The sequence below is a fragment of the Musa acuminata genome, chromosome BXJ2-10 (assembly GCF_036884655.1).
Source record: "Musa acuminata AAA Group cultivar baxijiao chromosome BXJ2-10, Cavendish_Baxijiao_AAA, whole genome shotgun sequence".
In the NCBI taxonomy this organism is placed as follows: Eukaryota; Viridiplantae; Streptophyta; class Magnoliopsida; order Zingiberales; family Musaceae; genus Musa; species Musa acuminata.
In genome coordinates, this window is record NC_088347.1 from 35,799,037 (window position 1) to 35,854,563 (window position 55,527).

General features: G+C 39.2%; 6 protein-coding genes, 1 non-coding gene and 1 pseudogene across 19 annotated transcripts; 3 read left to right on the forward strand and 5 right to left on the reverse strand.

The window, feature by feature from the left end:
• Positions 1-3,615: 3,615 nt before the first annotated feature.
• On the reverse strand, positions 3,616-11,282 carry LOC103969462 (uncharacterized). Of its 13 annotated transcripts, none has more exons than XM_065130273.1 (6): positions 11,124-11,282; positions 10,031-10,449; positions 5,652-9,778; positions 4,301-4,347; positions 4,177-4,210; positions 3,616-4,063 (listed from the first exon to the last, which is right to left on the reverse strand). In XM_065130273.1, the coding sequence occupies exons 2-3, from the start codon at positions 10,427-10,429 to the stop codon at positions 8,972-8,974; spliced, it is 1,206 nt and encodes a 401-aa protein (XP_064986345.1). In that variant the 5' UTR covers positions 10,430-10,449; positions 11,124-11,282; the 3' UTR covers positions 3,616-4,063; positions 4,177-4,210; positions 4,301-4,347; positions 5,652-8,971. The 13 variants fall into 13 exon arrangements, with proteins under 13 accessions (XP_064986345.1, XP_064986348.1, XP_064986347.1 ...); XM_065130278.1 differs by lacking the exons at positions 3,616-4,063; positions 4,177-4,210; positions 4,301-4,347 and adding an exon at positions 4,427-5,085 and having other exon boundaries at positions 5,652-5,769; positions 8,353-8,463; positions 9,473-9,778; XM_065130276.1 differs by lacking the exons at positions 4,177-4,210; positions 4,301-4,347 and having other exon boundaries at positions 3,616-3,714; positions 4,005-4,063.
• A 742-nt stretch (positions 11,283-12,024) lies between these two features.
• Positions 12,025-16,484, reverse strand: LOC108951537 (monothiol glutaredoxin-S4, mitochondrial-like; annotated as a pseudogene).
• A 2,315-nt stretch (positions 16,485-18,799) lies between these two features.
• On the forward strand, positions 18,800-19,971 carry LOC103969972 (uncharacterized). Its single transcript, XM_009383604.3, has 4 exons — positions 18,800-18,921; positions 19,121-19,481; positions 19,661-19,731; positions 19,819-19,971. Exons 2-4 carry the CDS (start codon positions 19,132-19,134, stop codon positions 19,824-19,826), a joined length of 429 nt encoding a protein of 142 aa, XP_009381879.3. The 5' UTR covers positions 18,800-18,921; positions 19,121-19,131; the 3' UTR covers positions 19,827-19,971.
• Positions 19,972-21,185: 1,214 nt separating this feature from the next.
• LOC103969464 (uncharacterized protein At1g15400) lies at positions 21,186-21,539 on the forward strand. Its single transcript, XM_009382994.3, has one exon. It carries the CDS (start codon positions 21,186-21,188, stop codon positions 21,537-21,539), a length of 354 nt encoding a protein of 117 aa, XP_009381269.2.
• Positions 21,540-23,069: 1,530 nt separating this feature from the next.
• LOC103969465 (ABC transporter C family member 3) lies at positions 23,070-31,000 on the reverse strand. The gene is made up of 10 exons (XM_009382995.3): positions 28,275-31,000; positions 27,968-28,054; positions 27,212-27,862; positions 26,948-27,112; positions 25,640-25,934; positions 25,286-25,500; positions 24,539-24,844; positions 24,389-24,452; positions 23,765-24,004; positions 23,070-23,686 (listed from the first exon to the last, which is right to left on the reverse strand). Exons 1-10 carry the CDS (start codon positions 30,630-30,632, stop codon positions 23,580-23,582), a joined length of 4,488 nt encoding a protein of 1,495 aa, XP_009381270.2. The 5' UTR covers positions 30,633-31,000; the 3' UTR covers positions 23,070-23,579.
• A 6,330-nt stretch (positions 31,001-37,330) lies between these two features.
• LOC135625814 (probable polygalacturonase At3g15720) lies at positions 37,331-39,500 on the reverse strand. Its single transcript, XM_065130901.1, has 8 exons — positions 39,474-39,500; positions 39,298-39,414; positions 38,769-38,900; positions 38,535-38,684; positions 38,127-38,334; positions 37,954-38,035; positions 37,652-37,874; positions 37,331-37,564 (listed from the first exon to the last, which is right to left on the reverse strand). The coding sequence occupies exons 1-8, from the start codon at positions 39,498-39,500 to the stop codon at positions 37,331-37,333; spliced, it is 1,173 nt and encodes a 390-aa protein (XP_064986973.1).
• Positions 39,501-46,496: 6,996 nt separating this feature from the next.
• On the forward strand, positions 46,497-46,577 carry TRNAL-AAG (transfer RNA leucine (anticodon AAG)). Its single transcript has one exon. It is a non-coding gene; the product is annotated as a tRNA-Leu (tRNA).
• A 925-nt stretch (positions 46,578-47,502) lies between these two features.
• LOC135625815 (polygalacturonase-like) lies at positions 47,503-49,106 on the reverse strand. The gene is made up of 6 exons (XM_065130902.1): positions 49,080-49,106; positions 48,904-49,020; positions 48,373-48,504; positions 48,139-48,288; positions 47,731-47,938; positions 47,503-47,639 (listed from the first exon to the last, which is right to left on the reverse strand). The coding sequence occupies exons 1-6, from the start codon at positions 49,104-49,106 to the stop codon at positions 47,503-47,505; spliced, it is 771 nt and encodes a 256-aa protein (XP_064986974.1).
• Between the last annotated feature and the right edge of the window lie 6,421 nt (positions 49,107-55,527).

A 55,527-nucleotide genomic window follows, 5' to 3' on the forward strand; every position in this document is an offset into this window, starting at 1 on the left:
ATTACTTAGTCGATATAATGTGTTCATAACGGATGGTCATAATACTCGATGTTTTTAGCGACTCCTTCTTGCTCAACGTGTCTCTTGTGATGTCCTAACAATTGCTAGTGGCTCTTGTAATAATGTCATATCACCATCAGTTCAACACCCAAATCGGATGCTTATTCAACATAATATGTTGATAACATTGAATCTAATGGGCTCCTCTACACATCCTACGACCAAAAGCAACGTTTAACACACACCTTTCTACTGTCTTCTCCTGTTGACTCGACTTGTGCCAGCGTTTGCTTGCACATGAACGATGATTCTCTCTCTCTCTCTCTCTCTCTCTCTCTCTCTCTCTCCAGAGAAAGAGAGCATCTCCAGCGGAAGCCACCCTCGGTCTCTCGATTCACAGATTAAAAACACGTATCCACAACATGGCGGACGAAGGTGAGGGTCGTCGGGCGTGCCCCCACGTCCGACAGCCGTCCGACCGAAGCTTGCAACAGCTGTGACCGAGTCGTCCTCTCTCCACCTAAAAATGCGTCCCAAGCCACCACAGACTTCCCTCGTCTCGCACTCTGCCTTACGACACATGGCGTCTAGCTTGACATGGCTCGGACTCCGCGCTCCCACGCTCTCCAGCTCATGTCATCTCATCGATCGCAGCTCACAGAGAGAGAGGCTAATATTTTAGTACCACGTTCTCTTCCCTAGCAAAATTCCTCTAGATCCACGGTTTCTGCTAAAACCTCAATGCCAGCATCCCTCCTCCTTGATTTGTGCCAATCTGTCGGTCCATAGTGGACACAAGGAGCATGAAGCATCTCCTTCTCCATCATTGGCTACTAGCATACTTCGCCACGGGAAACCCTACATTAATGGCACAGCACTGCACTGCGCTACGTTGCCTTCCTTAACTCACTCTCTCTCTCTCTCTACCTCCCCTCGTCTTCTCTCCAACGAAGGTTGGGTGGGTTACAGCTGCATTTGAGCTAATTGATGCAGCTTAAACACCCCTTAGCTGGAACCGGTGCTTCCTATGCAATCCACTCCATTATTTTACCTCCACACTTGCAGTCATCTCTTGGAATCCTACATAATATAATACCGTACTTGTTCATACCAGTAGGTTCTGAATGTTCCATACCTTTTATATAAACCATCAAAAGGAAAATATTTGATTTATGGATGCATGCAAGCATGATCACCGTCGATATAGCTGCTCTGGAAGCCAAGCTCATTGCTTATGCAATGGTAAGAGTGATGGATGCATGGGGAGGTCACATCCCCAACTTCCAAGCTGGAAACAAACAGAGAAAGGGGAAGCGAGAAGGTCGGTGGAGTTGGGGGACGAGTCTCCATCAAGCTTTACTCGGACCAGTCTTCGACTTTTAAGTAACCGTTGACTCTCGGTTCATTGCCATTGGTAGATGGGAGGAGAATGCCAAAGTAGGGTGCCATTTTCCCAAATAATCTATTATAAAATTCAAGGCAATAGACACGTTATTTGGTAGATCCGATATTTAACTTAAATCTAACAAAGATTTTTATCCATAGGTGCAAGTCATTGTTGCATTTTGATCGATAATTTCCTCATAGTTGAATTATGATCGATAATTTCATATAATTATGTCATAAATTAATTTATCATTTTGATTCAACGATTACCTCATGTGTATAATTAAATCTATCTATAAACACTCTATGTTTTTACTTTTAAATCTTTCGAATTTTTTTTACCTCAAGTATCAAAACGAATCTTTATTGGATATACCCCAAATATAGTTTAGTATGATTTACCTATCGAATCCCTCATTTTCCTAATATCGAACTTGCTATAAGCTTAGACATCATATCTAGATTAACTTATCAGAAAATCAAAATCCAAAATAACAAAAAGAAAAGAAGAAGATGAAGCGTTGCTAAAAGTTGCATCTAATATAAATTAAAATATTACCATGTGAGTTCTAACGATGAATAAAGATCCATAAATAGTTTATGCGGATGTCACCACGACTTCAAATTTTGTGATCCATCTTTATATGTCCAATCATATCAATCAATCAATCACTTTCATCGTCGCAACGCCAACATTTCCCATCCTTGTAAATGTCAACCAGGTTCTACATTCTCGTTGTTATCATAAACCATGAATAGTCAGTCTACCATATTAAATCACTTTCCATTAGCCGACACCAACCAGTCTCCATCCAATGTTCTCAATCCACCAGGCAAGCTCAGTTCTCCATCGTCATTGTTCTTCTGACACTCATACGACTTCAAGTGATCATAGCGTCTTGGACTTGAACCTTAATATAGCATTTGACTTCTCAATATTTACACAAACCTCAAGGAGAGCTGTGAACTGTTTTCATCTTGCAGAACTTTCAAAACCTCAACTAAAGAACCTTGCATCCTCATAAAGTCAACCATCTTTCCTTTCGTCAACTCCTGCCAACCACAAGGAAGAAAAATGAAAAAAAAAAAAAAAAATCATATCGATACATCAGTACTAACAGATATGTGTCGGTTTGATACGATAAATCTTGATTGAAATACACATCAACATTAACTAGCAACTCTAATAAACTCCATGATCAATAATTGTGATGTTAAAAATAATAATGAAGTCTTACATAGTTTATACATGTATTTTTTAATTTCAAACCATCAGAAATCATCACTAGTAATGGTTAATCTGAATTAAGATGGACAAAAGGATATACGTAGAGAATCTTAAAATCATATGTTATACTAAAACAAACTGTTCCGAGTGCAGATGTCCAGAACACCCCCTTCGGTCGAGCCACGGCTGTCATCTACTTCACAACGTTATTTGCGATTACATAATAATGGCAACCGTACTCAGTCCTCCCTGCCTCCCAAAAAAACAATGTTGCCAAGTATAAACAACTTAATATGGGAGTCAACTTTTAGGCTCTCCTCCGAAACCAACATAAAGAGACAACCCAACATATGCATACAGAGATATCAAAGTCACAAGCACTGCAATTGTCGGGTATTCGGAGCATAATCGAGTATATAAAACGATGGGGACTTACCGGCTCGAAGCAGCTGCGGACATATCACCGAGGACGGCAGCCTCTGTGTACCCATGTATCCACCAACCACATGCCCCTCACACGACTATGCTCCGCCCGTCACATGCGCCATATCCCACCCAGCAAAGCGACGACGCAGCAGATTCGGAGGGCCTCGTCACCTGCACAGCCGAAGGGAGGTACAGCTCAGCCCCTTCTTTTATCCAACCATGAACAGTGTTGCATGTCTTACCTTGGAATCTTGATGCAAATGCTGTTGGTAGCTTTCAGTGACTACAGATGCCTTTGCCTTTTTCTCTGACAGGAGAGTGATAATAAATGAGCCACACAGTTGAGGTCGATCTGCATGGAATAAATGAACACAGGACTCATGTGAGGCCCCCCTTTACGACCAACACCGCCTGCAACAATAACTTCGGGCCGGCCAACAGCAGGGCACAGCAACAGGCCACAGTAAGATGAAGAGATGGCACTTGGAACCCACGTTTGGGTCCACCATTTTAGGCAACATAATAGCTCTCAATTGAAGGACTGGTGGTAGTCCAAATCATCGTAGGGTTATTACCTGTCGCAGTACTAGCGTTGACCACAATGAAGCCAATCTCCAAGGATAATATCATCGCCATCGATCAGCATCCAAACACTAAAAGCTGCCTTCGGTAACCTGGAAATAATACAAAAAATTAACACCACATAGATTTTGACTTAAACCTCAACGTGGAAGCATAGAACACCAACTGATTCAAGCCAACCACAAGCTTCAAGTCGGCCTGAAAGAGAGGAAACTGTGCACATTTCCCTGGGATACATGTACCTCTCTACAGGTCATCAGTAATATCTTTTTCTCACTTGGATGCTCGACAACCAGATCGACTCAACTTGATCGAAAACTCCATAATTTAACATTATCAAGCAGAAGAGGGCATCAACTGCTACTAGCTCAAGCCAACTTACTCAAGCAATCAGCATATCCAAAATATTCTCGATCTCCATATCACAACTTTCCCAATGATCTGCAACAGCAACCAATCAAACCCAAGGTCAGTGCAACTTGCTAACAGCAATGATTTTATGGTCATGCAAAATGTCAACCCAAAAAGAAAAATAAAGGAAAAGAGAAATTCACCTTCAGATAACATGCCAAAAACTGAACCAGATCCCTACAAGATTCACTCATTAGAAAACAGGTGTTCCAGGTTCTTACATGTTATTATATGTTAACAGGAAAACCATGTCCACATGATTTGTACCATGTTCTGAAACAATGGAAATGGCTATACCAGCATTCCGCAAGAACCTGCAGTTGATCTTAACTCTTTAAAGCTTAGTAAAGGTTACAGGACAACATATCTAGTTCCCAATCAAAACAACAGAAGTAAGCATGGGAAACGTTTATATCAGGATCTGATACATTAGAACCAATTACACCACTCAAGTTCTATAGCAAAACATCTTCTCGGATACAGATCAGACACCCGCATCTTGGTATACATCCTATGATATACATGACATTTTTAAAAACTAATTTCTAATCTACATGTTTACAGCTCATATTTCCCATAATTGATCAACCCAGCAGCAAATGTACAATTGATGAAGTGCCTGCATGTCCTGCACAATTGCTGGCCATTTGCATATGCATTGGAATGTCATGACTCCAACAGTAACATCACGCAGCTTCGTGGCTAACCTGTTTTATGGCACTTTGCCTAACTGAAGCAACAAAGCTTGTGGTACCTAGTCAACAAAGAGACCTTAAAGAAAAGCATTCATAGAAATATGCAAGCAATTTTTCCTAGAATTAACCAATCAATAGAGTGTTTTTTAGGCAAACTGACTGCTGAAAACAATACCTGTTGAATTTCCCTATATGTTAACTAATGCAAGAATGCAGAGGTGGTAGGACTTGAGTTTAGTTTAGAAAAATGATCATTTCTAAGAGTACATCCATTGCAATATCATGCCTGCATCCTCAGCAGCATACTTGCACCACCTATCCATTCATGGTACTCTTCAACCATACAAAAGCAATTGCCTATCAAGTTAAGAAATGGATAATATTCACATGAGAAAGACAACAAGGTTCACTCATTTTGTATCGTCAAGATAAAGCAGATGCATACATGATTAAATGACTGACTTGATAATGAGTTTTGATGATTGCCAAGGTAGTTAACACTATGACCCATTTATTTCTGCATATAGTACATATTTATTATATACAAAATCCAATTTTTCCAATCACACATTAGATAACCAGTCACCAAAAATATTTTGAATTTGAAATCTCATGCTATATATCACCCAATCGAAGGAGTTCCCTGAAAATGCCGTCTGCAAAATGCCACCCAAATTGCATAGCATCAAACTAAGTCAAATTATATAGAGCGGTCCCCAAATATGCAGATGAATACCAGCGAACCTTCAATATATTTTAATTAAGAAGAATGCCTATTTATCTGTCTCCAATTATAGCAATAGACAAGATCACCAAAGACAACAACACATGCAGTTCAAGCAGAATCTGGAAAAGCTCATGCATTTCCAATATAGAGTTGAACTATGAAACTACCTAAAGAGGAGTTGGTAAAAAGAACTAACCAAATAATCAGAGGAAATGGCACATCCTCCTCCATTTTGTGTAGGCATCCTCCAATTCCCATCTTTTGGAGTGAACAATGCTGAAACGGCACATGAGCTCATCTACTAGCCTCCTTTACTTCAGGTACTCATCGGGATTCATCCGATAGTATGGCAAAATTAGTAATGGAACGAGTTGAGATACACGTCATTCATAAGTGGAAGATCATCAAATAACTTTATAGATATAAGATCCTGAACTCAGTATGAACCTAACTTTAAAAGACAATTTAGGTTCTACGGTGGGTTGGCTTTTGACTTGGTTGCTAAGGCATAAACAAGAGTGTGTTCCATATTTCCTTATTCATACTGCTTCAAAATGAGGACACATAAAGGATGCATGGTTTCAACCAGGTGCATAGAATTCATTGGATGCCTTCACTCTAGGCTTACTAGGATTATACACCATTTTCTTTCCATCATGTTTGAAAACATAGGTGGTATGCCTACCACTGCGAGTCACAGAGATCTTTAGTCATGGCCTCCCAAGTAAGATCTGCCCTGCTTCTGCAGGAGTATATTTCATAAACATTGGCAAACTAAATTTGGAGCAAGCGATGTATTGGCTAACAAACATAGTGGAGTCCACCTAAACAACCTTAGATGAATAAAATCTAGGAAACTAAGACTTCAATTTTTATCCTCTAAAAAGCACTTTTAAACACCACATCAGGTATTACCTCCATTAGTGATAACTAATAAAATTGCAGCTTCTATCATCACCTCTGCTGCAGGTATGCAAAACAAAGATTCATTTAAATTATCCTCTTTTAGTGTGGTAAAGCAAACACACCTCATGATCTAAAGTTGGGTTTCATCCTCAAACTCATGTAGGTCCTCATTGTTGTCCAATTCATCATAGATGTGGGACACTCTCTCCATAGTTCCATCTTCATAATTTCTTCAGGATGAATAGCCAAGTTATTCTTAGGGCATTCATAGGCATAGTAGCTTTAGCTTATAGTAGTGGTAGTCAATGAACCATATTTGTCCCTTGCTTGGAGGACAGACTGAGTGTAAACAGACATCCTTTCAAGTTCAAAGATTGACGTACTGAGGCGGTCTCCTAATCTAGGGTGACCTGAGATAGCTATTATCTTCTAAGGCTAACTAAAGCTCCAAGGAATCAAAAACATGTGACAGCATTCCATTGGATTTCAGCCCCAAGCCCAGTGTCACGATATCTAGATTTCACCGATAGTCTGATCTGATACCATAGTGGAAGATATTTCTCTTTCAACTTCTCTTTCATCATATCAGAGTCCTCAGTAAATGTATGACCTGACCTCTAGATTTGTCTTTTAGCACTACTTTGTGGCTTGCCCCATCAATATTATCTTAGCACCTGAAGACTACTATAAAATAATGAATCTCTTTAAAATCTTTAATGATTGTGTCCTTGTATATACAACTTTTCAATTGAAATTATCCCACTTTGAGACATATTTTAGAACTTCGAAAATGACAACAGCAATGGACCATCTTTAGATTTCTGGGATGCCCCATTACTAAATACGAATAACTCTCCAAAAATAAGTTTCCCATATGTTATTCCTTCAATATGATTCCTTTTACACGGTGACAACAGAAGCACATATCTCGAAAGCTTAGCTACTTACATTAGCCAATATTTTTGCAGCTTACTTTCCTGAAGAAGTCTTACTGTGTCCCACCCAATTATGGCTATAAAGCACTTAAAATTAAGGTTTTCACTTGAGATTATGCTTTTAGCTAAATCAAAGAATAATAAAGCTTTTATCTCACTTGGGACTATCCAGCATGATTTTTCATGACTCACAGACATGCGTAGGAGTTGTACCTGTGCTGCAAACCAGTCTGACGTCCAACACCACTGGACCAGTACTTCTTCTCCTTCCCCTCCTCTTTTCTTCCTCCTTCCATCATTCTTCTTCTCCTTTGTTCCTTCTGGCTTCTTCTTTTTCCTTCTTTTTCTTCCCCATAAATAGTATTACAGTACATGCTGACATACCATATTTTGATAAGCTTGACATGGACCTGACCTGTATCGGTCATGTACCAATACGGGTCTGTTACCTGAAATTACATTTCTTGGCATGGAAGACCCTTATATTTGAGTATGCAACACAGGCAGATCTTGTAGTTTTGAAACTATAATAAAATAACTAAAATAAAACCAAGCTTCATTCAGATATACTATGAAACACAACTAAAATGATTCATCAACATTGTACCAACATAAATATTATGTCATTCCCAATTTTATAGTTCTAAAATTTCCATGTATATTACGTTCAGCAGGAAGTGCCATGTGTTAATGTTCATAGCTTAATACATCCAGCATGTCGCCAGCAGCAAGAGATATTTCCAACAAGCTAAAATTGCTTGTAAAGCAGATTAAATATCTCTTGTTGCAAGCAGCAAGAGATATTTCAAATAGCCTACAGTTATAAACACATGTTATGGTGCATAACTATGCATCCTAATAACAAGCGTTCTGCATCCACCTCAGAGATCAAATATTAAATAGTAAAAAAAAAAGAGTTTCAACTAAACACTGAAAACTTAGTTAAAATATTTTTCATAAACTTCTATCATGGATGTATTACAGGCAGAAATAAAGTAAGCCTGAAATAGAAGGAGTTAACAGAATTAGAAGTATCAAATAATCAGATATACTGACATAAGAATAAGATGGAAGTGTTGCCACACTGTTCGCAGTGTAAAAGACATGACAACTCCACCATCATCACAGACCTATGGAATCAAAGTTTGGGAGCCTCCAATTTTGGCCCTGGAAGAGGCATAGTAAGTGTCAATTATATCCACAATATGGAACACTTAATTGGAGTTAAACAAGTGGATCTGCAGCATAAAGATGGATAAACCTCATGACAGTAAATTCACATCTGTGGTGCAAAACAGATTTCTACTAGGACATAGATTCAAATTAACAATGAAATCTCATGATCAGATCATGTTGATATATATATTCCAACATGCATACACAGAGAACTATGGTTTAATAAAGTTGCTACAAAATGAGATCACAAGAAATTTGAAAAAGTAATAACCAAGTTCAGAGTAAAAAAGAGCTTCATTAAGAAGATGCTTCATAGTTCATAGACATAAATGTTTGTAATACAAAAAGATGCCACAGAAAGTGACTTTAGGAAATCAATATGAATATTTAATATGCAGCTACATTTCTGATTCCTCCATCTTACAAATTGAACAAAATATTGAAACAATCCTCGGGTTAATTGGTAACTTCGCAGATACTAAGCATTTCTTCTAGTCAACTATGAGTTTCTGGTGGCCATTTCAAAATGTATCAAGTTCCTTAGCTCCACTAAGTGTTCGTCATTTGATATATTTAACATTAGACGTAGGTTTGTCATCAATGCTTCCTGTTCCCAACTTATAGGGCCAGAAGCATATAAAGCTATCAAGGTGGACCGGTATGCATTCAACTCTAGTTCATGAATTTCTGCTTGCAACTCATCCTTCCAAGAAATAGATGGTTCTCTATCCAAATCACAAGAAGTTTCAGCATGATCATATTGGCTATACAATTCTTGGGAAGGATAGGTTATATGATGCTGCAGTGACCTACATGGACTGCTGCTTGGACTACAACTACCAACAGAGGATGAAGTGCTTTCAGCATCACTAGGTTCACAATTATGTTTATCTGAACTTGGTAGTCCGCTTCCTCTATAGGAACCAATTGTTCTGTTGTTTGAGTAAGAATGAATGTATTTTTCACCCAGCAGTCTTCCTGTGGAAGCAACAGCATCTACCTTTTCGAAACACTGTATTGGACGCTTGGTAATCATTCTGTGACACTTCCCATCTTTCTCGACTGCCCTTGTCTTTCTTCTACCATCATTGCACATCTCTGAAGGAATAGATAAATCCAATGGCCTTTTCTTCATGCCTCTTGGGAGAACCCATCTTGTATTCTCAGGAAAATCATGACTTCCAATAGGAAAACGGCTCTTTCCAGAAGAATTAACCATCTCTACACATGACTGAGGCTTACGGTAACCCAACTTCTCTCCTCTTGATGAACTGTTTAGAATTCCACCATGTTGTTTTCCAGAATCCTAATAGCAACAAAAGGAAACTTCAAGTATCATCAACATGAAAAAGAAGCAAATATAAATACACAAAAAACATTGGGTATCGAAAATCACAAAATAAGATTGGTAAAATATTAAAGTGACTAAAGATAGATCACATAAATGCTCAACTACACCGGACGTTAAAGTAAACTACATAAATGGATACTAAGAATACAATCACCATGGTAATGGATCCAGAACAACTTAATTTGGAAAAGAATTGCATAATGTTACCTTATGAATCGCCACCCACTGCTCGTCCTGCCAAGAAAGATGTCTCCTTATGTGAGAATTATGGGTTCTGAACTCCCTAGAGGATCCAATGAGCCTCACAGAACAGTATTTCTTATCGACAACCATCAAAACTTCACCAAGCTTCCATGAATTATTGTCAAACACCTCGACAACATCTCCAGACTTCACATCCTTCAGGCCTTCCACAGGTGGAGGGCAGGGTCTGATGGCCTTTCTTGGCACTCTATCCACTGCCACACTGCTGTCTGTTGGATACCCATCATATCTCACAGAATAGTTATGCCCATTACCCGAGATGATCTCGGCACTCCACCATGAGCCTGATGCAAGCTCCCTCCTGCTCCAAACCTCCACCTTATTCCCCTTCTTGAATCTCATGGTAATCCTTCTTTCAAGCCCTAACAAAGAAGAGATGAAAAAATAAGAAGAATAATCATCAGTACGAAGAAAAAAAGAAACCAGATGGCTCCTAAAAAGAAGAATTATTTTTTTCTTCTTAACGATCAAAGCATCAAAAATATCGGCCATGCGAAACCCGAAGAACCGAACATATTCCAACATAAAATATTCCAAATAAAACAGGAAAAAAAACCTAACAGTAACCATTGATCTTCTGATAAAATGCTTAAAATCCACGAAATGGGCTAAAATCCTAACAAGAACAAAAAGAAAAAAACGTGGGCATCAGTTTTCAATGATGTAAAGTTTGGCTCTTCTACAAGTTAAGCATCATGAAAAAGATCATCCGCTTCCACAAATATTTACCTCAACTTCCTGTTACACTAAAAAGCTATGACGAACTCGAGCCACATCGACGAGTTCCGGCCAGAACATTTCTCGGAATGATGACCGAAACCTCGATCAAGTCCAAGCTTCCAAGAAATCACTCGATAGAAAAATAAGAACAAAAAACAAAATTCCAAACTACGCGAATAAACCGATGATCAAGGAAAACGATCAGGGTCCGAGATCCCCCAACGCTTGCAAAAAGAGATATCGAGAACGCGAATCGACGAATCGTAGATGATCACAAGGAAACCATCAATCTAGCTATCAATGAAAGACCAACAACCTTATGATAGAAACAACGAGGGCGATCGATTAATTGAAACCGACTGCTCTTGGAATTCCTTTCTTGTTTCTTTCGTTCTCCTCCCCCCTCCTCTTCTTCGCTGGCTTCTCCGTCTTCCACAAAACGAAGTAGAAAACACATGGAATTTGTGCGGGGAAATATAAAATGGAACCGAGAAGTATCTCAAATCCGGTTTATTGCGTGGCTCTTAAGTCCGGCCGTTGCGAATAGGTATCCGCGAATCACAGCCGTTCAGATTGGAGAAGTATTCGCCGATCTGCGACTCGGATCAGGAGAAGGAAAGATGCGATGGACGGCGTGTGATGGCTCCAATCGCGAATATTAAAGGAGGGTTTCGTTCCTTTGATTAGCTTTGGGAGCACGTTTGGTTCATCCTGGAACGAACGAAGGTCAAGGAATGTTGGCTTGTGTGAGAAGCTCGCACAGACTTGCGAGGCAAGGAAGGTGATCGAATTGCCAATGGAGTGTGCGTTTAGCCATCAAGTCTCACCTAACCAGGACATAATTTAGGGCTTGTGAATTGTCGTCTCATTTAGGATCAAGAAAGAACAAAGAATATTAACAGAAATCAAGCAGATATTGTCGTTTAACATTACAGGGTCTTTTTTTCGTTGAAGAGTTGCCATAGGACGAAAAGGACAACAAAGAACTTAATCCTCAGAAGAATGAACGGATGCAATGGACCAATCAAATTTTGGAGAAAGAGCATTCAGATAGGCAACAAAATCTGCATTTGAATCACTACCACCCATACTGCACATGACGACGAGAACTTTGTGATGCTGCTCGAGCTTGAAGAAGAGGAACAAGAGATGGAATTGTAGTACGAACAAATAAGACAGCATGCCAAAACATACACAAGAAAAGAGTACCCACCTGATTGACTACCATCATTTTACTGAGAATTTATCATGTAGAATGTTCGGAGAGAATAATATGTTGCCCGAACAGCTCTGAGCCATATGTAACATCAAATAAGTTTTCAGACATTTCTCTCGACTGCAAATAGTGGACTTGAATGGACGACTGTCACTCCCTGCCTTGGCGACCATCACCGGTGATGTCTGCCAGCAAATATCATGTAGAATGTTAGGAGAGAATAATATGTTGCCCGAACAGCTCTGAGCCATATGTAACATCAAATAAGATCCACTAGTTCGAAAAAAAACACCAATACGTAGGGATGCCAAAAAACTAGGAAGTTTTCAGACATTTCTCTCAACTGCAAATAGTGGACTTGAATGGACGACGTCACTCCCTGCCTTGGCGATCATCACCGGTGATGTCTGCCAGCAAATCCTTGACTTCACCCTTCTGAGGACAATAGAGCCAGAATGTAACAACAGACAAGCAATCACAAGCAGCTTGGGGTTAGTCTCAGTAGAACATAACTATTCACCTGATGCATGCTAAGAATTATGTCAGATCCTCCTAGGAATTCTCCTTTGATAAATATTTGGGGAAATGTTGGCCAATCGCTGCAACCAATCAGACCAAAGTAATTACATATCTCTAATTTTCTATGGAAAATAGAATATCAAATTAGTTATCATGGACCACTATCAAGTTATAATATATTGCCAGCTGTAGAGGTATATAAATATCAGGAATACAAACGCACATGTTACGGAGTGCAAGTCTACCAACACATATCAGTACTACTCCTGCCTGCTTTGTGTCTTAGAGCAACACAAGGAAAAGAGCAGTCATTAACAGGGACAAGAAAGAAAGTAGTAGCACTGTATGGAATTATGTCATGCAAGTCATAATGGCATCACAAGAGGAGGTTGCACCAGCATGCAGAACATCTTTTTAGTTGCTGAAAGATACATATATCTTCTTAGATGCTCTAAGATAAATATATATATTATTGAAGCTTTTTAATGTAGAGAGTGCCACTAGATAATTTTTACATGCTGACTGGGTATTTGTGCCAACATTTTTCTTCTCATGATATGCCCAAAACAATCAGATAGTCCAAAAGATATGGATGCCTAACTTGATCCATGGTTATTCTTCTATTTAACTGTTAGATATAGTGGTTCTAGCTTATGCCAATATGAGTTTTGTAAAAGTTACTGGTGTTCCATTTGATTTACATTTGTTAGGTATGGCAGCCAGACAGACCATTCTAAATTTCTTGAAGGATTATATGGTTCAAAGACAGAAGAAAGCACTTTAAAGACCTTTTATGAAGCTGTCCTTTTTCAGAAAGTACATTTCACATAGATCTCATATTAACGTTTAGTGTTGGAGCAGAACAATTTCGTGATAAAAGGAACATTGGAGAAATGTTTACAACTTTGCTATCCAAAAAACACCTTAGTTGCAGAGACAACTTCTAAAACTAAAAACTGTCCACTGAAGAGAATAAATATCTGATTTCCAATTTTGCAAGTGGCTTAACATGTTCTATGATATTCTGTAGAAATGGTTGCAATGATTCCTTATTCTAAATTTTTTAACACTAGCATTAGTTCCAACATCATCCTTATGATCTTGTGCAAAATTTCACATTGTCAAGTTCGCCTTTGCCAAGATTTAGAATAAGAATTTGGAACTATATACGAAAAAAATTATATTTCATCAAACATATTCTACATTTTTGTTTATGCCACTAGAAGAACAACTCAGATTCACCAAAAACCATGAAAAGCACCTCAGGAAAGATTGTTTTATACCATACAATTTGAAATCATGGGAAGAAATGAAATGCAAAACATAAAAAATCATCATGCATATATCATCTAGTAACAAAATATAGGGTGACAACTTACGTATGAGCTTTTACATTTTCTTTAAGCTTCAGATCTCCCAAAATATCTCTTGCCCTGATAGGGACATCTGCAATATGCATTTAAAAGATACAAAACACAACCCTAAAAGAGTTAGAAAACTAAATTACTGTTATAAATCAGTGCTCAATTGCATTAAAAAATTATTTGAATCCCTATGTGTATAATAAATCAAGATAAGTACCTTACAATATTGCCATAGGACCTTGACAGCTAATGCACTGAATCCACATTGAGGAGCATCTGGCAGACCCTTCATATAAATCATGACTGGATTTTTCTGCACATCCTGCAATATAATATTTGACCAAGAAATCAATGAGGAAAAATCTAACACTTGGAAATAATATATTAGTACATGAAGAATCAAACTGAAGTCGATATTAACAGAGACCATACATTGAACTGCTAGTAAAAAGTACCTGCTGCACAATATCCAGTACAGAGATGCCAGTACTTTTGTTTGTCAACTGAAAGTCTATGTATAAGGATCACTGGTTATCCTTGTCGGGTGTGTGCCAGAAGAAGCAAAACCATTCGTGGGAAGGTCTTCATTTACAACAGAATCATCAGTTCCCTTGGTTAAGAACTTCATCTGTTTCAGAAAAGATGGACCAAATGCAACCTGCTCTAGAATATTATAAAACTGCAAATCAGATGTCTTGCATAGCATAAAAACATTGTGATTAAGAACTGCATAGCTGAACTAGCTCAAACATTAAAAGTTAAGTTTAAAGAAAAAGATACATGTATAATTAAATTTCAACAAACTGATAATGGAATTTCTCGCCGTTGACTGCCATAGCTAGATGGTCACTTCTCCAAGAGTGTCACAAACAAAAAATATAGAAGATTCAAAAACAATTAATTGTGACAAGATAACTATAAGCTTTCCTGAAGTATATTAATTAATTATTAACCCTTTCCCACAACATGAAGAACTAAAGTTCTTGAATTCTGGTGATATTACTGCAGTAGACACAGGTGACGGATGAGCAGAAAGAGACATAAGAATTAACAAACAAGATCACATGTGACTCTTCAAGATCAAATAAAAATCCAAGAATGTCAGGAAACATAAGTACACCAAAGTTCAAAATGATCAGCAATGTGTATATATACAGAACATATGAAGTGGCATCTCACTATCCACTAGTTGCAAATGGGTCAAGCTATTCAGAAGCAACTCGGTGTTCAGCTCGTTAAAAGCTCGCTCGATTCATTGGCCTAGTTAATGAACCAAGCTTGACACTAATTTTAAAGCTGGGTTGTCGAATAGGCCAACCTTGAACATGACAAATTTGGCTTGTTTACACTCACCACCTTACTAGTTGATAAGCTCATGGACAAGCTTGTTTCTAGATTCTTGAAGAAACTCATTTATGCACTAGAACCTTTTAGGATCATTCAGCGTCTTAATTCCAATCACTGTGAATGAGCTGTAAGAATTGTTCGTTTTGGGTGACAAGGATTGCTCTTTCGAAAATAAGACCCAAAAATGTTCCCCATTATGTTCTGAATCCAAACCCTAAACCAATGCTTTATCCATTGGGCCATGGAATTCTTCTTAAAATAATTTGTAGAGCCAATCAAAGGTAATATTGGGTCCACGTCACACTTTGCAAAAAAGGTAATATTTTGGAAGAATAGTTTTAAGCACCAGAGAAAGGAAGAAAACTGCGAACAAACTTAACAGCAGTTAGTAGAAAGGGGATTCCGGTACTGTTCAATATATTTTTATCATTATCTTGGAGGTCACATTTTAAGAACAAAATACAGCTTTCTTTGATATGCATTCTAACAATGTAATTAGAAAATATAACACTAGAAAAATTTGCTATGCTATTGCAATAACAAAATGGTCATGACATTCTTTGAATTTTACACCCTACCAGAGGACCAGTAAGCTTTCCACTTTCATGAACACAAAACAACATACTGATAAACATTTAACAATGCCAACTTGAGATTTGCAGACTGAGTCAATACGCGTCTTTAACTCATTTGATAGTAAGCAAATTCGGGAAATGGTCTCCTTCAGAAGTGGAGAAGCAATTGGACTTACCCTTGTGTTGTTAGAGGAACTGGCGATGCCTCTTAGTACCATGTTTGACAGTAACCTTGCCATTTGCCTTAAGAAAGATTATCCACAACCCTCACAACAACAGTGCTGACAATCCAGACAGCCTGAGCTGCAAAACAACAATCAGTGGGGTACCAATATATAGAGCAGATATTGTTAGATACTGTATATTTGCTATCAAATATCCTTACAGCTAAGGTTATCGTAGATAGTCTCTTAAGCTGATCGAATGAGCGATATAGAAGCCATAACCCGATCAAGATATAACAAACAAAAGTGCCATCCCAACATCAATAGCGAGATCGAAGAAGAGGAGGAGGAAGAAGTACTTTGCCCTTGCCCATTAACACAAGCGACTGAAACCTAATTCCCTCCCAGATCCCAACAACGAGAAGACTAAACATGAACAGAAGACAAAATCCTATAGAATCAAAGAGGGAAACAAAAGGGAAGAACAAGATTCCTTACCTGCTGCTGAAGATTTCTCCTTACACCACGCGCTCGTCTTCTCTCTGGCGATCGCGGGCGCCGAGAAGGGTAGCCGTCGGACTTAGTTTCGCCCGGCAGGCCACACGCAGACGACCCACATGACCCAAACACAAAAGGCTCCCTTCTTCTCCAGCCCGTGAGCCCATCTAATTAATACATCGAAGCCCATTTAGAGACTAATTACACATTACCCTTTTAATTAATTATATTAGGATCTTTATAATTAAAGTAAAATATTAAATTCTCTATATAGAATTAAAAATATAATTTTATATGATTAAAAATAAAGAAAATATAAGGATCTCAATGTAACTTTTGAAAGTATAAGGATCGTACTTTTATGGGATATGAGATAAGTCAAATCTAAATATTCGGATAGTGAAACGATTCAAACTAAATAGATCATAGTAGATCGCAAGTACATTGATCAACTTTACTAAGTTGTAATATCCTAAAGTCTGAGAAAGAACTAAAATTTGCGATGTATTTTCTAGAGAAAAATGGATTAGATAACATTATGCCTTCATTGATCAGTATTGGTTGGATGCAATTTGCCATGTAAGTTTGGGTTCAGCAGAATAAAACCTAGATTCTGCATGCTCGGATATGTTGGCCCTCTTGTTCTCTTAGTGATGTTATGCTATCTTTGGATACATATATTATAAGCCAAGTATGAAGGTCAAAAGATAGACAGCTACAGCTTGTTGGTGAGACATTCCTAGTCATCTGTGGTACTACCACTTGGATTACATGGTTGATCGGGGGGAGGTGAAGGGTGCAAAGAGTGGAGAATGTACACTGTTCTTATTGTCTTCATGTTTGAGCATTTCTCTGGGAGAATCTACTGCTCTGCAAGCTTTAGTTTCTCTGCTTAATTTGCATGGCTCTTCTGTTTAGTGTGACTTCAAAGCTAAACCCCCTTGGAATGTCCATACAAGAGGGCCTATACTTTGCCCTTCTTCAGGGATTCATACTTTTTGATGGAGCCAATGGTTGAGCTGCATCCACTTCTGTACGAATACCTGGATCGATGATTACGTGATCGATAAAAGCTCAAATGGTGACCCCTCCAATTGATGGATACACCAAGTGTACATCATCAGGAAGAAAAGAACTGACTGATACGGAAGAACTCCTACCAAATCATTTCAAACAGTACTGAGGCTTGAGAATATTCATCAGAGAGAAGAAATAATGAGAAAGCAAAGGCCAGTATTTTTCCTCAGCTACTTGGAAAGAGAGGCGACTCCTGTGCATGATGGGGGGAATAAGAGGCGTGTCGTTCCTTGCACAGTACAGTTCTCATCAGTGAGCGGAATATTCACGTTGTCTGCTGATTTCATGCATGCGTGCGTTCCTTCTTATCCTCTCCAAGGTCAACATGGAGGAGGCACCAAGTTCATGTCCACTAAACGTGACCTGGAGCTGGTGAATCCATGTTCTACTGTTCCATCTTTTTATCGGATCAAGATGGAGCCATGAGCATGTTCTTCTACCTCAGCATTTTCTTCTAGGGTTACTGACCGAGTGCTGCAGTAGAAGAGATGAGAAGGCATAAAACGTAGAATCCATTCATCGCATGATCTTCTAGCCAGGCGGCGAACCTACGCAGACAAGGTTAGTGAAGCAAAGCTTGAATTATTGTTAAAGGGGGTAGGAATAAGAGATTGAAGATGGAGTGAGTGGGTGTTCCCCATATGGGAATCGATTCTTGGGGAGGAGTGGAGGCTGATATATATGCACCATAAAGCTAAGTCATACTGTAATGACTGCAGTGCACATTCACCTGTTTAGATTGCAAAATAGGCTGACTGGAATCCCAAGTTCTCCAAATAAAGCATCCGCTTTTGGTGTTCAGGAGATGTTCATGTTTCCAGAACGAACTGTATGTGTAGTTAGGCCGGGAATAATCTTTGCGTTATCTCTTGTTCTCTACTCGACAACACTTGCTTGGATGATTTGACTAACGTCTCATGTTGTCATCACACTAGCAAATGAGGAAGGGCCACAAGGTATATCAATCACCTCTTAAAGTATAAAGAAAGCATTATTTATGGTTCATAATTGAGATTTCAGGTCCTTTTACAAAGATTTGCAGGGTGAGAATCATGTAAAGTTGAGAGAGAGTCTCAGATGTCCCTCCCTCCAATCATATTATACCTTCACAGTCTCTCTCTCTCTCTCTCTCTCTCTCTCTCTCTCTCTGTTTATGTGAGTGTAGATGTTGTCACAGGGATCTATATCTTCTTCTTCCTTCTGTACACCGAGTACATGAAGCGAAAGGAACTGGATACCCAACCTCGATCCTTAATTATTGAGGCCCATGCAAGTATAAAAGCCACCCCTACCCACGCAACCAACAACACAGCCTCCCATCAACTCATTCTCTTCATCGGTCTCAACTAATCAGGTAACCATAGCCGGCACCACACTCTCCATCCTCCTCTGTTCCCTGCTTTAGCCTACACACTCAGCTGCTGCTACGTACAAAGAGCTCATTGTCTGATATAGTTCATTGGCATCATTCAGATATTGTTTGCTCGGATCTTTTAGCTCGTAATGTGCGTTCCTTCATGCACAAATCATAAGTAACTCATTCAATGCTATAGGACTTGAGAAGATGAGCAGGTGGCCGGGAGACTGGAACTGCAGGTCATGCCAACACTTCAATTTCAGCCGGCGCAGCTCGTGCCAGAATTGCGGTGAGTTGAGGTCGAGCAGTGACTTCCCTGACCATGGCAGCTTCGGCGGTGGCCGTGGGGAGTCCCTTAATGGCCTCAGTGGCTCGAACATCCGACCTGGGGACTGGCGCTGCGCCTGCGGCGGCCACAACTTCGCCAGCCGCTCCATTTGCCACTCGTGCGGCGCCTTCAAGGAGGACTCCGCCGTCGGCTGCTTCGACGGCGACGACGTGTCCAACTCCAAAGGCGGGCGTGCCGAGTGGAAGTCCGGGGATTGGCTGTGCACCAGGTGATCACCTGCACGTCCCTTCTGCACTGGTGGTGGTGATACAGACTAAGAAGAGAAAAAGCTTTCTGCTTTAGCTTGTAGTTGTTTGTCATTCAGATGCATTACATATACAAGTTCTGCATCAAGACGAACTATCCAAAGCATTACTCTCCATTAATTCTGCGTCAATGTCTCGGCAGGTCGGGATGCAATCAGCACAACTTCGCAAGCAGGAGGGAATGTTTCCGGTGCAAGGCGCCAAGGGGATGCGGTAAACGACACTTCGTATCAACCAACATTGATCTGATATTATCGACTGGTGAACAGGGACTTATGTGTTACAACAATCTGTGACTAGGTTCGTAGGATAAAGAAGAAGAACAGAGGAGGCAGAGGAGATGGCCGAATGAGAAGGATGCAGCGGTCATCTCAAGTTTACTACCAGTTCTACTTTCAACCCAGCCAATTGGTTGATGCCAAGTCATGGCTGAATAAAAGCTTTTGTTTTCTTTTGGTGTCCTCCACCCTTCTCCTGTTTTTATCAGCTTAACCATGTCAGAGTTGTCTTGCTTCACCTCTGGATGGATACATATATAGTCTCCAAGCACGCCTTGAAAAGGTGATGGATGGAAGATAAACTATGTTCTGGCAAATCTCCTGATGGAGATTATTCTCAAAGATAGTATGGTTATGTGTATCGATGACAGGAAATTGGTGCATTGGGCTGCACATCAACATCTGATAACAAAATATGATCTTTGACTATGCCTGTACTCGAAACTTCACGTCCTTCTTCCTCCTTATAAGCATCGTATCTCAATCTACCGAATGCAGTTTGCTAAGCAACACAACATCAAATGTAGCTCGTTTGAAAGCTTTCACAGCTCAAATAAATGCACTTCGGAGATACGGGAGCCAACCCACATGCACCTTTTAATCCCTGTTACTGATGATTCCTTAGCCTTCCGGGCCTTCTCATAGATTCTTAACGAGCGCAGTTCCATTCGGTTCAACCTTTTATATCAAGAAGGTAATCTTCTACCTCGTTGGCTAGATTTTGTGGTCTGTATCCATTGCAGAGTCCACAATCAAAGAACACACTTTTATCAGTTCTCTATTAAGAAGAAGAAGAAGGCCACGAATGGGGTAAGGCCGGGCTGCTTGGCCCAACTATTCTATCGTGATAAGCATGAAGAGCATTTAGTTCGCCTTTGGAATCGGATGGGTTGCTGATGGAAGTTGATATTGACAGCCACATTCTTCTTCATGGCCTTTCGGAAAGTCAACGCACTTCATTAATGCAACACGTCAGAAGCAGCACACAGCTGGGACAGCCATGTCGACGGAACACCATCTGTCCATGGACACCGAACACATCTGAATCAGTATTGTCTGATGACACCCTTGCAGATAGGGCAGATGATGCAGTAGTTCGGCAAGTGGATTTTTTGTTGTGGCTGCTCAATACGAAGGCCAGAAATGACCAAGGAAAAGTCGAGGTTGCAGCTCAAAAGGAGGTCAAACGAAGGAGTTCCACAAAGACACGTCGACCGCCACAGGAATACTATACGTAAATCCACCACGTCAACGTCACATGAGACCGGTCTTTTGGATCGCTTCTTCCGCTCCATTATTTGCTGGTTTCTCTCTACAGCCTTCTATAATATATCGGCACAAGGTTGTAGAACAAACCTACCTCAGCTGAGAACAGTCTGAAGAGGGAGGATGGCGGAGCTGCAACGATCTGTAACGACGTTCAGGAGGTCAGGGTCATCAGGGCTGGTGTGGGATGAGAGGCTGTTCTCCGGGGACCTGACTCAGATAAAGAAGAAGGAGAAGGAGGAGGGGGAGGAAGAGGAGGGAGGAGCCGCAGAGTTCAGGGAGCTAAGGCACTCGAAGAGCGTGGCATCGATCGGAATGCTGGGACGCAGCCACAGCACCGGCAGCGGCAGGGGCTTCCGCGCAGGTGCCGTCTTGCCGGCCGTCGACCCGCCGTCTCCTGAGGTCCCTCGTTGCGTCTGCTGTGGGTTCCTCGGCAAGCACGGGTCGGCAAAGCCATCGAAGCCGAGAAGGCGGTGAGCCTGACGGCCGCATGACCGCTCTTCTTGCTTCTCTCTCTCTCTCTCTCTCTCTATCTATCTATCTATCTATCTATCTATATCTCTACCTCGGCGTATGATTGTTGGAATTTTGAGGGCAATGAATCCAGTGTAGATGCCAACAGTTGCAGTTTGTGTCATCCAAGTATTGACAGTGATGGAGTTGAGAAAATTGGATTCAGACTGTTCTTCCATTCAGTTGTTGCAGCACTGTCAAGCCACAGGAAGCACTCTCAATCTCTCTCTCTCTCTCTCTCTCACTTTGTTCTATGCATGATTAGCTGCACATGCTGTCTGCTTGGATCGAAGCTCTTCAGTCATCTAATCAAACGAGTAAAAACATGTTCACTATGCTCTTTCTGACATCTGCACGTGATGTCTGATCAGTGTCTTCAGAACAAATCCAAAGGATACAAAACCAAGAACAATCTCTTTCTTCTATTGCTGCAACCGCAGAAGCTCGTATGAAGTTACACCAAACAGCCTTGTCTCGTCTGCTCGCACCCCCGCAAAAGATGAGGAAAAAGTAATGCATCAGTCAATATTCTTGCAACAAGCAATGAATTCAATAGATGGCAGTAATAGAGTGAGCTGAAGAAAGTCGATGCAAGTCCCACTTGGCTTCTATGTGCCACATGCGGTGGTCATCCACTTCATGTTACTATTATTATAGACCACCTTAGAAAATTCAAAGATGCTGTCACAATGCTGGGCTGCCCACCACAGACTCTGTCTCCATCTTAATTGGTACCATTATCGACTTTAACATTGACTAGAATAGTGATGCATGCAACTATTAGAATAGCAAGTATTATATATATATGTATGTATATATAGTGGGCAAAAGGATCTTAATTATTGATTTCCATGGCTATTCGAACCATGGTGATATGACCATATTAGGATGTGTTCTTGCATTTTTAGAATCGATTATACTAATAACGGTAGCAATGTTTCATCATTTTGGATAATGTATGCTTCTAGTTTTCATAAATGATCAAAAGAACTGAATTTTTTTTTGTGTGTGTGCATAGTACTCTTTTTTTAAATTTTCATATCTAACCTTATTTTATTGATTTTTGAAATTATGGATCAACGATGAGATGAAAAAGTCAGATTAGTACTCAAGAAATAAATTCTAAGATCAAACCTAAAAGAAAATCTATGAACTTTTCATAGACGATCCACGCGAAGGAGTTTCTACGAACTCCCGATATTATAGTTATCCGCAAAAGGTGAGGATGCTCTATTGTTACAAGGAACATGAAAACTTTCTCTTCGATCTAAAATAATATTTACAAATCGATGTTAACCCGAACCGAAAGACACCAAAGTGTGTTGTTAGATGTCTTATAGGGTGGTGTCATCATCAACTTAAACACAACAAACTGCATCAATGACAAAGGCTAATACCTCACAGAGCCTTTTGCCATCACTAATTTGTAGGTTTTTCAGCAGAGTTTCTAAGAATAGGATGCTCAAGTTTACCACAAAGGTGAGTACAAGAATATGTAATCACACAAGTGCAGAATCTAAATTGATGAAGACAAACACCTCATTACAATAAAATCATAGTGGCAGAATAGATTGACTCATAGATTGGTGCAGCAAAATTTAGTTGAAGCTGGACATCATCCACCAAATAGATTCTGCATCCTCGGCCAACGGAAACAACGACAAAATGCATTTATTGTACCATGATATCATAAAAAAAATTAAAATAAATTTCAAATTTAGCTAGAAAATCAGTCTACTTGAAGCATGTCGGTTGTCGACACTGAGATACTATAAATACCGAGGAGTACAAAGAAGCAGAGCAGTAAGCCTCTGGTATCAGCCTTCATTGAAAATTTGGTGTTGTGTTGACCATATGGATCGAAGAAAAGGAATATCACATCTATACTTAACAGTTATTAACCAGGCTTCTCACACACAAAGCTTCCTATAAATATTCGGCATCATCAGAAGTATGCTATCTCCGTGGACCAAGATGGATATCAAATATTAGTTATTTGGTTTATCAAAAACTTGAACTAGATCTCGAAGTATACTCTGCAACGAGTTTTGCAAATAATGATGACTTATTTTCTAACAATCTTGCTGGCGTGTCATGTTCCACAATTACTCCTGGTCAACAAAAGAAATCATGTCAGACATGAAGTAATCTCATGGTAAAGGGTAAAGAAAGAAACTCACTTTACTAACCATTATCAAGAAGCAAAACCATATCACTGTCGAGAACTGAAGTTATCCTATGCGCAATTGTGATCACGGTGGACTCCGAAAACTGCTTCCTCAGGGTCTTCTGAATCAGATTGTCTGTAGCAGTATCCACTGAAGCTGTTGCTTCATCAAGAACCAAAACCTTGCTTTTTTTCAGAATCACCCTACCCAAACAGACAAGCTGACGTTGACCCATGCTCCAGTTCTCCCCATTCTCAGTCACTGAAATCCACAAATATATACATAGCTAAAGTCCTAACAATCAGTCAAATGCAAAACAGATGTTTTATGCTAGTTACAAATATTTTCAATCCCAAACATCACAAGTTATTCCAGAGCGTAAGCTTTCTTATGCAAAATGCTTGCCACATGTCAACTCAAATCAAAACAAGTCACTTTTAGTATAAAAGCAACTCCGAAAACATACATCTGGAAAATGTTGTTATATTCAAAACAGGAGTGATTATGCTTTAGCTCAGCTACCAAGTACCAAATTGAATGTGTTTTATTAATGATCAAAGGGAAAAATAACTTTTTACCAAACAAACCAATCGTGCAAGTAAGATGTAGATGTCATCACAAAGGAAGCTGAGAAAGATACTTAACCTCCAGAGTCGAGTTTTAATTCTTTCTTCCTCACTTCCTCTCCAAGCTGACAGGATTCCAAGGCCTAAAACATGAGTATCACATTAAGGCAATCGGTATCCAGAATTAAATCAAAAAATGGGAGAAAATGATGAGGTAAAGATAAATCACCTCCCATATCGCTTCATCCTTGTACTCTTCAAGTGGGTCCAGATTGCTACGAACAGTTCCCTCAAACATTGTTGCGTCTTGTGGAATTATGCTTAGTCTTGACCTTAAGTCATGAAGTCCTACTGTTGAAATGTCAACACCATCAATAAGTATCTGGCCAACAGTAGGATCTATTATACGGAAGAGTGCTTGTATCAGGGTAGACTTTCCACTGCCTGTTCTTCCAACAATACCAGTCTTCATTCCTCCAGAGAAAGTGCAAGTCAGACCCCTCAACACAAAAGGCATGTGTGGTCCATAACGAACCTGTATCAACACTAAATCATCACTTGGAAATTTTTTCAAACGATTAGGAACTAATTGGATCTAGCAATAGCTAAGAAAGAAGGATCTTTTATCAATATAAATGTGCTTGAGAAGCTCATTTTAACATGTTTAGAGAAGAATTATGAAACCAACACTGGTGATCACATCTTTGTAGTATGTATCTCTTTGTAGAATCAATTTATGGCTAGGACAAAACCAAACCACTAATAAAGTTAAAACACATTGAAAAAATTGGCATTCTACCACCAGAACAGATAATGTGACAAACTGTTTTACTCCTAAAGTGATCATAACTATCTATGACGCAAGCCATAGACAAGAAAGACTAAACTAGAATCACAGAAGAGGAAAGTGGCAACTAAACAACATTCGATTTTCCCAAGACTCTTTTACAATTTGAAAAATAATGCATGTGGTCACCTGTAGGTTACGAAGTTCTATTTCTCCCTTTGATGGCCAACTGGAGTCTAGCTTGTTTGTTTCTACAGAGAGAGGAGGTTCGCTAGCAATGCTAGTATACTGCAGTATTCTCTCCACAGATATTATCTTGTTTTCAAGTTGGCAGACGTTCCATATTACCCAAGTTAGAAGCATATTGAGATTAAGTCCGTATGTCACCGCAAGACCAGCAATACCTGAAAAGAAGAGGATGCAAAAATGGTAGAAATTAGCACCCCACACTCCTCACATAACTTGATGCAAAATGGTAGTGAATAGCACTACATCCTTCACAACTCAGAAAAGATAGATCCTACATATTTTCATGGCAATTACCAGGATCAATCACTCCTTTTGGCACAGAGATCAAGAACACTAAAGAGAAGGCAAAAGTAAGAGTTGACAACATGTCCAAACGAAAGCAAAGCCATTCCATTGCACCGGCAGTGTGAAACTTGGGACGAGAGTAATCATCCGATAGATGAAAATTAGTGCCTACAAATCTTGCCTCATGACCAAAGCTTCTAATTATCATCGATCCCGACATTGATTCAGAGAAGTGTTGTATGATTGGAGCTTTGCACACACCAACCAACCTTGATAATTCTCGTGATGTACCTATGTAATAATTCTAAAGAGCAGAAGAACAATAAGATGAATGAGAGCATTTAGGATAAACAAGATAATAAATTAGCAAATTAATTGGAATACCATTATGCAATCCCAAAATAGACATAAAGGAAGAAGTAAATTCAATTCTACGAACTTTTGTCCAACACACGAAGATAAATTTCTTTTGATTAATCCATCTAACATTTTGAAGAGGAAAGCTTGTCCAAATAATTCCCACATTTAAGAATGGCATTTAAGTAAAAGGTTGCCTTTCGGTATAGAAAACAAAAATGAGCAACTAATTTTCAACATTACTAATCTAGGCTACTTGGATAGGTGAATTCTCTGACAGCTCCAATGTGGCACTGTGGCCACATTCCTGATCAGACGAATAGAAGTATTAGATATTCATAAGTGAAGAAAAAATATACTTGAACAACTGGTCTCTAGGTACTGATAATCATGATATAACCAAGGACTACTAAGCTGAAATAAAATATTTTGTTGCACGGTGTAATGAGAACCTAATCTTGAGTCTTGACAACTAAAATTCAAGTACTATCAACTAGGGAATGCCAAAAATAACCTACTGGGAGCCAAAAGTTTCATCTGTTTCTTGTTTCTATTCATGACAAGTATCTTTTTTTTCACTTTCAATGTATCCTCTCTTTTAGGCAAAAATGCCATTGTTTCTGTAGCAGTTAAGTTTAAGGGCATTTGACCATTAGCCTATTAGATTCTTTAAGTCTAGTTGCATTCTTCTAAGATAAAGCAACTAGGTTCTAGAAGAATGATAAATGAAAAGGAAAAGAAAAATCTTGTGAGGAATAGGTTTAACGGAAATGTGATACTTGATTCATGCAAGTCCACTTAACTTCAGATATAACAATCAGATTTACTAGTTGCCTGCAGTCATATTTAGAAGTCAAATTCTAAAAGCATTGCAGTTAAATACTCCAAGAGGAATATAAAATACATACGACTTGAATGAACAATGTTAACAGGAAAAAAAAGCAAGACAGAAAGTATTACCTGATACCAAATGCAGGCTGCAATCACAGGAATAAAGACAATGAATACTTGCCAAGCAACCTGTGACATGACTGCAATGATCCCGAGGAGTTGTATAGTTGTAAATGCAACAGAACCAATTTGGGAAGGAATATTGATATCTACTTCACTCTGATCTGTTGAGGCCTGGATAAATAATGCTACTATTATTGAGTGTCAACTCAAATGGCAAAACATATTTTCAGTACATTGCTAAAGATCAAAAGATGACTGAAGATCACATACTCTGTTGAGGATACGGCCACTGGGGGTGGAATCAAAAAATGACATCGGAGCACGGAAAATGCAGGTATGCAACTTGTTAAATAGCAGTGTCGCTGTCTTGTATCCAGCCGTTACAAGCAGGACGGCTCTTATAAGGATACAGAAGGAGCTCGCAAGTGCCAGTGCAACATAAACGTAGATTAGCATTGATCCACTGACAGGAGGTTCAACATCCTTGGAGACAGGAGCTGCCCATGCCATCCAGTAGTTGCTACCGATCTGAAGGATTTGAAAAAGGATTTGAGCCAATAACATTAGTGGCACAAGAGCTCCTTTATATGCCATCGTAATGTATGACCAGTAGACCCAAAACCCAACTTTGCCCTTTTCCCTCTCTTCTTCTTGAACAAGTTGCCCCTTCTGGGTGTTTACTTCATCTGCTTTACCATTTTGTGCATCTGTGTCGTTTGCTTGGGTAGAAGTTCGTGCACTACTTTTTGTGCCACTGGTACCAACTTCTGCATTGTTATCTGAAGTACCAGTACCAAGATCAACTGAGGCAAGTGCTGCCAAAGCATCCTTATGTGCACCAACCAATTCCATGAACTCTGTTCCTGAATTTAGGATCTCAGCATACTTTCCTGCTTGTGCAATCCTTCCATCTCTCATACACTAAAAAAGGAAGCATCAATCTTTTGTTATGCATCCTAAGCAGCCCGTGGGCTATTAACTGAACAATCAAGAAGAATAGATAAAAAGAAGAAAAGCATCACTCACCAGGACAAGATCAGCTGAAGGTAAGAACTCCACTTGGTGGGTGACATATATCACTGTTTTTGAAGCTAGATGGCCGAGCAAACATTCCTGCAATGAAAACGGTAATCAAACTATAAAAGTGACTGCACATAAAATGATGTGAAATTAGACGGTATTCTATCAGGAGGTCGAATATGTTAAAAAGTAACTCCTTAAAGAGACTTGACTTCAGAAGTATAATGTTTGATTCCAACATAAAACCATATGAGTGAAGCATTTATATTTTTCACCAGATTTGTAGCAATTGTAATTACGACAAACTGAGTACCTTGAAAAGATGAGACCCTGTGTGGGCATCGACAGCACTGAATGGATCATCAAGCAGGAAAATATCAGCATCATGATACAAAGCACGGGCAATCTGAATCCTTTGTTTTTGTCCTCCACTCAAGTTGATGCCTCTCTCCCCTATAACTGTCTGGTCTCCGAATGGCAGGATCTCCAAGTCCTTCTTCAAAGAGCATGCTTCAAGAACCTTGTCATACTTCTCATGGTCCATTTCCTTACCGAACAAAATGTTGTCTTGAATCTTGCCACTCTGTATCCATGGTGACTGTGGAACATAAGCAGTAGTCCCACACAGGCCAACAGTTCCTGATATTTTTGGCACTTCACCTAGCAAGCAAGATAACAAGCTAGATTTACCAGAACCAACAATTCCACACACAGCCACTTTCATGCCTTGCAGAACTTGGAAATTTAAATCCTTCAAGGTTGGGACTTCAGAAGACGGATCCCATGAGAAGCTTCCATTGATCACTTCAACTGCAACTTCAGAACTTCTTCTTGGAAGCCTCTGCACAGCATTAGATTGCAGTTCCTCGAGGCAGAGGAATGACGAAATTCTATCAAGAGAAACTTTAGTCTGAATAACCATGGAGATTGTGTCAGGGAGGTTGTAGATGGGCTCCTGCAACACTCTAAAAGTCGCAAGCGCAGAGAGGACCTTCCCAGATTCCAGTGGTATCCCCAGAAGCATGCAGGCCCCAAAGGTGACCACTGCCACGAAAGTAGGTGCACCCCAGAAGACAAAGGTCGTCATGGCCGATGTATAGACATACTTTCTCAACCAGTTGGTCTCATTTTCCCGAAGCTTGATTATTTTGGACAAGAACTTCATCTCCCAGCCTTGAAGCTTGAGAATTCTCATGTTCCTCAATATCTCTGAAGTTGCTTTCATCCTTGTGTCTTTACACTCCATGATCTTCTCCTGGTACTTCTCCTGCATCTTCCCCAGGGGAACATTGGCCAACATAACAATGAAAGTGGCAGCAAATGCAGCAAGGGAAGCAATGCCCAGATTGGCATACAAGATCAGCAATGCCAAGGCCACTTGCACAGGTACCATCCAAAGGTCATGCATGTACCAGCTAAAGAGCCCAACCCTGTCCGCATCCACACTCATCAGGTTGATGACTTCACCGCTTGTACGACTCTGCTTTGAGCAGCTGGACAGAGTCAGGCCCTTCTGGTAGATCATTGCCACAAGGGAAGCCCTGACTCTGATCCCGACCTGCTGTAATCTGAAGAACCAGTGCCTCTGAGAGAGGCACTCCAGAATCTTGGCGATGACGAATGCCATGACCAACATATAGCCTTCATTAGCGAACTTGCGGTTCCCATTCAGGTATTGAACAAAGTAATCGATGAGGTAGGGGCCGACGTAGGTGGCGACGGTGTACACGAGACAGTACAAGGCCGTCAACAAGATCTGCTTCCAGGCAGACAGAATTAATGCTCTCGCCAGCTTGAGTGTGGTGATTGCACCATCAGAGGCAGAGCTACTGCTGCCTGAGCAAGATTCAAGCTTGCTCTTGAAGATGGGAAAGACGCCAATAACGCTGTCGCGCTCGTCCAACTGCGGCACGTCCTTGAGGTCCAAGGTCTTTCTATGGCCGGCGGCAAGCAAGGGGCCCATCCAATAGAAGGTGAGTGTGCTGAGAAAACCGGCATTCCGGAAAAGAGAAGCACCGCCGGTATTAGTATCATGGCATGACTCATGGGAACCACCATTCAACAGCGGCTCCCGCGCATCAGAGCTCGGTTGCTCCTCCCAGCTGTTCCACAAGAAGCCGGCACAACAGAGGACCAGAGCACATGGAAAGGACCCAATGTCCAATACCCAAGCGCGGGTTGGGAGAGCAGCGCGCTGTCTGAGGCAGAAGAAGTCTATAGCAAGGAAAGAAGAGGACATGAGAAAAGAAAGCCCCCACCAAATCCTGAGAAGGGCCGGGAATCTCTTCGCGGACCGGAATCCCAAAACGAGATAAGCAGATGTGGCGAGCCACGCGGCCGCTCGGAGGGCCAAATCCAACCGACCGGCCACCCGGTCGCGCGGCCACCTCCACCCATCTCTGTACCAGAAGAAATCGAGCAAGCACAAGGAAAGATTGAACAGGCCCAAAACCAAGCAGGTGAAGAGCGCCAACCGATGGCGCAGAGGACTGCGGCTCTCTGCCCCATGTTTGGAACTCTCCAGCTTGTGCCTCGTGCGCTTGCAGAGCCAGAACAAGGCGAGCGAAAGCAGGAATATGAGATGGCACGAGGCGGAGAAGCCATGGAGGAAAACGGGTTGCAATAGGGACTCTACGTCGATACGCATTCCAAGGAACGGAGGGGTCGGCATGTTTGCTCCCTCGTCTTCCACCAAGGAAGGAAGGGAGCGAGCGGGGCAGGCTTGATTTAAAGGGGAAGAGGGGACGGGAAGGTCAAAGGCGGCTCCTTGCGGTGCAAGGTTGCTATGGGCCTCCTTGCTTCCCTGTAGACCACACGGGCCCCGCGCACGGGACAACTGCGGCAGATAGGGACGCGGAGGAAGAGCACAAAAGGCAATGGAGAGTCCAGTGAAGGAGGGGCGAGATGGAGGAACGGAGCGAGAAACAGAGGACCGCGGCGATTTCTTGACGACGGTGACGTAAGGAAGAACGAAAGGGTTGGGGTGCGTGAGGAGGGCAGACGGGTTCCGTTCCACACGCACAGCACACCGTGTGACAACGTAAACCAACCGGCGATCAGACGCACCCGTAAGCTTGATTGCTTATTTGGGAACGTCCCACTTTTTGGATTTTTTGAGGTGGATGTAAATATACCCAAATTCGCCTTAAAAGGCTCCTAAAATCATCTAAAGATAGAAATTAAATGATTATTTATATATTTTTTTTATTTATTATTTTAAATAAATAAATTTGGTGCTGCAATCATAAATGATTCATCTGATGCTACTTAAGTTTGCAGAATTAGCATGAAGTGGTGTTAAATCTGACTTAAAATCATCTAAAAGTAGGAGTACATTATCTTTGTCTCCTAAAGATCGACATAGTTGTACAAAATTTTATTATGATACACGACTATATTATATTTTATTCAAAAATTATGTTAGTGATGTTCAAGAAGCTTTCAGAAGAGATTAAGGTGGTTTCAAATACTTGACCGAAAATTGAGATCATATGAGGTTTTCGATATAATTCATCTGATGCAACGAAACAAAGTGAAAGTTATGAGTAAACAATGATTGATTTTGATTAATATAGTTCTACGAGCATTTTATGATTGATCCAATTGAAAGAAATATTTCGTAGCATGGATAGAATATTCTAGAGATATTTTATATTGGGTTGATATTCATGCGACTCAATTATTGATTGAGGTCATAACTTCCCCATGTTGATTAGATTATCGTGTGTTGAGGCTCCATTAAGGTACATATTTTCACTATCATTTGTTCCCTCTGAAGATGAAGGGTCCTCTACGAGGGATTCAAAAGTGTGGTCATATGTTAGCTTGACATGTTAGTCACTATAATATCAAACGACCACTAATGCTTAGCTCGAGGAAGACACATCAGGCAAACTCTGATGCTTAGTCAAAGAATGACACATTGGATCTATCTATGATATTTAGCCCAAGAACAGTGCATCGAGTAGGTCTTAAATGCTTAAATCAAAGAGGACGCATTGGGCAGATGTTTGATGCTTAACCCAAGAAGAATGAAGGATGTATCGAGCACATCTTTAATACTTAGCCTAGAAAGATACAACAGGGAATTTCAAATCCCCAACCCCGACCTTATTGGAGACTTTACTGATATGTAATAGGTTGACATTATAGTTTGAAGTATGTTTAACAACGATTGATCGATGATGGTGTTGTATGTCAAGAGTATGTCAAACACTATAAACTTTGTTAGCATCAACTTTGAGTAAGGCTTCAATTTGAATGTTACATATAAGTTGACAGTGCCAAGGGGGGAGATAGAGTCGCCAATAAACCCCATCATAGAAGAATAACCTCAGAATAAGACCATTAGTAATTAGCCTCAACTTCTAAATATCATCATAATCCGGTATATATGTTAGTAGAGTTACTTGCATCAATGATGACTCTTTTGACTAGAGCATTGATCATCTTGATGGAGATGATGAGGGTGTCATAGGTGCTCTGCCTCCTCTTTCTTGAATGTTATTTTAGAATATTCTTCTAGCTTTCGTCGTTTCTTGACAATGGCTTAGGTATAAGTCTTGCAGGCTAATGAGCTATCTCATCTGGAGGTCAATCTATCGATGATGATATCAATCTATCTCTCCATTAGTCTCTCGAGTCATGGAGTTGACTCTTGGCATCCGTGCATGAAATATTCAGATGCTCCCAATAGATAAATTTATCCATTTGCTCATTTAGGTCGACGCAATCCTTAGTATTTTGGTTATAGTCCCAATGAAACATGTAGTACTTTATATTATTATACCTTCTCGATAGAGATCTCATAGAGCAAGGATCCAACAATAGCCCCTTATCCATAATTTGGAGAAAAATCTCAATTTATGACATGTTGAGGTGGATCAAGTTCATGCACGGTTAAGATGACCCCGCTTAATCGATTCCTATTTGTTGAGGTGACCTTGGGGTCAAAGACTGGTTACTTCTGCTTTATATGTTTGGCAATTCCTTATGCTTTCTCGAGACCAAGACTTTAATTGTAATGTATTAATTAGTACTTTAAAGCATCTTAGGAATAATGATCGACTATCTCTCGATCAAAGATCATAAGAGTCGAGAGGGCATCAACTTTTACATAAATACTTATGTGAGGATCTATCGAAGGATGCATTCAATGATTCCTTGAGAGGGGCCAAATAGCTGCCCCTTCCTCCGTGGTAACTTGGGATTTCTCTATCAAAATAAATGGATCTTTTACTTCTTGGATTATTTTAATGATTTTAAAGTCCAATTTGACAGTCTATGAACCGATTCGATATATCAAAAGTAATAGATTATTCAAAGTTCAACGTAAGGACGCCAACCGGGATTACATAGAACATTGTCTCATGTCTCACAACCTGCGACTACAATGCTGAGATTGAATTCCACGCAGGCAAATCAAAGCGATGTAGAATCTCCCCCCCTGGTTTGACCAGTCACTTTGTTAATAGATTCCAATGGCACGTTTTGTCAGCTGTTCAACGATGGAAGCGACAGTGAAGTCCACAGAGAAAAAGTCTACATGCGTGCGTAGACTTGGGATACTTGGAAGTGCTGCTTCCTTGCTCCACAAGAAAAGAAGACGAACCCAACCATTGTCGACGATCTGCTTCACTGGGAAGAACGAAACCGATGGTCGACTGAGGAACCAATGATCCATGTCAGCGAATATGACAGAGGAAGCACAGTGGAAGGTCTCATTGCCATTAGCTTCTTGTTTCCATTATATGTAAGCAGAGCAATCAAAAGATAGCTTTCTTTTGTTTTGCTCATGAGATGAACTGGGGGTTCCGTTCTACCTTTGTTTTGCCTTAGAGACGGTGCTCGATGGCGACATAAAGACGTTTAAGCTCACAGAGCCGGAACATCCGTTGGTGCTTGTGGAAGTGGTGCACCCAATCATGCATGTTTGATGGAAAGCGAGCAGTGGTTTCGGAGAAAGAACGGGTGGTGGTGGTGGTGGTGGTGGTGTGGAGGGCAAGAAGACTTTTGATTGGAGCAAAAGGCACAGCGAAAGCTGCTGCCTGGCAAGCATTTCGCTTCATGATTTGACGTTTCATGATAGACGAAAAAAAGAAAATGAGAGATCGAAGGAAGAACAAAGAATTAAAAGAATTAACGATATATATTGGGTTTGACTCTCAATAAAATTTGTCTTAAAGACTATCAGCCCTTTTTTATTTTTTTAACCAAATATAACTTTGCTGCTTAATGACTCACAATATATGTACAAATCTTGGATCTGCACCACTCAAAAATTTAAATAATAATCTCGTTTATAGCTGTACGATGAGCTGACTGATTATAAGATCCATCTAGTGTTTAAAAGATTTAAAAAAATAAAGATATCATACATTATGGATATCATAGATTAAGAAGTAATTGATATTTTTTAGATAACATTATAAATATTTTGTGTATCTTCAACCTTCCTAAGATATTTGCTGGGCATGGAACTTCGACATAGTTATCTCGCACGATTGTCGTATAATTAAATATTTAAATTTGATATAATTTTTTTTTTATTTTTTTACTTATTAATAAATCTTAAGAAATAAATATTTAATATTCCAAATAGTTTGATATCATTTTTGTTAGTAAATTAAATAAAAAATAAAAATATTAAATAAATATAAAAGTAAAAAAAATATTATATAGAGGGCTCACCTTCCTACTTAAGTAGAGGGATTCATCTCTTTCATTTCTCACCAAACCAAGTCTAATAGTGAAGGAACAAAGAATTATATCTTATTGAGGAGCGATAAGTTTCTTTGTCTTTCTTGAAATATATTTGTTTATTTCTTTAAATGTTTAAAATTTTATTTTTGGATTAAATTATATTATATATAGTTTTAAAATATTTTTTATTCCTTTAAATATATATATATATTATTAAATTAAAACATGTTATGTAAAGTTTCTAAGATCTTCATTTATCACTCACTTTTAAAGTTTATAATTTTATTTTTGGATTATAACGTATTGAAATTATTTATATCATATAAATTTCTAAAATTTTACCTTGAATGCAAGATATTTGATTTTTATTTGATTTGAAATACTATTTCCTCCTTATGTCATTTACCTTTTTAATCTGTTATTACTTATTATATTTTAATGACTTATTATTAATAAATATATGCTTGATTATAATATCACAATTTGAAATTAATGAAATTGGTTAGATTTGGGTTGAAATCAATCCACAAGCTAGGTCTAATTAATAAGCCAGGCCCAACCTATAGGTTAGGTCACAACCCATAAGCTAGGCCTTAGCTCGTAAGCTAGCTTAGCCCAGCCCAACATGGACAGTCATGTGCAACAGACATAATAAGTCCATGGGCTATAGGCTAGCCTAGCTTAATATGGTGTATCCATAGTCATGTGCAGTGCACATAACTAGTACATAAGTTAGCCTAACCTAATCTAATATATTTCAGTATAGTCTATTGCCTTTATTTTGTTAGATTTGGGATCGAACATTGATTAAATCAAACTAGATTTAATTAATTGAGATCGATTTAGGGTGATTTTGAATTGATTTAACTTATTCAAGTTTTATTAACCTAAATTAAATCCAATTTATGGTGATTCCAGATAAGTTAAATAAGGATTATAGATCGATTCAGCTAGTTTCTCGTTAAATAGAGTTTAATTATATCGATTGAACTAGGATTCAAAGTCAATTGATGGTTAATTGATATTATTTGATATTAATGATATTTGAAAGAAATATTTTAGTATATTATTTCATCATGATATAGACATGACCAATATGAGATGATATTATTTTTCTGCTAAGGTTAGGTAGGGTGATTCTCTTCGGGGATTAGCGGGTCGTCAAGCATGACGGTTGGACAATTCCTCTATCTGCTATTGGGAGGAATATGTTTTCACTTTAACAAGTGAGAGACACCACTCTATTCGTTGTTAGTAGTGCGATATAGGTTTGTCTCCGTCCGTGGTTGGGAGAACACAAACTCATGTTGTAGGATAAAGCTTCTATTTGTTGTTAGGAGAGTGTTCCTTTGGGTATTTGATATAGGCCAATGAGATGATTGACTTTTGATTATGTATTTATTTTACACTTGACTTATAAAAGTTCCTACTTAGCATTGTTGAAATTTCTTTATTTTTTATTTTCAGAACAATCTCCCAATAATAAATCAGATTTAAGTGGAGAGCATATCATTATACTAGTTATATTTATCTATGAGTTAATATCATTATATTTCTCAATAAAAACCAAGACTATTTTTGACATAGTGATTTGATGAATAAGTGAATCATAATAGTGATACAATGAATAAGTGAATCATAATAAATATTTATAAGTTATACATATTAATAAAATAATATTTATTTATTTGACTCCAGAAAATGTTATGATCACGTAAAATAAACACTCGATGCTCCTCAAACCCGTCCCCGTGCATATAATAGTCATTCGTATGGGACCAAACCTTATGCAATATCGAGTTCATTTTCACCTGACATTTGCTATACTTTGGACCTCGTTGCAGCTCGCCCAAAGTAACAATCTCACCTGACAACACCCACTCTCTACCTATTTCGACGAAGGTGCTGACCCTCGATAAGCAAGTCACCAGTCAACCAAGAATCCGTATGATAGAAAGATAAAAGAGTTATTGTTCAACCAAGAACCCATATAATAGACAGATAAAGATAAAGCTAGTCACCACTCAACCAAGAACCCACGTCCCATACGTAGAATAATCTTCAATCTCGGGATGCTCCTCCGAAAACCTAATCGAGCCTTCCGCATTAGACACCTATCCAGCATCACTCTTACTACGTACATACTACTTCTAGTCCTAGACAAAGTAACCTGATCAACCTTCAAAGGTTTCCCTACCTTGGAAGGTAGCGTACATAAGATACCTGCGATTAGGAGTTGTATAGGTAAGCCTGGAAATTGAATCCAGACTGAGTAGGCTTCCATCTTCTCTTTGAAGGGTTGGAAGACAATTTCTGAGACTGATATCTATCGCTTCCATCACGAGAGCTCGGAGCCATCCCACTTGTTTATAGGTTATAGAAAAGATGCTCGTAGAGATTGCTCGAAATAATATAAAACAGTTTGTCATCTACAGTACATACAGAGCAGAAAATAAGAGAGGAGACGACGGAGATAAAAGATATTTCCCCCACGCAATCGTACAACATCAACCCCTCATCTGTTCATAGGGATTGGAAGATAATTCGAAAGCATTAAGGTGTATAACATATTCCAAAACAACAAGTAATTGGAACTTTCGATCGACAGTATGAAAGTTCCAATTACTTGTTGTTTTGGAATATGAAAGTCCATTTGTCGAGCGTCGTCTATCCAGCAACACATTGGACGTCTGGGTCGACTCGAATGAATTGGCAGTCGTTGGCATTGATGCAAACAGATTTCACTGGAGTTGTCCCTCCAACCATGGAGAGCTTCACATTCTCCAGGTGGATGCCTTTACATGGAACGCTCTTGCTGCAGAGTATTTTGATGGGGTTCTCCTTGATGGTCGTCCCAGAAATATTCACAAACTGCACGTCGCTTATTGCCACCGCGGAGGTCTATTTTCCAGCGTTTTTCCCCAAGTCAAATGATCACTAATATGAGCTGATATAGTAAGATGGATAGCATTCATGTCAAATACTTACTTGGTTTTGGCAAATGTTACCATTACAGTAGAATTGGTCGATCTTAATTGGCGTCTTAACCGAGTAGATCCTCATATTCTCAAACACGATGCCTCTGACATATCCAGATCCTCCCTGCCATGTCTTGATTCTTGCGCCTGTGAGAGCATCCATTACACTGCAATTGGATACACGAATGTTCTCAACTGATTGTTCCGCACCATCCCTTCCCAGACTTCCAATGCTGTGAAGAAACATCATGAGAAATCTAGCTAGCAGAATAGTAGAGGCTCTTCTTCTTGATGAGCATAGCAATGAAGTACCTGAAGCCATGGCCAGGGCCGCAATGGACGCAGTTGATGTTGATCTTTGAGCAGTTGGGGCCGATAGCTACGCAATCATCTCCTGCACTCATGGCAATTCAAGAATGCATCAGGACGATCGAGGAGTAGCATGCAGCAGCACTAATCGACCTCAGAGAACAGCCGATACTGACCTGTTCCGATAATTGAGCCGGAGACGTCGACGTTCTGGCACCCGGAGAAGTACAACCCGTCTGTGTTGGGGCTGTCGCCCGGCGCTGTTATCTTGACCCAGCTAATCTTCACGCCGACGCATTTGAAGAAGGTCATATGCTTATCGGGGCCGTTCTTTATCGTTATTCCTTTCACATAAAGATCGTTGCAGTGATGGAAGGCTAAGGTCTGACCAAACACAATAACACGAGATCAGAATGGCTTCGTTCTAAGATCAACAGTGTTACGTAGGTCTCATCAGTGAGGTTGACACTTACGAAAGGCCGAACCGAAACTTGCTGTGGTTGACAGAGACAATAAAACAAACAGTCAGTAGGTCAGACAAGATGCGACGAAGGTGACAATAGAGTTTGGATCAACGTGTCCACCTTTTTGTCGAAGAGGTCCCACCAGAGTTGGCCTCTGCCATCGATCTGCCCGTAGCCGTGCACGATCAGACGGTTCACGTACGTGAAGGTCAACAAGCTGGCCTTATCGTTCGTCCACTTCGAATTTGGTGCCACAATGTCCCCTTGTAGCTGCAAAAACAAGCATTTCCCTTTGAGGAAGGAATTCACAGATAGTGTTTCCAAGCTCCACTATAGCATCTCTTAACAATTCACCCGAAAATCAATGCTGGATTTGCAGGGGCCCGACAGTGTTATTTCACCTATCAAGAACGTCTTCCCTGAAGGGACGAGAATCACCGGTGATCTGGTATCTGCACAAGCTGCTGCCCATGCTTGTACGAACGCCTGCAAGTCAATACCTGGATCATGAGGAGGAAGAAGAAGGAACGAACAACATGCAACACGATACTACCTTCTTCTTACGTAATGCATGCATGAATGAAAAAAAATGCTTCTGTGATGGGTTTTGAGATCAAGATTCCCAATCATTATTAATGGTTTATAACAATTATTCTCAGTTACATATGAATCTTGATACCATATCAATTGAATCCACTTCGCAAGTAACATTCTAGATTTGGCTCTCTGACAAGAATGGTGAGCTTGACTCCACCATGCTGCTGCCATGGCTGATGTAGTATTTCGTGACCTATTAACTCCACCTCTATGCAGAGGACTGTGCTGCCGATCTCATCCCCGAGAGAGAGAGAGAGAGAGAGAGAGAGCGAGCGAGCGAGCTTACATTAGTATCATCAGTTTGGCCATCACCCACGGCCTTAAAGTCGAGAACGTTGTAAGTCTTGTATCCAACAGCAGCACTTAGACTTAGCAGCAACAGACCGAGCACCGCCAGAGCAGCCTGTCAATGTCGATGACACAAGGAAGAGAAACTAGTTGAGGACGTACCACCACAAATACCAGAAGAAACGCATGCGTACTCACCATCGTCTCCGAGCACTTGCCGCACCGAGATCTACTTGATTCGATTCTGAGTTAGATCGTTGCTACATCGTCTCCATTTTTATAACGCTGCCGATCAACTCATGCAATTAAGGATTAACCAAAAAGTAAAATGTTCTATGGTGGAAGAAAATATTATTATGTCTTACTTGTATTTGTCATTGAATGTAATTACAAAAATGGCCAATTGACACAATGCTGTTTGAGGTATTACGAATCATTGTCATATTTAATCACAGGCAATGAATTTGCAAAGTAGAAAGAATGTAGAATTCGAAGAATGCAGAAATGAAGCATCAATCGCTTTTCATTTATGTGGAAATGTCCATTATATGCCAAAAAGTTATAATAAATAAGAAAATATTATATTTTGTGTTTTTGGATATTGGATTCAAATGTATGCCCTATTGAGACAATACTGAATATTATTTATTATTAATTAATGCTACGTAATTGAGTCATGAGATGAATTTTGTTATTCTTCATTATCCAAATTCTGACGTGCCTTAATCTTTATGCCACCACAATAAATGAATTTGGTTGATAGAAAGAGAGAGAGAGAGAATTAGAAGGTACAACTGGGTAGAAATTACTTGATTGCAAGAATGTAAAATGATATAAAACTAACAGATAAAATGAAGGGAAAAATTGAAAGATACAAAAAACAAAAATAAATGAGGAAGAATGAACCCCACATTTCCCATTCAAGATGAACTTATAATCTTTTGTCTCGTTTAGTCACGTAAACTATTAGATATATCATAACCAATAATAATATATTAATAGAAAAAAGTTCTATTTAAAATGATATTGCAAGTACATCTTTTTATAAAACTTATTGTAATATTAAAGGACCGAGGAACGTCAGATATTAGGTACGGAACATGAGAGGTTGTCATTACCTATAATTTGTGTACTGGTACTATACGTCGACCAATACTGTACTATCTCCTACGTATCGAGTGTTTAAAAAAAATAAAAAGGAAAAGAAATACAAAACCTATACCATCATGTAGGTCCAATGATCTGCATAGAAAAACAAAAATGTTAGAAAGATGAATGTATGCATGATATGTCATCGTCACATACGAAAAGGATAAGATATCTCTGACATAGTAAATAACACAAAATAGTCACCTTTTATTAGGCACAAAAGACTCTCAAATATATGGCTGAATGAGAGTATATAAAGGGGATTGTAAAGGCAGATGCAAGCCTAATATAGCACTTTTGTCAAACAGAAAGTTGATGGACTAAAGACATTGTATCACCCATCAGACATATACCTAATGCCCCATTTACCTTAGTGCCACCCAATGGGTTCCAAAGTATTAAGATAGTTAGCGTTTCACACCGTAAGGCTGCTAATCAAAAATTATCTTGTGATACATGAGAATAAGATTATTTTGGACTATTTTCCCATTCATACTATGCCACACAACCATAATCTTTTTTATATTTTATAAGACAGAAACAAAAATTAAAAACATAAACAAAAAATGGGATTGATAATAGTATTTTTTATCTCATATATGGTTTTTAATAGAACATCAAAAACAACAAAAAAATAAGAATCCAAAAGCATCATGGGTATATGTTAAACGCCTTAACTGCATCGCTCTATTTTATCCTCCCTTTGTCTTAGCCTACATGATGGTATTTTATCCTCCCTTTGTCATGGACGGCCTCGAGCATATGTTTTCAAGGAAGTAGAACTTGAATTCTTATGTAAGTTAAGTGAAAGAATAGTACCACTCCTACACTAAGCCTCTCAACGTTGTTTGAAACGCATAGCACAACAGAGCATCCAAGGTATTGTATAATGACAATTGAGTGCAAAAAGTGATGATGTGTTCTACTGACATCAAAGTTATCATTGAAGGCCTACAGTGATGGGAGACAAAAGTTTGTTGGGATCGGTTCCTCTTGGATGCTTAAGGTGGGGAGTATCCCAAGGTGGGGTCGTCTACACCTTCTTGCTTGGACTGTCGGAACTCCTTCTACATCTCATCCGGGTGTTGGTCTCTCTGTAGCAGTTAGGCTCTCAGAGAGTTGTCAATTAAATCTACCAATTGGATCTACGATTCTAGTAGGTTTATGCCTTAGTGAGGCAGCACACTAAACACTACAGGTGGAGAGTGGGGCACCCCCTATGTTAGCAATTCAACAGGGCGAGGACGGTCCTGAGCTATCAATGCTAGATCAATTGGGGGACCCTGGGGAGCATAAGTGCCAATGGTGGTTGAGACATATGCTGCGGTTGCAACGAAGCAATAGTTTATTGAGCCAATTAGGGTAAGAGTGGAGCGATTACCTGTATCATGCTCATGATGCCTACACTTGGTGCATTAGGCTTAGGAATGCTTTAACAGGGATAACAAGGTGCCTCGCATTTGTCCCTAAAGGTGAGAGTCCTGGGTTGTTAAACAGACGCTAATAACGCCCCAACGTCTGAGCGAAGGTGGATGGATCTATTTGAAGAAAGGATGGTAATTGCTCGTCTTGTGTAAATGTGTTATGGGTTGAGGGAAGAGCCTACTCACTTGAGCACTCATTGAGAGGGTTCATGGGTAGACATTCCTAAGACATTCTAGGCTATCCTTTTAGTCTAAAAATATTGAGATGTGCCATCGACAATCGAGTCAGCTCGACTTAGTCTTATCATGAAGGCGTAGATATGTTTAAGGAACCCTTGTCATAGCCTTGGCACGGTTGAGGTGGCTCTGAGGTAGTCTTTATAACTCTAACCTATTCGAGATGGTCTTTGATAGAAGATAAGAGTTCCCCAACTATATGTATAATTGTTCTATTGAGGAAAATCCTCTATTCTGTTGAGGAAAATCTTTCCTTTTAATATGTATAAATAGGAGAGGGACACGTTAATGTATTTAAACTAAAGCTTCTTGCCTTCGGCCAGCGATCAATGCTGCTGAGAAAAGCAAAGCTTCGCCCTTACCTTCGGCCAACGACCAACGCCGCTGCAATTGAGGCTCCACGGCCAATCCTCATCTTCCTCACCGTAATAGTCTTCGTTGATCTGCCAACAGTCGACGGACTTAGGGAGAACGAAGGGCGGACTTAAGGGGAATGAAAGAAGAACGCCTGTGCCTCAAAGCAACAGCAATCGCAGTAGTAGAAGCGCGAGGGCATGATAGAAGATAAGATTTTCCCAACTTTTTGAGAAAATCTCTCTATTCTGTTGAAGAAAATCCTTTATTCTGTTGAGGAAAATCCTTCCTCCTAATCTGTATAAATAGGAGACAGACATGTTAATGTATTTAAGCTAAAGCTATTTCAATAAAGCTTCTTCAATGTTCTTATCTTCTATTACTAAGGTGGGATCTGGCTTTTCAGTGTATTCCTGCATAATTGAAAAATTATATGGGGTGCGAGAGGGTTTTGGAAAGAGATCCAACCCTTAGGCTAGTGCCAAGGGTTGGCTTTTATACCTGATTAATTAAGAAGATCCTTTATAACGGTCTTAACGTCCTCTCCTTACGTTTTGTCCATAAGGGTGGACCTCCTATGAACTATTGTCTAAAGGAATCGAGAGATAGAGAGAGAGAGAGGGGAGAGGAGATAGACCTAAACAACCCCCGTGAAATGTTAGCCATGAAGGCCAATAAGGCTAGTCTGAACGACCTCCCATAGACTATTGTTCAAATTCACCTAACTAATCTATTTTTTAAAATAAATTTATTATTAAAATTAATTAATAATTTCAAAATTCATAAATAATAATAATACTTATAAAAAATATATATTAAAATATAAATATATTTGAATATAAATAATAATATTTATTGATATTATATTATTTGGTTCAATTGAACCAATCAACTCAACCAAGGTTTAATCTAGCCTGATTTGAATCAAGTGGGCGGTTGGCCTAATCAACATATGGGCCCACATCTCAGCCCACATATTAATATGGTAGGTATAGGACGGGGTGGGAAGTGCTTTACCTGTCTTCAACCCATAACCGTGCAAGTAATAAAAAAATACCCCCATCGCCTTCTCCACTTTTTTTTCTCTAAAAGTTTTTTTTTTAATCTTTTTTTAGCCTCGGGCGTTTCTCGCTCGAATATAAGCTTTGTGTCCTAAAGAACTATCTCATCCTAAGGTGGATCCACCGATGATGATGTCAACGACAGCTCAGGACTGTCCTCGGTCAATTGATCTAGACGATCCTAATGTGGGTCCATCGATGATGATGTCAATTGATCTAGAGACTGTCTCATCCTAAGGTGGGTCCACCAATGATGATGTCAACGACAGCTCAGGACTGTCCTCGGTCAATTGATCTAGACGATCCTAATGTGGGTCCATCGATGATGATGTCAATTGATCTAGAGACTGTCTCATCCTAAGGTGGGTCCATTGTGTCCTAGAGACTCCTCAATAGAGAGTTTGTGGAGAGGGTTCATAGGTGAATGTTCCTGTGATATTCAGAGCCCTCATTCTAGGACTAAATTGTTGAGGAGATGCACCATCGATAGTTGAGTTAGCTCAGCTTGGTCTTATATCGAATACATAGAGATGTCTGATGAACCCTTGTGGCAGCTTTATCATGGTTGAGGTGTCTCTGAGGTAGTCTTGAGGTTGGGCCGAGGTGGATTTGGCTTCTTAGTAGGTTCCTACACGAAGGTCAATGTCAAGAGGAGTTTCCCTACCTGACCCCTTCGGTACGCAAGTTAGTTCAGAAAATTATATGGGTTTGTGAGAGCTTTTTAGAAAGATATCCGACCCCTAGGTTGACACCGAGGATCAACTTTTATACCTAATCGGTTGAGGAGATCCTCCATAATGACCTCAACATCCCTCCTTTTGTGTTTTGTCTACATGGGCAATAGGCTTGAATAAGCTCCCGTGGATAAGTCCACGGGGCCAACAAAAGGAGGGATAGCCCTAAACGACCTCCATGAACTATTGGCCACGAAGGTTGATAGGGTCAGTCCAAATGATCTCCCGTGGACTATTATCCATGGAGGTCGGCAAACCATAACTACCTCCATGTCATTGCCTGGTGGAGGGTGATTCAACATGTTTCTTCCATGTCAGTACTTCTGAGGTGGTTAGCTGGCGGATGGGGATTGATTGCAAAAATATTTCATATCAATGTCGTTTAGGATACCCTTCAACTTGTGCCTCTTTTGTATGAAAAAATATTTGCTTTATTAAAATATCGTTACAAATTCCATGTTACTCTTGAGTGACTTTACTTGTTTACATGAATGCTCATCCATTTATCTGAAATGATTAAAAATGTCAATAAGGTGAGGCTGAGGAGTGCTTTCTCGTTCCCTATCCCCATCTCATCCCTCGTTTCTCATCCCCACCCATTTAGATGGGGCTAGGGTAAGGATGGGGAATCCTCATTTGGGGCAAAAAACTCACAAGTTTTTCATATTCACATAATTAATCTATTTTTTTTAAATAAAATTATTATCAAAATTAATTAAAAAATTAAAATATATAAATAATAATAATAATATGTATAAAATTTATATGTTATAATAATATTTAAATATAAATATATCTAAATATAAATAATAGTATTTGTTTATACCATATTATTTAGTTCAATCGAATCAAAAGACTTACAATCAACTTAACCAAGGCTTAATTCAGCCTGATTTGAATTAATTGAACGATTGGCCCGATCAACATTTAGGCCCAACATCTTGGCCCACATAGACAATGTGGGTATAAGACGACGTGGTAAGTGCTCTACTTATTCCCATCCCATAACCATCCAAATAATAAAAAATGCCTTCATCCTTGTCTCATTAGGAGCGAGTCTCGTATTGTCATTGCTATCTTGTACAATAATGCTAGTTTTGCCACCTTATTCTGCTATGATGATTTGATGTTTGCTTAACTTGAACTGATATAACTTTATCATGTCCTTAGTTGAGATTACCTAAGGTATACGACACCTAAGTGATATTTGTTTATAAGGGTTAGCCTAGACCTTAACCTTATGTAATCTACAAAGAATCTACACAAAGAAAATAATGTTAGAAAGATGAATGGGTGGGTGATATATCATTGTTATACTTTAAAAGTATATAATAATTGAGATCACAAGCAACATAAAAGAATCAGCTTTTATTAAGTATAAAAGACTAAAAAATGGGTTAAACGAGCATATACAAAAAGAGTTTTGTAGGTAGATACAAACCGAATATTCACCAAACACTTTTGTCAAATAGAAGATAGGCATTCTAAAGACGTTATATCACCCCTTATATCACCCTTCAGACATATACACACAAGGCTCTATCCACCCCGATGGCACTAGGCGATTCCAAGGAAAAAATATAAAAAAATAGTTTCATATGCCACAAGTTAATTTTTATTTGACAGTTTTGTGATATGAAATAAAAATGTAACTGAGTTATAAAATAGAAACACAGATAATAAACCAAAATGGAAATGATGATAGTATTTTTTGCTCCATACACGTTGCCAAAAAAAATCACTCAAAAATATCAAAAACAATGAAAAACAAAGACTAAAAAGAGGTAAGGACATGCATCGAGAATTTTGATTAAATTGCTCACAATACGATATAGGTCCATTGTAGGATCAAAATCATTCGATTTATCTTGGTCCATATAAACCAAAAATCATTACAGAGAAATTTTTATGACATGTATATAAGAGGTGAGGTTGTCATCACCAAAGTTGGTAATTTCGTGCACCTATACTGTGACACTCAGGTTTTGAATCAGTATCGAGACTTGGTAAATCAAATGTGGATCGAGTATTAAAAGAAAAAAATATAAACAAATACAACATTATACGGAGCCTATACTGTCATGTACTTGGTGCTATGAGGCCAATATAATATCGGTCCCATTGGGTTTAACCGATGTTTTTGTTCGGTTCGGTTCGGTTCGGTTCATCTACTCATACCATGGGGTCACTTAGTACTTTAAATATATATAAAAAATAGAATTAATAATTCAAACATAAGTTGAGATGGCCGAGTTGGTCTAAGGCGCCAGATTAAGGTTCTGGTCCGAAAGGGCGTGGGTTCAAATCCCACTCTCAACAAATATTTTATGTTCTATCTACCTACAATTACTAAATTATTTTAAATGTATATAAAACATAAGATTCACAAATGAGATGGCCGAGTTGGTCAGAAAACATGCTCGTAGAGATTGCACGAAATAATATAAAACAGTTTGTCATCTACAGTACATACAGAGCGGAAAATAAGAGAGGAGACGACGGAGATAAAAGACACATTCTTAAGAAATAAATAAATATATTTCCCCCACGCAATCGTACAACATCAACCCCTCATCTGTTCATAGGGATTGGAGGATAATTCCAAAGCATTAAAGTGTATAACATATTCCAAAACAACAAGTAATTGGAACTTTCGATCGACAGTATGAAAGTCGTCTATCCAGCAACACATTGGACGTCTGGGTCGACTCGAGTGAATTGGCAGTCGTTGGCATTGATGCAAACAGATTTCACTGGAGTTGTCCCTCCAACCATGGAGAGCTTCACATTCTCCAGGTGGATGCCTTTACATGGAACGCTCTTGCTGCAGAGTATTTTGATGGGGTTCTCCGTGGTGGTCGTCCCAGAAAAATTCACAAACTGCACGTCGCTTATTGCCACCGCGGAGGTCTATTTTCCAGCGTTTTTCCCCAAGTCAAATGATCACTAATATGAGCTGATATAGTAAGATGGATAGCATTCATGTCAAATACTTACTTGGTTTTGGCAACTGTTACCATTACAGTAGAATTGGTCGATCATAATTGGCGTCTTAACCGAGTAGAGCCTCATATTCTCAAACACGATGCCTCTGACATATCCAGATCCTCCCTGCCATGTCTTGATTCTTGCGCCTGTGAGAGCATCTGTTACACTGGAATCGGATACACGAATGTTCTCAACTGATTGTTCCGCACCATCCCTTCCCAGACTTCCAATGCTGTGAAGAAACATCATGAGAAATCTAGCTAGCAGAATAGTAGAGGCTCTTCTTCTTGATGAGCATAGCAATGAAGTACCTGAAGCCATGGCCAGGGCCGCAATGGACGCGGTTGATGTTGATCTTTGAGCAGTCGGGGCCGATAGCTACGCAATCATCTCCTGCACTCATGGCAATTCAAGAATGCATCAGGACGATCGAGGAGTAGCATGCAGCAGCACTAATCGACCTCAGAGAACAGCCGATACTGACCTGTTCCGATAATTGAGCCGGAGACGTCGACGTTCTGGCACCCGGAGAAGAACATCCCGTCTGTGTTGGGGCTGTCGCCCGGCGCTGCTATCTTGACCCAGCTAATCGTCACGCCGACGCATTTGAAGAAGGTCATATGCTTATCGGGGCCGTTCTTTATCGTTATTCCTCTCACATAAAGATCGTTGCAGTGATGGAAGGTTAAGATCTGACCAAACACAATAACACGAGATCAGAATGGCTTCGTTCTAAGATCAACAGTGTTACGTAGGTCTCATCAGTGAGGTTGACACTTACGAAAGGCCGACGCGAAACTTGCTGTGGTTGACAGAGACAAGAAAGCAAACAGTCAGTAGGTCAGACAAGATGCGAGGAAGGTGACAATAGAGTTTGGATCAACGTGTCCACCTTTTTGTCGAAGAGGTCCCACCAGAGTTGGCCTCTGCCATCGATCTGCCCGTAGCCGTGCACGATCAGACGGTTCACGAACGTGAAGGTCAACAAGCTGGCCTTATCGTTCGTCCACTTCGAATTTGGTGCCACAATGTCCCCTTGTAGCTGCAAAAACAAGCATTTCCTTTTGAGGAAGGAATTCACAGATAGTGTTTCCAAGCTCCACTATAGCATCTCTTAACAATTCACCCGAAAATCAATGCTGGATTTGCAGGGGCCCGACAGTGTTATTTCACCTATCAAGAACGTCTTCCCTGAAGGGACGAGAATCACCGGTGATCTGGTATCTGCACAAGCTGCTGCCCATGCTTGTACGAACGCCTGCAAGTCAATACCTGGATCATGAGGAGGAAGAAGAAGGAACGAACAACATGCAACACGATACTACCTTCTTCTTACGTAATGCATGCATGAATGAAAAAAAATGCTTCTGTGATGGGTTTTGAGATCAAGATTCCCAATCATTATTAATGGTTTATAACAATTATTCTCAGTTACATATGAATCTTGATACCATATCAATTGAATCCACTTCGCAAGTAACATTCTAGATTTGGCTCTCTGACAAGAATGGTGAGCTTGACTCCACCATGCTGCTGCCATGGCTGATGTAGTATTTCGTGACCTATTAACTCCACCTCTATGCAGAGGACTGTGCTGCCGATCTCATCCCCGAGAGAGAGAGAGAGAGAGAGAGAGAGAGCGAGCGAGCGAGCTTACATTAGTATCATCAGTTTGGCCATCACCCACGGCCTTAAAGTCGAGAACGTTGTAAGTCTTGTATCCAACAGCAGCACTTAGACTTAGCAGCAACAGACCGAGCACCGCCAGAGCAGCCTGTCAATGTCGATGACACAAGGAAGAGAAACTAGTTGAGGACGTACCACCACAAATACCAGAAGAAACGCATGCGTACTCACCATCGTCTCCGAGCACTTGCCGCACCGAGATCTACTTGATTCGATTCTGAGTTAGATCGTTGCTACATCGTCTCCATTTTTATAACGCTGCCGATCAACTCATGCAATTAAGGATTAACCAAAAAGTAAAATGTTCTATGGTGGAAGAAAATATTATTATGTCTTACTTGTATTTGTCATTGAATGTAATTACAAAAATGGCCAATTGACACAATGCTGTTTGAGGTATTACGAATCATTGTCATATTTAATCACAGGCAATGAATTTGCAAAGTAGAAAGAATGTAGAATTCGAAGAATGCAGAAATGAAGCATCAATCGCTTCTCATTTGTGGAAATGCCCATTATATGCCAAAAAGTTATAGTAAGTAAGAAAATATTATATTTTTTTTTTTTGGTTATTGGATTCAAATGTATGCCCTATTGAGACAATACGGAATATTATTTATTATTAATTAATGCTACGTAATTGAGTCATGAGATGAATTTTGTTATTCTTCATTATCCAAATTCTGACGTGCCTTAATCTTTATGCCACCACAATAAATGAATTTGGTTGATAGAAAGAAGGATATATATATATATATATATAAATAAATAAATATATATATATATATATATATATATATAGAAAGAAGCAATTTTAGGCCCAATGCAGAGATTAATCACTTTCCATTTATTTAACAATTACCATATATATATATATGTATATAGAAAGAGAGAGAGAGAGAGAGAGAGAGAGAGAGAGAGAGAGAGAGAGAGAGAGAGAATTAGAAGGTACAACTGGGTAGAAATTACTTGATTGCAAGAATGTAAAATGATATAAAACTAAGAGATAAAATGAAGGGAAAATTTGAAAGATACAAAAAACAAAAATAAATGAGGAAGAATGAACCCCACATTTCCCATTGAAGATGGACTTATAATCTTTTGTCTCATTTATTCACGTAAACCATTAGATATATCATAACCAATAATAATATATTAATAGAAAAAAAGTTCTATTTAAAATGATATTGCAAGTACATCTTTTTATAAAGCTTATTGTAATATTAAAGGACCGAGGAACGTAAAATATTAGATACGGAACATGAGAGGTTGTCATTACCTATAATTTGTGTACTGGTACTATACCATAAAAAGGAAAAGAAATACAAAACGTACACCATCATGTAGGTCCAATGATCTGCATAGAAAAATAAAAATGTTAAAAAGATAAAGATGAATATATGCATGATATGTCATCGTCACATACGAAAAGGATACGATATCTCTGACACAGTAAATAACACAAAATAGTCACCTTTTATTAGGCACAAAAGACTCTCAAATATAAGGTTGAATGAGAGTATATAAAGGGGATTATAAAGGCAGATGCAAACCTAATCGAGCACTTTCGTCAAACAGAAAGTTGATAGACTAAAGACATTGTATCACCCATCAGACATATACCAAATGCCCCATTTACCTTAGTGCCACCCAATGGGTTCCAAAATATTAAGATAGTTGGCGTTTCACACCGTAAGGCTGTTAATCAAAAATTAACTTGTGATACATGAGAATAAGGTTATTTTGGACTATTTTCCCATTCATACTATGCAACACAACCATAATCTTTTTTATATTTTACAAGACAGAAACAAAAATTAAAAACATAAATAAAAAATGGGATTGATAATAGTATTTTTTACCTCATATATGCTTTTTACTTGTCTTCAACCCATAACCGTGCAAGTAATAAAAAAAATACCCCCATCCCCTTCTCCACTTTTTTTTCTCTAAAAGTTTTTTTTTAATCTTTTTTTAGCCTCGGGCGTTTCTCACTCGAATATAAGCTTAGTGTCCTAAAGAACTATCTCATCCTAAGGTGGGTCCACCGATGATGATGTCAACGACAGCTCAGGACTATCCTCGATCAATTGATCTAGACGATCCTATTGTGGGTCCATCGATGATGATGTCAATTGATCTAGAGACTGTCTCATCCTAAGGTGGGTCCATTGTGTCCTAGAGACTCCTCAATAGAGAGTTTGTGGAGAGGTTTCATAGGTGAATGTTCCTGTGATATTCAGAGCCCTCATTCTATGGCTAAATTATTGAGGAGATGCACCATCGATAGTTAAGTTAGCTCGGCTTGGTCGTATATCGAATGCATAGAGATGTCTGATGAACCCTTGTGGCAGCTTTATCATGGTTGAGGTGTCTCTGATGTGGTCTTGAGGTTGGGCCGAGGTGGATTTGGCTTCTTAGTAGGTTCCTACACGAAGGTCAATGTCGAGAGGAGTTTCCCTACCTAACCCTTCCGGTACGCAAGTTAGTTCAAAAAATTATATGGGTTTGTGAGAGCTTTTTAGAAAGATATTCGACCCCTAGGTTGACACCGAGGATTAGCTTTTATACCAAATCGGTTGAGGAGATCCTCCATAATGACCTCAACATCCCTCCTTTTGTGTTTTGTCTACATGGGCAATAGGCCTGAATAAGCTCCCGTGGACAAGTCCACGGGGACAACAAAAGGAGGGATAGCCCTAAACGACCTCCATGAACTATTGGCCACGAAGGTTGATAGGGTCAGTCCAAATGATCTCCCGTGGACTATTATCCATGGAGGTCGGTAAACCATAACTACCTCCATGTCATTGCCTCGTGAAGGGTGATTCAACATGTTTCTTCCATGTCAGTACTTCTGAGGTGGTTAGTTGGTGGATGGGGATTGATTGCAAAAATATTTCATATCAATGTCGTTTAGGATACCCTTCAACTTGTGCCTCTTTTGTATGAAAAAACATTTGCTTTATTAAAATATCATTACAAATTCCATGCTACTCTTGAGTGACTTTACTTGTTTACATGAATGCTCATCCATTTATCTGAAATGATTAAAAATGTCAACAAGGTGAGGCAGAGTGAGAAGTGCTTTCTCGTTCCACATCCCCATCTCATCCCTCGTTCCTCATCCCCACCCATTTAGATGGGGCTAGGGTAAGGATGGGGAATCCTCATTTGGGGCAAAAAAACTCATAAGTTTTTCATATTCACATAATTAATCTATTTTTTTAAATAAATTTATTATCAAAATTAATTAAAAAATTAAAATGTATAAATAATAATAATAATATGTATAAAATTTATATGTTATAATAATATTTAAATATAAATATATCTAAATATAAATAATAATATTTGTTAATACCATATTATTTGGTTCAATCGAACCAAATGACTTTCAATCAACTCAACCAAGGCTTAATTCAGCCTGATTTGAATTAGGTGGACGATTGACCCGATCAACATTTAGGCCCAACATCTTGGCCCACATAGACAATGTGGGTATAAAACGATGTGGTAAGTGTTCTACCTATCCCAATCTCATAACCATCCAAATAATAAAAAATGCCTTCATCCTTGTCTCATTAGGTGCGAGTCTCGTATTGTCGTTGCTATCTTGTACAACAATGCTAGTTTTGCCACCCTATTCTGCTATGATGATTTGATGTTTGCTTAACTTGAACTAATATAACTTTATCATGTCCTTAGTTGAGATTACCTAAGGTATACGACACCTAAGTGATATTTGTTTATAAGGGTTAGCCTAGACATTAACCTCATGTAATCTACAAAGAATCTACATAAAGAAAATAATGTTAGAAAGATGAATGGGTGGGTGATATATCATTGTTGTACTTTAAAAGTATATAATAATTGAGATCATAAGTAACATAAAAGAATCAGCTTTTATTAAGCATAAAAGACTAAAAAATGGGTTAAACGAGCATATACAAAAAGAGTTTTATAGGTAGATACAAGCCGAATATTCACCTAACACTTTTGTCAAATAGAAGATAGGCATTCTAAAGACATTATATCACCCCTTATATCACCCCTCAGACATATACACACAAGGCTCTATCCACTCTGATGGCACTAGGCGATTCCAAGGAAAAAATATAAAAAAATAGTTCCATGTGCCACAAGTTAATTTTTGTTTGACAGCTTTGTGATATGAAATAAAAATGTAATCGAGTTATAAATTAGAAACACAGATAATAAACCAAAATGGAAATGATGATAGTATTTTTTGCTCCATACACGTTGCTAAAAAAAATCACTCAAAAATATCAAAAACAATGAAAAACAAAGACTAAAAAGAGGTAAGGACATGCATCGAGCATTTTGACTAAATTGCTCACAACACGATATAGGTCCATTGTAGGATCAAAATCATTTGATTTATCTTAGTCCATATATACCAAAAATCATTACACCATGTCTGAGAAATTTTTATATTTTATAATATTTATAACATATATATAAGAGGTGAGGTTGTCATCACCAAAGTTGGTAATTTCGTACACCGATACTGTGACACTCAGGTTTTGAATCAGTATCGAGACTTGGTAAATCAAATGTGGATCGAGTATTAAATGAAAAAAATATAAACAAATACAACATTATACGTAGCCTATACTGTCATGTACTTGGTGCTATGAGGCCAATATAGTATCGGTCCCGTTGGGTTTAACCGATGTTTTGGTTCGGTTCGGTTCGGTTCATCTACTCATATCGGTCCCGTTGGGTTTAACCGATGTTTTGGTTCGGTTCGGTTCGGTTCATCTACTCATATCGAAGACTTGTTCGGGTCACTTAGTACTTTAAACATATATAGGATATAAGATTGACCATTCAAATATTAGTTGAGATGGCTGAGTTGGTCTAAGACGTCAGATTAAGGTTCTGATCCGAAAGGGCATGGGTTCAAATTCCACTCTCATTTTATGTTTTATCTATCTACAATTACCGATGTCAACTTAGCCTTTTTTTTGAATTCCCACTTAATATTGTTGAAATTTTTTTATTTTTTTTTAGAACAATCTTCCAATAATAAATTAGATTTAAGTGGAAAGCAAATCTTCCTCTATCGCTACATAGAACTAGTTAGATTTATCTTTGAGTTAGTATCACTATGTTTCTCAATAAAACCTAGGAGACATAGTGATTTAATGAATAAGTGAATCATAATAGTGATATGATGAATAAGTGAATCATAATAAATATTTATAAGTTATACATATTAATAAAATAATATTTATTTATTTGACTACAAAAAATGTTATGATCACGTAAAATAAACAGTCGATGCTCCTCAGACCCGTCCCCGTGCATATAATAGTCATTCGTATGGGACCAAACCTTATGCAATATCGAGTTCATTTTCACCTGACATTTGCTATACTTTGGACCTCGTTGCAGCTCGCCCAAAGTAACAATCTCACCTGACAACACCCACTCTCTAGCTGTTTCGACGAAGGTGCCGACCCTCGATAAGCAAGTCACCATTCAACCAAGAATCCGTATGATAGAAAGATAAAAGAGTTACTGTTCAACCAAGAACCCATATAATAGAAAGATAAAGATAAAGTTAGTCACCACTCAACCAAGAACCCACGTCCCATACATAGAATAATCTTCAATCTCGGGATGCTCCTCCGAAACCTTAATCGAGCCTTCCGCATTAGACACCTATCCAGCATCACTCTTACTACGTACATACTACTTCTAGTCCTAGACAAAGTAACCTGATCAACCTTCAATGGTTTCCCTACCTTGGAAGGTAGCGTACATAAGATACCTGCGATTAGGAGTTGTATAGGTAAGCCTGGAAATTGAATCCAGACTGAGTAGGCTTCCATCTTCTCTTTGAAGGGTTGGAAGACAATTTCTGAGACTGATATCTATCGCTTCCATCACGAGAGCTCGGAGCCATCCCACTTGTTTATAGGTTATAGAAAAGATGCTCGTAGAGATTGCACGAAATAATATAAAACAGTTTGTCATCTACAGTACATACAGAGCAGAAAATAAGTGAGGAGACGGCGGAGATAAAAGACACATTCTTAAGAAATAAATAAATATATTTCCCCCACGCAATCGTACAACATCAACCCCTCATCTGTTCATAGGGATTGGAGGATAATTCCAAAGCATTAAAGTGTATAACATATTCCAAAACAACAAGTAATTGCAACTTTCGATCGACAGTATGAAAGTCCATTTGTCGAGCGTCGTCTATCCAGCAACACATTGGACGTCTGGGTCGACTCGAATGAATTGGGAGTCGTTGTCATTGATGCAAACAGATTTCACTGGAGTTGTCCCTCCAACCATGGAGAGCTTCACATTCTCCAGGTGGATGCCTTTACATGGAACGCTCTTGCTGCAGAGTATTTTGATGGGGTTCTCCGTGGTGGTCGTCCCAGAAAAATTCACAAACTGCACGTCGCTTATTGCCACCGCGGAGGTCTATTTTCCAGCGTTTTTCCCCAAGTCAAATGATCACTAATATGAGCTGATATAGTAAGATGGATAGCATTCATGTCAAATACTTACTTGGTTTTGGCAACTGTTACCATTACAGTAGAATTGG

What these genes read in the sequence shown, in the direction of transcription:
- LOC103969462 (XM_065130276.1), bottom strand. Translation starts at nt 10,429, where the DNA reads ATGAGATTCAAGAAGGGGAATAAGGTGGAGGTTTGGAGCAGGAGGGAG. An exon ending in AGTGGGTGGCGATTCATAAG is followed by an intron (nt 9,779 to 10,030) that starts GTAACATTATGC and finishes TGTTGCTATTAG; the next exon opens with GATTCTGGAAAACAACATGG.
- LOC103969972 (XM_009383604.3), top strand. Translation starts at nt 19,132, where the DNA reads ATGAGCAGGTGGCCGGGAGACTGGAACTGCAGGTCATGCCAACACTTC. An exon ending in GGGGATTGGCTGTGCACCAG is followed by an intron (nt 19,482 to 19,660) that starts GTGATCACCTGC and finishes ATGTCTCGGCAG; the next exon opens with GTCGGGATGCAATCAGCACA.
- LOC103969464 (XM_009382994.3), top strand. Translation starts at nt 21,186, where the DNA reads ATGGCGGAGCTGCAACGATCTGTAACGACGTTCAGGAGGTCAGGGTCA.
- LOC103969465 (XM_009382995.3), bottom strand. Translation starts at nt 30,632, where the DNA reads ATGCCGACCCCTCCGTTCCTTGGAATGCGTATCGACGTAGAGTCCCTA. An exon ending in CAGCCTGCATTTGGTATCAG is followed by an intron (nt 25,935 to 26,947) that starts GTAATACTTTCT and finishes TCTGCTCTTTAG; the next exon opens with AATTATTACATAGGTACATC. An exon ending in AGGATGAAGCGATATGGGAG is followed by an intron (nt 24,453 to 24,538) that starts GTGATTTATCTT and finishes CTCATGTTTTAG; the next exon opens with GCCTTGGAATCCTGTCAGCT.
- LOC135625814 (XM_065130901.1), bottom strand. Translation starts at nt 39,500, where the DNA reads ATGGTGAGTACGCATGCGTTTCTTCTG. An exon ending in GCCAAACTGATGATACTAAT is followed by an intron (nt 38,901 to 39,297) that starts GTAAGCTCGCTC and finishes ATTGACTTGCAG; the next exon opens with GCGTTCGTACAAGCATGGGC. An exon ending in GGCCCTGGCCATGGCTTCAG is followed by an intron (nt 37,875 to 37,953) that starts GTACTTCATTGC and finishes GTTTCTTCACAG; the next exon opens with CATTGGAAGTCTGGGAAGGG.
- LOC135625815 (XM_065130902.1), bottom strand. Translation starts at nt 49,106, where the DNA reads ATGGTGAGTACGCATGCGTTTCTTCTG. An exon ending in GCCAAACTGATGATACTAAT is followed by an intron (nt 48,505 to 48,903) that starts GTAAGCTCGCTC and finishes ATTGACTTGCAG; the next exon opens with GCGTTCGTACAAGCATGGGC. An exon ending in CGGCTCAATTATCGGAACAG is followed by an intron (nt 47,640 to 47,730) that starts GTCAGTATCGGC and finishes CCATGAGTGCAG; the next exon opens with GAGATGATTGCGTAGCTATC.